Here is a 54,639-nt window from a genome sequence, read left to right as displayed (position 1 = left end):
ATATAATATATCATATTGTTTCTTTTTGATTGGATGAAAGACTCATTCTCTTTTCGGTATCCTAAGATAAACGGAAAAAGGGGGGGTGAGGTGGGGTGAGGTGGGAGGGATGGTGTGTAGAAAAATAGCCAAGACCGGTATTGTCGACCTATGCTGATTTCCTTTGTTCCCATGCATTCTGTGAGCTGGAAGTAGAACTTGACCTGTGCCGGTGTAATAAGCCAAAATCACTTCATGTAACAAAAACTACCATAGTCATTTTGGCAACGCTGAAAGCACGATCAGTAGTGTTTATAGGACAGACCTTCACGCTAAATAAACTACAGTCCCTCAAAAAACACTACCTTCAGATGTACGTATAGTCTAAGGCAATATATATTATACAATCATGCAAAATCTACTATTGTCAGCCTCTCACGTCTAATTCACTACCATCTCGCAAAATCCACTTTTGTTTGTGTTTATAGCATAGACCTTTACGTCAAAATAACTATTTCCGGCTATATCAATGACATAACTCTCTTTCAAGCAAAAATTACTACATGTATTCAAGTATGCCAAAAAAACAACATTGTCCAGATCAATGATCACGATAAATAAACTACTCTTAGTACTCTCCCGCAAAAAACACTACCACCAGATGTACGTATATTCTTAGGCAATAGGCATATATATTATACAATTACACAAACCCCACTATTTTCGGCTTCTCACGCCTAATCCACAACTATAGAGACTTCAAAATCCACTCATATATTAAAAATTGTATTGTGAGTAATTTGCAATCATCTATTTAATGGACGAATCTTGCGGTTGCCATGGTAACGGCGGCTATATAGAAAAATGGACAATTTTTTGCATGTTTTTTAAATCCCCAAAAGTCAAGACAGCACCTGTTTTTTCAGTTATCTTATATATACAGAGTTGCAAAAGTTCAGTCACACCCACCTTAAAAGTACAATAACTCGTTTACTATTCTACATAGCTGAAAGAAATTTGGTACACGAAATTTTTATTCATTTTCTGCCAACATGACATGAAAAGAATTGACAAATGTCTTTCTTTATTTAAGGGAGATAATTTTATTCACACTGACCCTTGCAAAATCCAAACCAAAATTTGGTCAGTATGGCGTGTTGCCTCTTTCAGCTTGAATTACTGATACAAAACGTCTGTTCGTTGACTGAATTAATGTCCTTATGGTTGTCTGAAGAATCTCCTACCATTCCTAGTGAAGTGAAGTGCAGTCTTCAGTTCCAGACGAGTTTATACAGAGTGTGGCCTGTTTCTAATCCTCCAGTCAAGGTATCTTACAGATGTTCTGTTGGATTAAGGCTTGTTGGTCTTGCAGGCCAGTCCAGAAAAACCATCTGATGAGTTTGGAAGGAGTTTTCATTGATCGTAGCCATTTGTGATCCTGCGTTGTTTTGTTAGCACATTCCATCATCTGTGCCATGAAGGGCAGTCACTGTGACGAAGAATTTCGTCACAATACCGTCGTCTTTCGAGGTTGCTTTGAAAAGTAACCAAATGTGTACAACAAAGAGCAGAGATTCCACCTCATACCATCACATTTCAGCCCCCGATTCGGGCCTCTTGGGAGACGTTGGATTTGGGAAATCTCTATCCTCTTCTTTTAAACCCCTTTTCTCTTCCACCAATGCGACGAATTAAAAACCTTAACCATTGCTTAAAAAAGCACTTTACCAACGTCTTTAGTTTCATTGCCAATGTTGTTGCGCCAAAATCTGGCGATTTGTTCGATGAAACAGGGTTTGAATCAATGATAGTACATAACAAGATGGGCCACTTCTCTCTTTGAGCCAATTAAAAAAGTGTCCTCCAAATTTGGTGGCGCCCTCTTCACAAAAGCGCACTCTTTGCGAACAGAGTTACCCTACTTGAGTTTTAAAAAATCAAAGTGAAACTAGCAAGTTTTGGGATAAATTTCGGAAGAACGCTTTTTTAAAATGGTTACGCTGACAAAAAACCTCTTCCGGAGGAAAGGGTGATGGTTTTCTTTGTTTAATTTGACTTTAGAATGAAAGGCGAGAGGTCATTAAAATATAAAAAAACTAAAACTCCGCACTGAACGTACCCGAACTGCTGATGAACAGCAGTCGATCTGCGCACGCAGGGAGGTGCTATTCCTATTCTTCTTCTGGAAAAACGAAAGAGAGCTTCAAAACAGACTGCAGCGCCATCTGAAGCAAAGAGCATACTTCCTGCGGACACTTTTTGGGCTGAGTGGCCCATCTTGTTATGTATTATCATTGTTTGAATGGCTCGACGCAAAGGGCGATAATCACGTAATCCACGATCTTATACATGTCTAATAATGGTGTTTTAAGATAGTCTGAAGTACTTGACAGTCTATGCACTTAGTTGGAACGGGTTTCGTACATGGGCGTTGAAAATACCCAATTCTGACTTCGAGTTTCGCTCTCGGTTGGCCACGTCTAGGTTTGTCTTGGACAGTTCTAGCGGTGTTACAAAGTTTGTTCATGCGTTAAATGGTTCTTCTACACACATTTACGTGTCTTGCAACAGCAGGAAGCGCAGTTAAAGAATGTATCATACACAGCCCCTTTATTTTCTGAATTTATCAGTTTTTTATTTTGAAAAACAGGTGAAAAAAAAGAACCTAACCGTTAAAAAGTACGGAATTCCATACTGTGTTAAGTGTGTCTACATATTGTCTACGCGATTCAAAGAAAATGTTGTGTGTAGGAAGCGTTGATTTCAACGTAGACCTAGAAAAATCAATACCAACACTTTGTCCTCGCAGTACTTCCGGTTTATGATTTCTTTCGTCTGCTCTAGCACGTGGAGTCTCTTAAGGGGAGACGTACACTCCCGGAAAAAAATTCTAAACGAATGATTTTTTTTCAATTTCATGTAATTGTGCAAGAAGTTCATAGGTAAATAGGATGTACTAGGGGTGAATTTGTTGAATTTTTCTAAAAAATGGGTCTCTGTGGCGGCCATCTTGGATTTTCAAACCAGTCTCTTAGTGCAGAAGAATTTCATAGTAAATATTGAATTATCAGCCTGAAATTTGGCACACAAGTACTAACCTATATGAACTGGTGATCTATGAAAGGATTTTGACCTATCTTTAAAACTAAAAAAGTGAGCCCAAAGTCATTGGACCCCCTAGAGTCAGTTGACGAAATTTTGGGGTACATATTACCAAAAAATTGAATATTTCCTCAAGTTACCAATATTTCCCAATTCCCTTTCATAGACCCCCAGAATCGATTTTAAAGCACATGTACACCAAATTTGAAGCTTCTAGCTTCTGTAGTTTTTGAAAACTCCTTGCACCCAGGAGGTCACATATGTCAAAAAGTAGATTTTGAGAAAAACAGAAAGAACAGGGATTTTTAAAAGGATTTTTAGAGCAATTTGCACTTTTCAAACGCCCTTTTAGGTCATTTAGGGTGTTTTTTCAACAGTTTCTTCATTTTGACTCGATAGAACAGATGTCAAAAGATGTTTTTCAGCAAAAAACAAAAGTTGGATAGTTTGAAAAATTGTATCGATATTGCCTTTGATCGCCGACCCGGGTCTTCCATTAAGTCACACAAGTCGTACTTTTAGTTTTTACTGCAATTCTTACACTGTACCGAAAATTAGCGTAATATAATGGGTGTGACAGAACTTTCGCAACTCAGTATGTTTTTTTTAGAAAAAAATATTTTAAAGAATTAGTCATTGAAAATTCTTTAAGTAGAAATATGATATTAAAAAAGCATGTGGTATCTTGCTTAGCTGTAATTGGACCACATCTCGGCCAAGTTTCATTTAAATCCATTTACAAACTTCTGACTTTTAGCAAAAAGTGAACAGAAAATTATGGTTTCGAGGAAAACGCAATTTTAATTCAAAATTTGTTCTCAAAAATTGAAAATCACTACCTTTCAAAAGCATTTTTAGAAGAAATATGTTTATATCTATTTGAGGCATAATACTCGGTAAAATGACTCTATAGTGGCTAAACTAAAGGAAAATGTTTTTAAAAAAAAAGATATTTTGAAGCTAAACCCTCATTTCAGGTGCGATCTCTTAGTTACAATAGCCCAAGGTACTGGTCTTAAAAATGATGGAATAGTGTTTTGAACTAAATGTCTAAACCACAAAAACAACTGCAGTAGTGTTTGTTGACGAATGGCGATATATATATATATATATATATATATATATATATATATATATATATATATATATATATATATATATATATATATATAGTATTTTTGGCGAGGGTACTCAATCTGGCGTGTTAGCGGTAGTGTTTTTAGTTTAGAGATAGTGTTCACTGTTCACAGCGTACGCCAAAGTCACTAGGGTAGTGTTTACAGCATGTGCAAAAAATCACTACGGTAGTGGTTATGGCATGAAAGCTTACGCCAAAACTACCACGGTAGTCTTTATTGCACGGAAGTGTTCTGAGCGTGTTGCACCGGGGGTAGCGCCAGAGTCATCCTGCAGACTGCCGACTGCATGTGGCCTGTGACATCAGAGAGAGTGGGACACTTCTACCGGGACTCTAGTCTCTACTTTAGGACACTGAGCCGAGGTCTCAACTCCCGAGTGTGATGCACACTCGCAGGGATGGTGTGGCTTTCAGAAGTGTGTATTTGAAGATTGTGTGTCTGTAACTAATAAAAGCATGAATATATTTGGGCTCAGATAGACAATAGATGACTGAAGCTATTGTAAATTATTATTACACTCCAAACCCCGTTTCGGCACAATTTAAACAATTTAGGTCTCGGGATGTTTAGATCCTGTGGCCATGTTCAATCTTATCAGTGTGGTAAAGAGCTACCAAAGAGACGAAACTCTACACAATGATTTTCTCAACTAGGGAATCGGAAGTTACATAATTATTCTGCATGCAACAGCAAAGAGCCTGACTGTTACACCATAAAAAACACTGACCCAGCAGAATATGGGACGTCTCCCAACAGGTGGTTTCAACACAGCTTCTCTTATTGACGTAATGTTAGACATGTGTACAGCTGAAAGCTCCTTTGTGAAGACAAACCTAACATTACACCCTAGAAGGTCGTGGGTCTCGCTGGTTCAGCAAACTGGAGATTGTGAAAAACATAATATTATTTCAGAGCAACATCAAACTGCGTCATTTGAAGGCATGACAATGGTTGTTTTATGCTAAATAGACTTAAAAGAGAAGGCGATGTCGGTGGTACAGGTGATTACCATTAGTAGGTCTACAGTTTCACCCTTTGAGAGAAAGGGGAGAAGGGAAAAAAGAGGGAGAGGGAACACAGAGAAAAAAGGATAGTCATATTGTAGAGTTGATCGATTGAGTTTCAGAGTATTCAGCCTTGTTCAACGGACGTCTTGGCGACCATATAACGAGGTATGTAAAAATTTAAAAAATGCAAATGAGGCGACATGGGTAAGATAATAATGTGCTTTGACGTGGAAAACTGACGAATCCCATCGATCTCGCTAGAAAAAAAACATGAGCAGCTGAGAAGTTCACGTGAACAGGGCAGGGGTACAGAAGTTGAAGGCTGGTATAAAACTGAGTCAAAGAAGAGACGTGGGCTGCATGTCCATAGAACGTCTTACCGGACGGTCTAGGTGCTCGCTAAGCTGCAGCAAACGTTCTGTCAACGACAAACACGGGGATTTAACTCCTGGTCCTGTTTGTTTCCCTTGTTTCGTAAGACGCCGGGAATATTATTCTGAGAATTGTCACCAGGTAGGCGTCATGATTAAGTCAGCGTGTGTTCATTCAAAAAGATCTCCCAGTGAACATCGATTTGAATGCATACCATAAGCACAACATACTCCACACCCGCAAATTTTGGGTAATTTTCTTACAGTCGATACTTCAGAATTAAAAAGTTCTATCTGACATTATTGGTCCCTTTCAGTTACTAAGACCATGAGGTCGAAATCATATGCTCTGTCTGTTCTATCAAAATCCTAAGATTATTCGGAGTCATGAAAAGCTTGACATGGTGTGAAACTCAAAAGTTTGTCAATCAAATGTCTCACAACTAGGAACTGTTCAAATAGAACATTGTAATTCTGAGATAACCCAGTACTCTTTTAAAAAAATTTAAGTTTTTGAGCGGTCTGACCTTAAAATGTTAAAATGCTGTCCACGATCGAAATTTTCAGAAGTATTTCGAACTTGTAATTCGGAGACAACGAAACTTCTTTCTCTCTCTCTCTCTCCCCCCCCCCCCTCTCTCTCTCTCTCTCTCTCTCTCTCTCTCTCTCTCTCTCTCTCTCTCTCTCTCTCTCTGTATCTCTCTCTTCCCTCCTATCTATCTATCTATCTATCTATCTATCTATCTATCTATCTATCTATCTATCTATCTATCTATCTATCTATCTATCTATCTATCTATCTATCTATCTATCTATCTATCTATCTATCTATCTCTCTCTCTCTCTCTATATATATATATATATGTATATATATATATATATATATATATATATATATATAATATAATAATATACATATATATATATAAAAGAATGTATTCATGTATTTACCAAAGACATAATTATATAATCTACAAGAATGTATTCATGTATTTACCAGGGACATAATTATATAATGTATCTTCAAGAACGTATTCATGTATTTACCAAGGATTTACCTGTCGGTGAACTTCACAAGAAAGAGGAAATTAAAAAACTTTCCCAACAATTAAAAAAAAGTTATAGACAACCTAAATGAAAGGGTTAAAGGTATCCATATACTACACCGAGATATGAAACCTTTTTACAACCACAAGTCGCATCTCCGGCACATAACACAAATTGTGCCATATCATACGATATCGAGAGAATTAAATAATCTAACATAACACTGATATACGTTTTCTTTCTAATCGTATTGTTAGTAAGTAAGTTTACTAAGTGACCCACATCACATTACATAAAAACTCATTTGTTAAATAAAGTTCCCATAATGAAAAAGTGCAAGTTATGCAATGCATATATCTCATATCATAGGTCAAACATTACACATATATGTCAATGGGAGGAGTCAGGCTGGGAGGAATTATTAATTTCCTTTGATGGGTGAAATTTGGACAAAAAGTGACGTGCAATCCATCCCTAATTTCATGAGAGTTACATTTCTCACATAAAGGTGAATTTGTGAATTTCCAAATATGAGGATTGTTATTTAATGGAAGGCTATGAGTTTTTAAACAAGGCTATGACTCTTCTGTTCCAATGCCGTGAAAGATTGATGATATGCTCAGCTGTTTCTTGAAACGGAATTGTAAGAGATAATAAAATATGCTTGCGAATGACTTCTTCCTCTATGTTCTGCACATAATTATTAACAATGCTATTTTTTACTTCCCCGATAAATAATTTAGTGCTTCCAACACTTTGTGAAAACCAAGCATATCCAAACCCCAGGGAGAATAATGGTACGTTTAATAGTATTAGTATCCAATCCTTGGATTGGGCTCTTACATAATGTGGTGCTAGATAACATCAACAGAGGGATTCGGGTGGCTTGAACATGGGTCATCAAAACAGAGTCTCTCCCTCCACTAAATTCTCTAATCCAACAATTAACTGCGTTAGGCTATATGAAGAAGCAGATTCTCTACGAGAATTTTGCAAATTTTCACGAACTAATTTTGGCTACTCACCAATTCTACAGTGTTTGTGAACTTCGTCTTGTTTCCCCCAGAACGCAAACTATCCTTTGTTTGTGACGTCATAACATTATCAAGAGTGAAGTCATGTGAAACTCCTGTGGGTTAGTTCGAAAGCAGACATATTATTATAGATCTCTAGATAATTTTTATAAGAAATAAATGTATGAATTGCTTTCATAAATGAAGTAGGTATCTTTGCTATTAGATGCCAACTTCCATTACTTTCTGACCTACTCTCGAGCAGTAGCGACAACATCACAAATGTACCCCCCCCCCCCCCTCAACGCCGAACTTTAAACCCAAACCAGGTATAGAGAGGATCCACCAAGCGACCAAACATAATGCCGGCCTACGCTGATGTAAACAGCAACCACCAACACTCCACGCCGCTCATCAATGGTCTCAACGGCACCGGTTCGGATCTGCCCGACTGTGTCAAGTATGCAAAATACCAAGGTGAGAGTCAAACGTCCCTGAGTAGTAGTGGAGGGGATTTTTTTTCCAGGCTGGGAGTGGGGAAGGGGTACTTTCAGAAGGTCATGCGGATAACTGTGATGGCGATTTCAATTGAGAGATAAAAGAGATGGCGAGAGAGGGTAGCGGGAAAGAGAAGAGAAGGCAGTAGATCTATTTTCTTGTATGGAAGAATAGCTGCTGGAGAAATAGGAAGAGGAGGTAGTGAAGGAGAAGGGGAGACAAAGAGACGGAGACGGAAAAAGGATAGAACTGGGGGGGGGGGGGGGTGGATAACGGAGACGAAGACAGAGACCAAGGCCTTTGTTTTCTTTTGATTTAAGCCCTGTACATATCATGTGCGGTGCGGTGGCGGAGCGGTTAGTGCACTCGTCTCCGAAGCGGAAAGTCGGGGTTCAAGCCTCGGTTGGGAAACGGATTTTTTTCGCCCCCTCCTGCCCACCCAGCAGTAACGGGTACCTGACTTAGTGTTGGGGAAGTAAGGGCGGCGTGGAAAGGAACTGGTCGCCCTACCACAATATGCCAAAGGTCCAGGGCGTTGTCTCACTAACTAGGCAATCCCCAAAGTCCGGATCGGATGAAGGAACAACTTTACTTTACATATCATGACAATGACAAAAACAACAATAATAATCTTTATAGGGGGCGGGGAGGAGGAGCGGAGTCTGCGGTGTAGCGTGTGGGTGGTTCGCTGTCGCAGGCAGGACGGCCGAGATCGAAATCCGAAAATATCTCGGTCTTTCCGCTAAGATGTCGTTTCCTGCTCAGCCCAGGTTGGCCCTAACAGGAAGGGTCGAAAGCCTGCTTCCGATATAATAAAAAATTTGTCGATGGGGTCTTGATACTTAAATATGTCTTTTATTATGTACATGATAATGTGCAAGTCCAATTAGTAATTTATCAGCGTCTGTGGTCTAACGGTGAGGCGCTTCCTTGTCTCACGCAGGAGACTTGAGTGCGATTTCCAAGAGGCGAGAAAATTGATTTATATCGAGTATTTCGGTCTTTCTGCTGAGATGTCATATCCCTCTCCTCATCCCGGCTTAACCCCGTCAGGTATGGTCGGAAGACTGTCTCCTAAAAGATCTAAATTTGTGTCAACTGAGATGTAAAAAACACCGATTTTTTTCCAGGCAATATTCTCAGCGTCGTTGGTCTATGTATTTCTCCCATTCAGTTTTTCATGCTGTTTCTCATCTACATATCTGTGCCTCAATCGCAGCTGATGTTATCATGTGGAATACGTCACAAATAGGAATTCATTGTTTGTATGGTTTTGATCCCCAGGTGACATCTGTATCACTGGCATGTCCGGCCGAAGCGGCCAGGCAAGAACACTTGACGAATTGAAAAAGCTGCTCTGGGAAAAAAAGGACGGCTTCACAACAAAAGCCCTGAGATTTGATATTGGTGAGTTGTCTCGGGTCATGGACTTGCCAGAGACTTTAAAGAATCCAACAATATTATTCTCTTGGTCTTTTCCCATCGCTCACCTGTGCAAGTTCCCAAGTAACTTGTTTGGATATTCACAATTAGAACGTTCTTCAAAACTGACAAATCATGACTGTTTTGTTTTATTTGGAGGGGGAGATTCCCCCACTCCCCCATTAGGTTTACCTGTAACCTACTCCTCTTTCAAAAACGTTCTTTATTAATCATTATTAAAAGTACCGGTAATAGGATTCACGTAAAAATACCACGTGGTGACCGGGGAATATACACCGCCCGGTTAGAATCTAAATCTAAGTTAGAATGAATACAAGCCAGTATAATATTAAAAAATGGCTCCTTTTGTATTCATGACTTATTTTTTAGGGAAAGGTAAATAAGAATAATTATGTCTGCCTCGGATCCACCCAATTCCATATTATTTATTAATAATTAAACGGGAGACGTTTCGAAAAATCCATCTTCCTGAATAGTCAGTGGGGTAGTAGTAGTAGTAGTAGTAGTAGTAGTAGTAGTAGCAGCAGCAGCAGCAGCAGTAGTAGTAGTAGTAGTAGTAGTAGTAGTAGTAGTAGTAGTAGTAGTAGTAGTAGTAGTAGTAGTAGTAGTAGTAGTAGTAGTAGTAGTAGTAGTAGTAGTAGTAGTAGTAGTAGTAGTAGTAGTAGTAGTAGTAGTAGTAGTAGTAGTAGTAGTAGTAGTAGTAGTAGTAGTAGTAGTAGTTCGGAAGATCTTCTTAAGATTTTACGCCACCGGTATCAGATAAAACAATAATAATAAGCTATTGATATTGTGAATAGGTTACGGCAGTCCTTGTTTACAACTGCGAACCAACTCACTCACGCTAGAATGTGCCACTACCACAATTATAGGCCTATGCCCCCATAGCTGTCTGCACAATAACTTTAATGATGTTCCGATGTCACGTGTAACCTGCATTGTCATTGGCACGCCTGCTGTTGTTACGGCATTTTCACCATTGCTTTTATTTTTGTATTACCTGGACCAAGATGGCGTCTAGTTCAGGGCCATAGCCTGTCTATTACTTATACCGTATTAGATGGTTTAATTGCTTGTATTTTAATAAGCTATGGTTTAGTCTGAAGTTATTGTTCATCAACGGTCCTTTCACTGACCATGACTGATTGTGGAAGAATGCAGTTTGGTGATGTTCGGAACGCAAACCTAAAAGCTATTTGATTAAGATAACTGAAATGGCGGCTTACCCATGATAGGTCGTTATTTTCATTTGTTGCTTTCCTCAGACAAGTATGGCACTCAAAAACGACATGCCTATATTGATGATGCCGAGTATTTCGACTCCGACTACTTCGGCATTGCACCTAAGAATGCAGAGTTCCTGGACCCCAACATCCGTTTGTCTATGGAAGCAGCATACGAAGCCACTGTAGATGCGGGTGAGCCATCAAGCATTTCGTAGAATATTCTTGAGTAGTTGAAATTTGTATGAATGCAAGGCAAGTTATCATTGAATTGACCTTACAATATATTTAGATGTGGATGGTTAGTACGAGAGATTTCCTAGAATTAACCCAAAACTAGGCTATAAAATGCTATATCATGATTGAGATAAAACCTAACATCCCCTTTATTTTTTCAACGTAGTCCCCCGAGCAGCCAAGCATTTTTACCACCGCTGCAAGAGAAAATGTATGTCATCCCTGTAGAATTTTGCGTCAAGCGGCCAAAGTCACTGTCTGACGTACTCGCATGATTTGTGTTATCAGTTATTTCCTTTTATCTGTTAATTTTTTAAATACATAATTTTTAAATGGTCTGATCCCAACGATCTAGAACTAGGCCTACTAGACTTGGCTACAGAGGACTTACAAAATTCAAAGATAGCTTCTAGAGTTTGTTAGGCTACCCGATTCGTAATCGTGAGGTTATGGGTTAGAGGGTTCGAGACTCAGCTCGGGCTGACGTCGTGTCCTTGGGAAAAACACTTTGCACGAATTTTCCTCCCTCACTTCACTTAGGTGGGAAGGAGTACCCATCCATAGACATCGAAAGACCAAATCAGTATGTTAGAGCTTTAGCGCCTGAAAAGTAGCAGCTTGTACTGTATGCCTTCAAAGATGTTAAGATTGTTTCAGAATGCTACCAAGTCCGCAGGGGTTAGAATATTATAGACTGTTAAGCGGCTGGTTAGCAGGTGCTCTGGTGTAATTTGCTCCTTCTTTCCTTTCCAACATCTATTGTCTTTATCTCTCCTCCTTCTTTTTATGTTTATTACTCTCTTGTGACACCTCTAATCTTTGGCACTTATATAACTTTACTGTGTTGCAAGTTCCGTAAAACTCTTCCTAAAACTAAGCTAAAGACTGATAAGCAAATGCAATTTGCTCTTGGATGGAATTTTCGGGATACACATGCTACAAATCTTCGTTGTACAATACTCGTATATTAGAATATGGAACGATTTATTGGCCCAATGGTACACGGGTATGCCTGTTGTGAGACAGTTTTTACATCGTCACCATAAGTATTTCTTTATCCCCTCCCCTCCCCCCCCCCACAGGATACTCAATGCAGGAAATACGCGGCAGCAACACAGGTGTGTATGTGTCCTGTGTGGCCTATGACGCCAACTGCTACTGGCTCAGCAAAGGCCTGGAAGTCATCGGAGAGGCTAAGAAAGGAATTGGAGTGGTCAACAACTTCAGAGCCTCCAGAATCTCCTATGCCATGGACCTTAGAGGTGGGTTGAGGTCTTTGAGCAACAGCTATAGCTTTATGATAATGATAATAATATTAATAATAATAAATACTAATAAGAATATTCATAATGATGATGATGATAATAATAATAATAATCTTACTACTAATGGAGCTAAGGCCAAATTTGGCGTACAGTATATTCTCAAAAACTATCCAATGAAAAAAATATGAAACTTTGCCAGTACCCATTACTTGAAACGTAGTGTTGCAGTTTTGTATTTTCATTAAGATCAAATGTGTAAGAAGAAAACCAAGTTTAAGTTAAATTCAGTCCTTTTGTAGCGGCCGCCATCATTTGCTTCGACATTGTATATTCACTGCGGAGTGCCGACTGCGCCAAAGGATATTTTGTGTTCAGTTGTACATTAAGGAGGTTTACGGGAATTCCCTGTTTCGGTCTTACGCCTTTTGGGGGGGGGGGAGGAGGAGATGTAGGTGTAGATGGAGGAGGAGGAGAAATGAAGAAGAAGAAGAAGAAGAGGAAGAAGAAGAAGAAGAAGAAGAAGAAGAAGAAGAAGAAGAAGAAGAAGAAGAAGAAGAAGAAGAAGAAGAAGAAGAAGAAGAAGAAGAAGAAGAAGAAGAAGAAGAAGAAGAAGAAGAAGAAGAAGAAGAAGAAGAAGAAGAAGAAGAAGAAGAAAAAGGAAGAGGAGGAGGAGGAGAAGGAGGAGCAGGGTGATGAGGAGCAGGGGGAATTAGAGGAGGAGGAGGAGGAGGGGGAGAGCAAGAAGAAAAAGCAGGAGAAGAAGAATCAAATAGTATTACATCTTACAAAATGGTGACTTTTTCGTTTGTTACCCTACCTTGGGAGAGAGAGAGAGAGAGAGAGAGAGAGAGAGAGAGAGAGAGAGAGAGAGAGAGAGAGAGAGAGAGAGAGAGAGAGAGAGAGAGAGAGAGAGAGAGAGAGAGAGAGAGGAGGTCAGAAAGCACTACCAGAGGGAGGGTGGTGAGTGACAGGGAGGGTGTCGTCGAAAGCGCAAAGAGTAGTCTAGCTTACCGTAGGCCTACTTAATGTATCGAGATAAATCGAGATCAAGAAAAACCACAAAATGAAAGTATAATCTAGATCTGTGATATTTCGGTAACCTATTGAATATTGAAAGTGGATTTTTCTAGCTGAGCATTATAGATTCTAAGATCTAGATCTAGGCTAGATCTATGTGAATCTTAGATCGAGATCAAGAATGATGAAAGTATTGAACGTGGATTTTTTCCTGCTGTGAATAAATCTAGAGTATAGAACTAGGCTGTAGGTGAATCTAGATCGAGATCAAGAATCATGAAAGTATTCTTGAAAGTGGGTTTTTCCTACTGTGAATAGGTTTAGAAATCTAGGCCATCTGTGACGCCTGTCGGTTGTTAAAAATGTGAATTTCTAAACTTAGATCTATCTAAGTGCCAAGACTCTTTCCTTCTCTTATTGGCCTATGTCTTTATAATCCTTCGAGATCTAGGCTAGACCTAGAATCTAGATTAGGTTCTTCTAGGAAGCAACAATTGGCATGTAGGCCTAACTCTTAAATAAAAAAAAGTGATTGAGCTGGAACTTTTGTAGAAAATGCCACGCCTTCGAAGAGGGAGAAGAAGTCTTACACCTAGAGGTAGTCAAGAGGGGGTGCTACATGGATAAATTCAAGGTAAAATATTAAATGCTTTGTTTCTTTCCTGTTTTCAGTCTTTTTCATCTTCTTAACTTTCCAAATAATTCTTCATTATTATTCACGTTCGTAGAACGGGAACTTTAATTACTAGTAATAATAATAACAGTAATAATAATATTATCATAATATTGATTAGAAAATGATAATGATAGTAATAATACTAACATTTGTATTTATATTATTATCATTATCATTATCATTTTATCATTACTATTATTATTATTATTAATATAATCAACATCATCATTATAATAATAATAATAATAATATTAATAATAATAATAATAATAATAATTATTATTATTATTATCCCCTTCTGTTCCAATTCTTTATTTCGCCCAATTTTGTTTTCTGTCTTTGTTGTGATGTAGTAAAATGGTTGCATTCAGTTAGTAAGTTTTTATGGTGCACCTTACTCGGGTGATCCCCGAACTAATAACTTATTATTACAGAATTAAACAGTATCATCCCTCTCATCTCTCCCTCCGCCGCATCTTTTAGGTCCCAGTGTCTGTGTAGATACAGCTTGCTCCGGATATCTGGCTGCCATAGAGGCTGCTATGAAGGACATGCGCTTGGGCATTATCGACAGCGCTATTGTGGCTGGTTGCCAACTGCACTGCAACCCCATGTCGTCTCTGCTGTTTATGGAGCTTGGCGCAGCTGGTCCAGATGCGAAGTGCTACACCTTTGATGAGAGAGGTAAGTAGTTTTTGCTTTGTCTCACGGTAAACAGCGGTGCCATCAGAGATTGACGGAGGGGCTCTCGTCGTCTAGAGGTTACGATGTTCGCCTCTCATTCAATAGGTTCCGGGTTCGAAATCTGAGAGTGACAGAGCATTTTCTGAAGCTTTCTCCTTTCACCTTCTTTCCTGCTCACTAACCATGTTCTGTCGTCCTCTTTCGTTTCCACTTTCTGCCCCCCCCCCCTCCTTTTTTTATCACCTCCTCTGAGCGCCTGACTCTTTCTGCAGCCTTTCAACTTCTACTCTTGGGCTAATTCTTACTGCTGTCTTTCAGCCACACCCCCGATCTTAGGGTAGGTAAGATATAATACCTAGCCTTCTCGGATAAGGGCAAAATATCTCGGAGGTTCTGTGTGCTAGTTGAGAACATTAAAGATTCCTTGGTGGTCCTAAAATCGATAAGAGTAGGCTTCGGCCACCATCCGGGCAAAAATTCAAAATTATTTCTTATTAAACTGAAAATGTATAATGTTCTCCGAACGTTCATATGACCTTGCAGTTTCGAGCGCCGTAAAAGGCTTACCAAGACCCCCAAAAAGGAGATGGTTAAACCCATATTCTTACACTTACAACTAACTGATAGCGGCCTTTTCACTCTCACCGTTTGCCTGTTGTAATTTTTAGGCGTTTTATTGTTGCAGATGAATGTTCTAATTTAGGACATATCTGGTTTTTCCCTTGTGTTCTCTTAAGCTGTTGATTTTTTAAAATGTTTTTTTTTTGCCACGATAATCTTTGGATCTTAGGATTGGGGAAGGTGGATGAGGGAACATTGCTTGCTCTGATGCTATTACTAGTCTCGAATGATTTTCTTATATCATTATTCTACCCTGTCTCTTCACTAATGAGGCAACTTAATTATGCCTGTCTGCTTCAATAGGACAGCAACAGAAGAAGAGAACCACAAGTCTTTAAGAGAGAGAGAGAGAGAGAGAGAGAGAGAGAGAGAGAGAGGGAGAGAGAGAGAGTTCAACTGATTTTTTCAGGTCACTTTAAAAAATGCGCTTTTCAGAAGTTGTGAATGGTTTCATCGGTATAATCGTCTTTCAGTATAGCTTTGATATAAGGGCCTAAGAATGAAATTAACACCATCATCCTCAAACTGGTTAATTGACCCACGTTAAGTAAAGAAATTTGTTTTACCTCCTCATTTGTAGATTTTTGGTATAACATCATTTTTGTCAGACTGCTTCAATCTTTCAAGCATTTTTGTGATCTGTTACATGTTTATACACTCTCTCTATTTTTTTCTCTCCCCCCATCTCTCTCTTTCTCTCTCTCCCCCTCACCTCTCTCTCTCTCTCTCTCTCTCTCTCTCTCTCTCTCTCTCTCTCTCTCTCTCCCTCACACACACATACACACATACACCCACACACACCCACACACACACACATATACATGCACATACATAATTGCTCAAACCATACATGTCCACAGCTCAGGGATTTGGTCGTGGTGAGGCAGTGGGTGCCATCTTGCTCCAAAAGGAGGAAGATGCAAGGAGAATATACTGCAAATTGGCTCACTGTTACCAGTCTTGCGACGGGAACAGCGGCGACTTTGGTGGGCATAATTAGTTATTATCTGTTCCATATTGCCATTAAAAAGAATAAAAACTAGTTTTATTCCAACAGAGATGAAATAACGGTGACTATGTTGGAGAGGATGGAGGATTTATGATGTTAAAAGTACTGGGAAGTACAAGAATTTTTGGGTACTATTATATTGGCTCACCTTTGATCCCCAACTTACGGCAAAATGTAGTTAAATGCAGTAGCGGTAGGTCTAATGGTGCTGAGGGTTTTAAGAGAACGATTTCACTCTTAATTATTTGTCAGAGCTAGTTCTTTTAGCGCTATCTAATGGGCCTATCGTTAGCCCAGTTGATATCATGCTGGATTACGGAGTGGATGCCCGTAGATGATGGATAGGACAATAGATGTTTGATAGGAAATAAGGAGCAAACCCACACAACACCATCCTCTAATTACCCCGTTCGATAGGTATGAAAACGTTTATACATTTTCTCCACGGTTATGTTTGCCAAAATAAATATTTTGGGTTTTTTTCCTTCTCCAGATTTCAACCACCCTTCCATCTTTGGCCAGATGCAAACAATCACTGAGTGCTACAAGCGGTGTGGAATTGATCCCCACACAGTAAGTGACAGTGTTGAATTCTGCGCGCCGGGCGTGAACTCCTGTGTTTGTTTTAGACTGTACGCGTATTTAATACTTCATTTGCAGAAATGGCAGATGTATGAGCTGAAAATGTTAATTCTGCGAGGAGATATTATGTACCAAGGCAGGGTGGTACTATAGTAAAGCATGCAATCATATCAACCGCGCTTGATCACACAGATATTGTGTGCCCTTTCCAAAAATACATCCACATGCACATCCACATACTTTTGATATCACAGGAGGTGGTCCTACCTGAATGCCATGGTCTTGTCCGTCGTCTCTACCCGTACGCTAGCACACAAGCCAACACAGATTTCTAATGTTACTAAGTATATTTCTACCCCATTATCATGGTCTTGTTACCTTGTGATCTACGACACAAGTTTAATGTTTGAAAGTGCGCCTTTACAGATGGAACCAGATTAACACATTTCACATAAGATTGAGAAGTAAAACTTCTAAAATTGCGAGTACACATACTAATAATCGACTCCCTTATTGTAGTAAGTTTTACAAGTACGATAATATGTTTTTGTTCAAGGTTACCGACAGTATGCTGCTGTCCCTCTCACATCGCTACCTTAGAATTGCAAAGTTCCATCTGCTCAGTACTTTGTTTTGAATCATTTGACATTAAAGATATTGCGTTTCACAACGCGTCAAGCTTTTTCGAAATTATTTCTTTGAGTATCTTGATGGTGACCCTAATAATCTTTCGATTGTGACAGAGCTGGAAGAACATTTGGTTTATGATCTTGTGGTCTAAGTAACCCAAAACGGCAAAAAAATGCCAGAGAGAGAGAGAGAGAGAGAGAGAGAGAGAGAGAGAGAGAGAGAGAGAGAGAGAGAGAGAGAGTTGTAATTCTAAGGTAGCAACATGTCTTTGATGTGTCCCTCAGGTGGAGTACGTGGAGTGTCACGGCACAGGTACTCGGGCAGGTGACATTGTGGAGACCAACGCCATCACCAATGTGTTTTGTGGCAAACGCAGAACCAAGCCGCTCATGGTGGGGTCTGTTAAAACAAATATCGGACACGCTGAGGCCACTGCTGGTCAGTACCTATTTGTAGGTGTTTTTACGCTCCAATCGACACAATTCATATCATTTAGAAAACGGTGCGACAGCGAATCGCCTAACCGCTACACAACATATTATGCCGGTGGTCAGTATCTGTTGCTTGGTCCTGTGCTACAAAAAGTCACTATCATAAATATCAGAAATGATTAATCATGTGTGCATGTTCGTACTTGTGATAGTGCTGCCTTACAGGACTTTTTTTTGCTTCTTGATTCAACGAACACAATAGTCATACCAAAAAAAAAAAGCCCAGGGAAGACTTGGAAATTTCGACTCCTCGTATGGCTTTGAAATTTGACGCCCCTTGGCGGTGATGAGAGACGAACAGGCAAAAATTGCTTCGTTTGCATACCCGCAGCCGTGCAACGAGTGGAAAAATACTTCGTGTGCTTGGGGCGAACGCTTTTATTGCTCAACATACTTTTTCAGAATAACATGGTTTTTACAAAATGTGTAGCGACTCAAATGGGATATACTTTCTTCTAAATATGGAAATTTTGGTAGAGGTTGCGTCCAGTATAGATATATCGACTGAAGTTGATCATTTATATCTATATTACGTTAAAGTGACTTAACTAAGTGCAGATTTTACCCTGGTTGGAGCTACAGGCCTGTCAACCATTATAATTTAAATCTTACTCTTCTTACTCTCCCCCCTTCCCATCCTTTTATCCTTTTACAGCCTAAACTCATCGTGGTAGTTCTTTTCTTTCTTTGTATGAGGTTTCTCTGTATGATGTTTATATTCTTTAAACGGAGCTTATGCATTACAGTTCATTAATTGTTTATTTTCATGCTTTTTACGTTTGGATCTCAGGCTTCAACGCTGTGGTCAAGTGTATTTTCGGCATTGAGGAAGGTCTCCTGCCTGCAAACTTGAACTTTGAGAGACCCAACCCCGAGATTCCCGGTCTTCTGGACGGCCGTCTCAAAGTGGTCACTGAAATGACCCCCTGGTCTGGACAAGTGTGTGGCATCAGTGGCTTTGGCATCGGAGGAACCAACTCGCACTGTGTGCTCAAGTAAGTGACCCATCCACCTCACTCGAACTGTGAACTCAAGTGAATAACCCATCCCCCAACTCAAAATGTGAACTCAAGTGAAATGTCCTTCTCACCCCACTATCAGTACCGTGTGATCAAGTAAGGAGGTTTCTGTTGTCTCTCAGTCGATATGATTATAGATTGTTCTTGCGGCTGAAGTGATCATAGTTTCTGTTTTTGGGTATAATTTGCTAGTCACGATTGGTTTAAGTTTAAGGGCCCCCCCATTAAGGGACAGTATGTTACTTCTGGGTCATGAACTATTAATCAAGGTGTGATGGGAGGTAGCAGAGAGCCTTCAATTGTTTCAAAGCTATTTATCTTGGTCTCAGCTTGGCCGTCAAATGCAAAACAGTCGAACCTATCCAAGACGGCTGCCCTTTGTCGATAAAAAGTGGTCATCTTAAACAGGTGATCCTCTTGGACAGTGAGAATACGCTTAAAATGTAAGGGGAAAGTGGGAAATGTTTCTTTGTACAGGTGATTGTCTTGGACGGCTGGTAATTAGAGCAAATTCGACTGTATTTAAACTCGAAAATGGAAATACTTAATAATAAAAGTACTATATCATTTTTGTGGGGTTTTGCAGGAAGAATGATCGTCCAAACACCACGGTACACCCTTCTAATGACGCAGTCCGTCTTTTTACGTATGGTGCACGTACAGAGGATGGCCTGAGGCAGATCTTTAATGGTGAGAAATACACTTCTCTTTCCAGTATGACAGTTTGCCTGCCTTCCTATTGACCCTCTTAATCATGCCATGACCACCTGCATGCATATCACCTGCTTTCTTGGCCACCTGTCAATGTAATTGAAGGGTTCAACAGAAGAACAGGCTCAGTCACATTTGTTCTGCCACGTCTTAAAAGGGGGGGGGGGGGTGGCTACACCTGAACGCTATCTCGCTTATTAGTAGATGAAATTTTCCCAAATTTCACACATATAACAAGCATAGTAAAGAGTCTTGAAATCTGCAATCAAATTTGAGGAAAAGAGTTTCGTTTCCAAGGCTACGGCGGCCATATTGAATTTCATTGACATGTCTTACGAAACAAATACCGCACTTATTTTTCATGGAAATAGATTTTTTTTTTTGCATGCATGTTGGCAAACTAGATTAAAATATTTTTCACTTGAATTTTTCCTAAACGGATTAGAATATTATAAATGAATTTTTTCCTGAGGTACTATTCAAGTTGCAAAAAATCCGTGAAAATCCACACTCAAGACACCACCAACAAAAATCTATTCCATCTATCAAAATTTCAACGTATACTTTTTAGTATTAGATCTACATCTCCTCTTCATTTTGTGAAAATTTCATGAAGATTGGATGAAAAATAGTGAAGTTCTTTAATAAAAAATGTACATAGAAAAAACTTCGTTGAGAAAACGGGCGTTAAAGAAAAATAAAAGATTGACTTTATGCAGAAATGGTGGTGACAAATATGCCAGGTATGGGAAGAAATAAGGCTTTAGGGGAGTCTATTGCTATGAAATAGTTGTAAGAGAGGCTAAAGAAGCTAAAAATGCAAACAAATCTAAATCCATAATTTTGAGCCGAATCGGGACTTTTAGGGCATTGCCCCCCCCCCCCCATTAACCAATTTTCACATTTTAATGACTGAGTTTGGCTAGTTCTTAACTTGATTTAGCCGTGCAATATACAGTTTGTGAATTACATAGTTTGTTCAAATGGCTACTACCCTCGTTTTTATTCTGAAAATTGACTTAGCCTGTTTTTATTTTTAAACTTACGCTAATAACTTGTATATCCCCATTTTCTCCTTTTAGAAAATTAATTCCCATTAATTGCTCCTCAATATTGCATGTCTGAGAGTTCATCCTCACGTCTGTTGTCAGTCGATCCCTTTATGTTCATATGCCTCCTCTTATGCTCTCGGGTACGCATACATACATGTATAAACACACACACTCACTCACACTCATACTGTCAACACTCACACACACACACATACACACACACACACACACACACACACACACACACACACACACACACACACTCTCTCTCTCTCTCACTCACACACACACACACACACACACTCTCTCTCTCTCACTCTCACACACACACGCACGCACGCACACAAACACACACACACACACATATATATATATATATATATATATATATATATATATATATATATATATATATAAATACTCCACGCGCACTTCCATGGGCATATCTACTGGTACCCCCTCCATAATCTTCCCATTTTCCTTATACAACGGGGAAAGGCAAAAGGCGATATACTGTTAAACTTAACATCAACAAAATGTTAGCTGTCATTTTCTAGAGCACTGCACCAACGATGACACACTTATCAATACATTAGATATACTATGATGACTCAGAAACATGGCCATTGTAAGAGAAGAAGAAATGCATCAGATTAGAATGCAGTTATATCTGGACAATGAACAGGTTCACTGTTTTTAAGAATGATTTGGAATTGTAATTGTCTGGATGGCCTTTCTTGCTTACCTTGATTTGTGAGCGCTCCCACAAACACAAGGAGTCTATCTTTAAAAAAAATTAATTAGTAAACACCTCTTTGAGGAATACTTTAATAATAATAGAACTAATAGTAATGATAATGATAATGATGATGATAATGATGATGTTGATATTTATAATAATACTATTTAAAAATAATACTGATAATAATGTTGATAATAATATTTAAGTTTTCGTCAGAGTTTTACGGCACTTGCAACACAAAAAGGTCATATAAGTGCCGAAGATTAGATGTGTTACAAGAGAGTAACAAACACAAAAAAGAAGGAGGGGAGATAAAGACGAGAGATGTTTGATAGGAAAGAAGGAGCAAACCACACCAGAGCATCCGCCAACCACCCACTGATAATACTATTAATAATATTATTATTAATAACAACGATAATGGTAATAATAATAATAATAATGGTAATAATAATAATAATAATAATAATAATAATAATAATAATAATAATAATAATAATGATAATAATAATAATGATGATGATAATAATAATAATAATAATAAAAATAATAATATTGATAATAAAAAATAATAATAATGATATCAATAATAATCATGATTATAACAATAACGATAATAAAAATAATGATAATAATAATAATATCTTGTCTCTCCCCCCGAGCAGAGGTGCAGAAGAACGGGAACAACGTGAACTTTCAGGCTCTGCTCCAGTCCTCAGCCAACGAGCCAGTTCAGAAGATGCCATACCGTGGATTCACCGTCCTGAACGCTTCTCAGAACCTTACTGAGATTAAGGTACAAGCAATGAGTTTACATAACAAGAGGGGCCACTTCTCTCTTTGAGCCAATTAAAAAAGTGTCCTCAAAATTCGGTGGCGCCCTCTTCGCAAAAGCGCACCTTTTGCGAACAGAGTTATCCTACTTGAGTTTTAAAAAATCAAAGTGAAACTAGCAAGTTTTTAAATGAATTTCGGAAGAACGCTTTTTTAAAATGGTTACGCTGACAAAAAACCTCTTCTGGAGGAAAGGGTGATTGTTTTCTTCGTTCAATTTGACTTTAGAATGAAAGGCGAGAGGTCATTAAAATATAAATAACCTAAAACTCCGCACTGAACGAACCCGAACTGCTGATGAACAGCAGTCGATCTGCGCACGCAAGGAGGTGCTATTCCTATTCTTCTTCTGGAAAAACGAAAGAGAGCTTCAAAACAGACTGCAGCGCCATCTGAAGCAAAGAGCATACTTCCTGCGGACACTTTTTTGACTGAGTGGCCCATCTTGTTATTTACTATCTTTGGTACAAGTAACTGGATAGAGTCATACAGTAATGTAAAGCCATAGCACCATTACGAAACTGCTATTGATGTGCAGATCGTAGCTTGTGGAAACCTTTAAATCTTTACAAATGCAGGCCATTGCTACTATTGTTATCGTTATTAATCTGAGTTTTCACCTCTGACAATAAATTATCATGAAAGAAGTCCCTATTTTGAGGCTCTATTCTTTCTGGCTCATGTAGACTTGTAGCAGTGATATGGAACCATGTGTTTGTGTGTGTGTGTGTGTGTGTGTGTGTGTGTGTGTGTGTGTGTGTGTGTGTGTGTGTGTGTGTGTGTGTGTGTGTGTGTGTGTACCACGAGTACCCCAGGGCACACCGTTAGCTCATGTGGTATCATCCTGGACTATAGGGGGGGGGGGGTGGCCAACGTTCTAGACTAAATTTATATTTCTTTAAAACTCTCCACCTACATTGTATTTGGCTCTGTTCTATCAGAGATGGATGGTACGTTCGGAGGTCCTGTCATTTAAATAACCTTACAGTATTGAAAAGTTGAACCTATAGAGTGACCAATGAACGAGGGTGCCCGAAGAAGGGTTCCTATTACGTTTCATCTATGGTCTTATCAGTTTATGACATTATGTTCTAATATGCTATGGACATGTTTCATTTGATATAAAAGTCACAAGAGGTCAGCAGTCACTTATGTCAATATTTTACTTGACTGCATGTTTCCTGCATTCAGGCGCTGGCATTATTAGACAGTGCAAACGCTTTGTGGTCAGCTATGGCCTTCATCATGATGATTGTTCCTTGGCCTGTCATCAGTTAGATCTGACCTTCCAGCTCAATGTGTGTCAACTTTCATATTCATTTTTTTAAATAGTAAAATCTTCGGCTCGCATTTATTATTTATAACCAAATTGTATTGCAAATGCTGTCAAACGCTTACTAAAACAAACCAAACAGGTTAACAGCATCAGAAGTTCCTAACGCAAACTGATTTCCAGCACTTACAAATATTGTTTTGTTGTATTGCTTTCACGATTCTCTACTTGTCTCTTCTCCACACACATATGAAAACTCCTAGACTGCCAGCCGCCGCCCCATAGTGTTTGCATGTACAGGCATGGGTTGTCAGTGGACTGGCATGGGCAAGACCATGATGAAGATCCCTCTGTTCCGCGAGTCTGTGCAGAAAAACTGTGAGGTGAGTTGTAGGTGTAAAAATGAAATATAATTTAAAGTAGATGTTTTTTACGCCTCCATCGACATTGTAGATGTGTCCAATGTAAAGATTGAAAGACGGATTTATGGACATTGACTCTCGTACATTTGATCGGAGAGAGAGAGACAGAGACAGAGAGAGAGAGAGAGAGAGAGAGAGAGAGAGAGAGAGAGAGAGAGAGAGATTTCTATTATAAGAAAGGCGTAACTAGAGTATTGTTGATGGTATTTAATGGAATATGATATTGACACATGTTGCTGTTAATACTATGACCGAATTCGGTACTTAGATATACGCATGCCTTCATCATCCTGAGTTTGTATGAAGTAATTAATTGTTGTCTTCGTTTTGTTTTATGGTGTATATTATAATGTATTACTTTTTTGATTGTCCATACCAGCTCGCAATGTTGATGTACTATTAGCAGATGTTTTCAGGTACTCATCATTTATAATATTTATAATATGATCAAGGGAACTTTCTACAATGTTACATTCTTCCATTGCAAATTTGTCTGCCAGCAACGCTTTAGAATAACATGTAGTTTTGTATACTTTTATAATGTCTTCAACTTTCAATTGGCTGAAGATGGTCAGCTAATTTCTTAACTCTCTTATTTACGTAAACCCGGTCTGTAGTCTACTGCATACTCTTGGCATAAATGGCATGATAATATGAGTGATTAGAGTTAATCTTCATTCTCACTGGACTCCTTCTTTGAATATTAATTAGCGAAGAGTTGCCCCCTCCCTCCATCCCTCCTCAGCACTCTAATAATATCAGGCTGCTTTTGCTGGACTCCATGGCTCATTAATGCTGTATAATATTTGCTCCTTTAATTTCCAATATAAGAGCTTATTTAAAAGTAAAACGGAGATGTGTTCGAAAGCATGTGGATAACGTTTTCCCCTTTTTATTTTTGTTTGTACACAGCAGCCTTCGGGCTTACTCTGTGTGACCCAGTGCCATGTAGCCGTAGGTGGCCCCAACATTGTGATGGTTATGATGTTTTTTTACCCTTGTCTGTGTCGTTTATTTCCTTGGACAGATATTGAAGAGGAACCACAACGTGGACTTGTACGAGCACATCTTGAACGGTACCAACGACCAAATAGAGCCAGGATACGGCTTTGGCGTCTGTATCCCTGTCATACAGGTACGTTGTGCTGGTGGTTGTTGTTTAAATGTAGATGTTTTACGTCTTTATCAAAACAATTTAGGTGATCTAGGAGGCGGACCTCCACACTGTCTCTCGGGGCCAATCCAGGCTGAGAGGGATATTACGCCCCAGCATACCCGATGGAGATACTCGATAAAAAAAACCTCCTCCCATGGTAATCGAACTAAGGTCTTCTGTGTGCGATGGCAAAGCACCTGACTGCAACTAAAACCACAGGCGCCAGTGTGACGATGGCGGTTGTAGTAACTGAACACCCATAAAGTTAAATAATGAAAAGTTTAGACACTCGTATACAGCACAACGAGTAGCTGAAAAGCTGATAGGGTTGTGGTAAAAAACCAGTAAGACCCGAATAGCATAGAAAGTTTGACTGACACCCCCCCCCCTCCTTCCACGGGCGCCCGTCTTCCAGTCAGTGCCGACTCTGTTCTAGGAACATTACACTCTGCCAAGTGAATTTAGAGCTATTATTGTGTTAGATTATTGTTTAAAACAGTACAGTAGACACGGTTTATTTTTTTAACTCTGGCTAGTTTTTCTAATTTGTAAATATAATTATGTACAGGATGAAAATAGGTATTTATTATATAGGCATTTGATAATTATTAATTTAAAAAACAGTACTGTAGACAAGGTTTTATGTTTTGTTACGGCTGGATTTTCTAGTTTGTTTATGCACATGATGAAAATGGGTATTTATTTTCTATGCACACAGTTGCGTGTGCAATTCCTTTACTTTGTGCTTGTCCCCCAACCCCTCCAATGAAACAGGTGGCTCTACTGGACATGCTGAGTGCTATGGGTGTCCAGCCGGACTTCATCTTCGGCCACTCCCTGGGCGAGGTGGCTGCTGGATACGCCGACGGTTGTCTGAACCGAGAGGAGGCCATGCTCATTCCTGTGTGCCGTGTCAGGGCTGCGGCGTCTACTACAGAGACGCAGGGCAAAATGGCAGCCATTGGTGAAGCCTTTGTGAAATATATATATATAATATATATATATATATATATATATATATATATATATATATATATATATATATATATATATATATATATATTCATATTTTAACAAAATCTTCATAAGAAATATCAAATTCAATAATGAAAAATGAGTTGAGGTTTGTGCTTTCTATAAACTAGTTGGGAGTTCCATTACAGGTTTTTTTAAAATGTAGGTTTCTGATCATATTCGGTCTAGCGTTTTTAGCTATATTTGTGTAAATTCTTACTATCATACTGTGTGCTTTATATTTTCACGAGCGGTGATGGCCTTAAACAGGAAAATGTATTTACGCCCTAAATGACATAACTTAGATAATTCATCTGTCACGGCTACCCGGACCTATAAGAATACAACGTCCCAGCATTAGAGAGACACTCGATAAAAATCCTCCCCACACGGCACTCAAACTCAGGTCTCTTCAGCAAAGCGCCTGACGGCTTAACAACAGACGCCGGTGTGGCTTTCAAATAACCAGAATTTCAACAACACTTTTTTTCTTGTTTCAGGCATGACTTTGGAAGAGCTGAAGAAGATCGTGCCCCCTGAGATTGACATTGCCTGCCACAACGCTGAGGACTCTGTGACCGTTAGTGGCCCTTCAGGTGCTATTGACGCATTCGTTGCACAACTTGAGAGTAGAAACATCTTTGCGAAAGAGGTCGATTCACTCGGCACTGCCTTCCACAGCAGACTCATCCGCAAGTCTGAGGGAGAGCTGAGGAGACTTTTACACAATGTATGTCATACACAAACAATAATTAGGATAACAATAATGAAAATAATTTCAACAACAAGAAGAAGAAGAACAATAATAATAATAATAATGATAATAGTCCTGCAGTTGGTGAAAACGGCGATGGTGTTGTTTCTCCCCTCCCTCTTTTTCATCCTTTTTTTCCCATCCTCATTCCCCCCCCCCTTCTACCTCTTCTTATAGCAACTCTTCTTCTTCCCCATCCTCCTGTAGTTGACGACAATGATGGTTTTGCTAGTGTTGCTGATCTTCTCAGGGCTTCATACAATTTTCAACGTGAACTTTCAAGATTGGCCATAACGACTTTAGTAAAGAGGACTCAACTATTATAGGAACTCTTTAAGACTGTCGAAATTGTTACTTACAGAAGAAAAACAATATTATTCAATACTTCACGTGTCTGACAAAGCTCAATGTTTGCTTCTCACCCCGTGTTGCCTTCCAGAAACTGTCCAACAAGTTGAGGTCTCCCAAATGGCTGAGCTCCTGTTACCCTCGCAGTGACTGGGGCAAGGAGGATGCCAAACACGGGGGCATCGAGTACTACACCTACAACTACTGCAATGGGGTGAACTTCCATGACATTGCACAATCGGTAAACACATTTTATTAGCTTTTTTAATCTAGGTGTTTTACGCCACCATCTACACAGTTTGGTAATTTAGAAGCCTGGCTTCGACCCTGGAGTGAGAGGGATATAATGTATCAGTAATAACACCAGTAAAAATCCTACCCATACGGGAATTGAACTCAAGTTTTCTGGGTGCAGCAGCAAAGAGCTGAACTACCAAACTACATATCATGCCGGTGCAATAAGTAGGCCTAAGAGTTGGCCGGCACTTAGTGATGGTGGGGGCATAGGCATTGGGCAGAAAGGGACAGACGCCGCATGCAGTAGTGGGTAATTGAAATTTCAAAGTGCCTTTGCTCTTTTTGTGCTGTGAATGTGAGATCATCCATGATTTTAGCATTTCTTTTTGCATAGTGTGGGTATAAGTATTGTAGATCGGAACATGGCACATGCGTTTACATCCATGCCTACTGATGAGGTGGGGTGTTTCCTTCCTGTGGATATTATTCAGTGCAATTGCGTTAGCCGCTTGAGAAGATTTCGACACTTATTAATTCCTCTTAATTCCATGATAGTGCGTTGAAACACCGAGGACAGCCCCTATAATTTTATTACTTATACCTCTAGGTGTAGTGGCAATTTGATATACAGAGTGCTACCTTCTGGCTAATACTTCCTTGTGTGTGTGTGTGAGTGTATGTGTGTATGTGTGTGTGTGTGTTCTTGTGTGTGTGTGTGTGTGTGTGTGTGTGTGTGTGTGTGTGTGTGTGTGTGTTTTAGTGTATGTGTGTGTATGTGTGTGTACATGTGTATGTGTGTGTGCCGGCCGCTCACCTCACCTTATCACTCCATAGCTGCCAAAGGACTCCTTAGTTGTTGAAATTGCCCCACACGGCTTGCTGCAGTCTCTTCTCAAACGTAGCTTTGGACCAACTAGTGTGTATGCGTCGCTGATGAAAAAGAACCACCCGGATAATGCGATGTACTGCTTTGAGAACCTTGGCAAGTGAGTCACGTATTGTAGCAGCATTCACCTCAGTATGGAAAATGAAGTGTGCGCAACTACCTTTTCCCTCTTTGTATGCCAAATGTAGTATTAGCACAATTTGAGTACACGTGGAAGCTATTGAAAAGTTGTAAGTATGGCGTTGAAACACCCTTGAATATGACAAATGGAATTTCTACTGAGATTCTCACTTATTCTCAGGATAAATGGAAATGAACAGAATTTATGGCAGATGTCCTGGGATGTACCAGTTTATGACTCCGTAGGTCGGCGGAGCCGACTTTTACACATGAATTACAATATAAGATACTAGTCCAAATGTACTCCTTTTTCGAGAATAATATCTAAATTCCATATACTTAAAGATTGATTAAAGTATCGTCCAAATATGATGACACTGTAAACTCCTGGATATTCCAACCTTTATGTATTCTGTCATACATAAAGTACAATAACATTACCAGTAACAACCACTTAATATTCTTCTTTCAGCATGTACATCAACGGTTGTGACATGCGGCCCTTAAGTATCTTCCCAGAAGTGAAGTTCCCAGTGCCCCCAAAGACCCCGCTCATCTCTCCACTTATTGCCCAACAGTGGAGTCACACGGAGGTGTTCAGGTATTACACAATACAACACATTCAACACACAGCACAACACACAGCATAACACACTGCACACAGCACAGTGGAGTCACATGGAGGTGCTCAGGTAACACACAGCACAACACACTACACAACATACAACACACAGCATAACACAATGCACTCAGCAGAGTGGAATCACATGGAGAATTTAGGTAACAAATAGCACAACACACAGAATAACACACAGCGCAGAACACAACACACTGTGGCATCACATGAAGATGTTCAGATGACACATAGTGCAACACACAGGAGACAAAACAATGGACTCACATGGAGGTGTTCAGGTTACACTTGTTACCTAGTTTTTAAACTCTCTAATCAATATGTTATATACATGTGCATGTCACGAGCTAGACATGACCGAAAAAGTCTTCTAATGACTTTGATGTTGTTAAACCAACTCTGAAATCCGCCCCCCCTTCCTTTCCACAGGATTCCACATATTGACGACATATCTGGAACTAGCAGCGATGCTTTTGAGGTCTCATTTGACTTTTCAGAGAACGGGAATGCCACTTACATTTTTGGCCATCAGGTGAGGTCACATTACGCCCCCCCCCCCTCTTAAATAAATAAAGTTCAGTATAACTGATGCATGATATCACAATGTATAAATGTACATGGTCTGGAAGTCAAGCTAGGCTATCACACGGACATTCAAATGCCCAAGTGCAATCTTAATTTGATAGTTTGCTTTTTAATACCAACTATATTTTTGCTGACCTACCATTGTTTTCATCATAGCCTGTGTTTAAGAGCACGAATCCTTTCAAGTCCTTGTCTGTTCATATACACATTACCCTGTCTAAGGTATTCTTTGGTTTTGAGTTTACTAAACTACATGAAGGCACATGTGTGGTCCTATAGAGGTAGGGTCATTCTATTTTGTGTTTGTCTAGAAACAATTTCTCTTTGTTGGAAAAACATTCTGAGTCAAAACGCTCAGGTCAGTTGTAAAAATTTCATTCACTCCCCAAAACCGAAAGGAGCACATCTAATTCCATTTTCCTTTCATATATTATGTATATTTCTGCAATATTGGGACTTGGCACTCTGCATATTTCGTTTTATGGAGCTTCTTTTGCACTTTTGGATGAACGAATATGAAATGGTGTAGGTTTAACACCCCTTTCAAAGGTAAATCTCTCCCGGTTGGTTATATATAGATTGCCATTTTCATCTCCTTCCAGCTGAACGGTGTGAAACTGTTCCCTGGAACTGGCTATCTCTTCATTGCCTGGGAGGCTCTGGCTGCGCAGTATGGGTCCAGGTTCGACAAACTCCCAGTCGTCTTAGAGAATGTATCCATTATCAGGGCCACCATGCTGCCCGAGGATGGTAATTTTATGATGCTATTTATAAGCGTAGTTTGTAATGTCATTTGTAAGGGTTTCCGTTAAGGTTTTAAGCAATGCACTAGCCATGTTTGATGCCTGTTATGACGAATGGATTGTTGTCCGAATTAGGACTTCTTGACCTAATTATTTTAATGTTTTACGCGATGATCTTCCTATGTATAGAACAACTTCGATGTGAGCATACGTTGTGGTGCTCTTCACTATTTCAAATGTGAGTTTTTCCCCGTTTTTTCAAAGAGTAAAGTGTTATGGGAGGAACAGATTTAAAGGTTGCGACCCCTGACATGTCAAGCTGCAGACACAGGAAAAATGGAAGTCATATATTTGTTGTTGTGAAAGTAAAAATTGGCGTGCATACCTGAACAAAATCAAACATAGCAATAAATATATACATTTATGTCCCAGTTTTCTTAATTTTGGTTTAAGAAGTAAACGTACCTTAAACTCAGACGTTATATTTAGGTATAATACATGTATGTACTTATCTGTTCACGAACATTTCTGTCAAAGTCAAGTGGTATTTTAACTTTCTCATGGAGGTCTTTGTTGTATCCTTCCCCTGTAATCGTTTGTTTTGAGTGCACAAATGCAACTTAAGGGATCACTATATGTCTTTCAGGTGTGTGCAACATTTTATATTTATTCATGTTATTTATACATCGCTACCTCGGAATTGTCAGATGCTATCTGCTCAGTACATAACTAGGATAAATTTGACGTCATGAATTTTGAGTTTCATATTATGTTTAGCACTTTCAAATGCAATTATCTGAATAACCAGATAACGACTCCGGATAATTTTACGATTTTTGATAGAGCAGGTAGAATATTCGGTTTTTGATCTCATTGTCTTAGCAACTCAAAACGGCCAAAATGTCAGACAGAACTTTGTAATTCTGAAGTAGCGACATAGCATTTATTTTGTTGCACGTACATGACAGATGTCTCTAGTTCAGGTGGTTCCGACCATTCTGTAGCTGCAGATTTTGAATTCGAATGACGTGTGAATGTTTAATAATCAAGTCTGAATCAATGTAATCTTTTGTTGTATATATTCCCTTTAGTTCGTGGTCTAGTCGAAGGACTTTGTTTTCTACCTTAAAAATACATACCTATTATGTCCAGTAAACTGACCCCCCCCCCCCCAACGCAGAAGAGCTGTATTTGTGATGGAAACACATGTAGCAACTGCAGAATTTACAGTTGTGGCTATTGCTAGTGTTGTATATAAGGACAATGATGATGTCTCTGTTGAGGACAATGCTGAAAACGTTCGTGTCCTATCCTTAAGGTAAACTGACTTTCACGTGTCGTCTGCTACGCACTGGGGAGTTTGAGGTGACAGAGAACAACGAGCTGGTTGCCAACGGCAAAATCTGTCTAGCTTCTGAGGCACCCAAGATCAAGAATGAGATGAAGGAGCTGGACGAGAAAATTGTGAGTCTGTATGTTTATGTTTATGTGTCCTCAGTCTACTCCATGCTGTGCTCACGCACCGAAACACTCTGTAATATAATGCTCTCTCACACTGACACACTGCAACATCTGTGATTACTCCCTAAAATCCTCATGTTTGAAATTTGTAAAAATATCCCCTCACACTAAGAGTCAGGTTGTCACAGGCATACATTTTTAAATGTAGGTGATTTTACGCCAACATCAACACAAGTTACAACATGTAGGAGGCAGGCTTCCGACGCTGCCTGTCTTCACCAACCTGGGCTGAGAGGGATACAACACCCCAGAAAAAAAACCCTGAGATACTCAATAAAGATTAGCTCGCCATTCGGGAATCGAACTCATGTCTCCTGCAGACTGCAGCGAATCACCTTACTGCTACACCACAGACAAGGTAAACACTGCTCTCGTAACATACTGTCCTTTCACAATGAAACATTGTATTTTGCTGTGCTTATACACTGGAAATCATTGTATATAGAATTATGCCCGCACACATTAAGATTCAGGTTGTGTACATACAGGCTGTTCGTGCACTCGTTGTCTCCCACTTGCCAGCCTTTCCCATTGAGATACTGGAACTCTCATTTGGATGGCTTTTAATTTACATTCTTTATTGTTCATTGTTCATTGTTTCAGGAAGCAACATCCCTGCATTCCGGACATGTCCATTGATGCTCCGTTGCTCTCTCCAAAATGTCGCCGAGGGTCTGTTACTTTACAGAATGGTTAAACAGCACGTGGCTACTGTTCATACATCCTTTCTTTTGCTCATCTCAGCCCTATAACAGTTTCAACGCCGTTTTCACACTTGTTTCAGAAATCGAAGCGCAACGACAAGAAGCCCGACTTTCTTCAGACTCGAGATGAGATCTACTTGACTCTGTTGCACCGAGGACTGGACTATGCTGGTCCTTTCCGTGGCATCGCTAGCACAGATAGACAGGGTGAGGCGTAGACATAGGCATGCACACAGACGGACTGACAGACAGGGCTGGGAACTCGCACTAGCATATTCACGAAGAGGCAAATATTACTGGGTTAAAGTGTTCAAACTGACAAATATGTACAGAAACAAATTGTGTTTGATCTTTGCAATGGACATAAGAGCCGAAATAAAACTATTCACGGATAGACATGGTCAGACGCTCACATAAACAGACATAATAATAATAATATTATACCCCTGCATGACAAATCCTGTTTATCAAAATGAACCCCCCCCCCCCCCCCCAGAAAAATACAATACTTTGATCATATAAAACGCCCCCAGATTGCTATGAAGGAAATTCTAGAAGACAAGATGTAGGACAAAAGGGCTAATGGTGGACAATGAGCAATGTTGACCGATAGCATAAAGGTATGGACTGGCTTATGTATGGCAAAGTGTATAACGACAGATAGCGACCGTAAGCAATGATGGGTCATTGCACGTTAACCTCTGAGCCAGAGATGACACCTCCAAGTATCCAGGTATTCCTACACAGACATACGAGACCTACTGTTGAAACTTACTCCTAGACATCAACTCTGACAGACAAACAGACATGCAGAAATGAATTCTCATTTTTGTGTGTGGGTAATGCAAATTCTATCATTAAACTCTTCTTTGCCCAACACATTTTTCATTCATCCATAATTTCACCCTCCCATATAACCGTTTCTCTCCTTCCCTATGTCCTGTTTTCATCCTCAGTGGTCAACATTGACTACAAAGGTCAGTGGATTGCCTTTCTGGACTGTTTCCTGCAAGCAGCCGTCTACATCCTGAAGGCAGACAGCCACCTGGCGCCCTCTTCCTTCGATGCTGTCTACCTGGACGCAGGTCACATCATAGAGCAGCAGCACGCTGGAGTGGAGACACCAGGTGATATAATGGAACCTGACTACTGTGTTGTGAGAACCTGCATTAATAAATTTGTTGCTGTTGTTGTTGCTGTTGTTGTTGCTGTTGTTGTTGTTGCTGCTGCTGCTGCTGCTGCCGACGCCGTCGCTGCTGCTGCTGCTGCTGCTGCTGCTGCTGCTGCTGCTGCTGCTGCTGCTGCTGCTGCTGCTGTTGTTGTTATTGTTTGTTTATCTCGGTGTTGAGATTTTGACATAGCAAAAATCATAAAAAGTGAATATGCATCAACAAAAATTTGTTATAGGACTTGGGTTAAGGGAGGAGGAGCTATGGAGGAAGGGATTGAGAGTTTTGAAAGGGAGTAGTTGTGGAGGGAAGGAATGTTGGAAGCTGTAAGAGGGAGCCGTTATTGAGGGAAGGGATGTTGAACGGTGTGAAAGGGAGGAGTTATGATGGAGGGAAGGGATGTCAGATGCGAAAGGGGTTGTTGTAAGCTGTGAAAAGGAAGGATTGTAATAATGAGAAGATAAGGTGCGCAGGGAGGACAAGGAAAAAATAATGGAAGCAGAGAGGAAGAGAAAGAGGAGGAGGAGTAGTGGGAGAGAGAGAGAGAGAGAGAGAGAGAGAGAGAGAGAGAGAGAGAGAGAGAGAGACAGACAGAGAGAGAGAGAGAGAAGGGGGGTGGGGGAGAAAGAGGTGATCCAGAAACATTGAAGAGCAGTTGTGGCAATGGGAAGAGGACATCGGCGGGAATAAGAGGCGAAGAGGAGACGGAAAGAACGATGGACGTAGTAAGACAGACGGGTGACTGTTGAAAATATAAGAAAGACAACAGATTTAGTGATAAAAAGAAACATTTACACGATAAGGCTAAGAAATAGTTTGGATGGTTGCAATGATTTGGGGGGGGGGGGGTGTTATTACTGAATATTACAAAACAGTTTTCTTGTGTTGCAAACCAGCGCTAACGGTTCCGAACCACAACCTCAGCGAGTACCAGTGTGCGTTGTCTAAATGCTTACTGTTGGTTCCAGTGTCCCAGATGCGCTATGACCAAGCCATGGACTACGCCACCAGCGAGGTGTTCAAGTTTATCGGATTTGGCCTGGTGGACACACAACCTAACCCATCAGGGGATCCACTTCTGGAGGAGATCAGGTAAGATATTCGTTGGTTGTTACTCGAGGAAGCAGCCGTGTCAGGGTTCACCAGGAGAAATGATGATATGATTTCTGGAGTGATGTTGGAGGAGAGTTTCACAACCAAACCGGTGACGTTATGTTTTTAGAATGCAACAAAGTTCTTTTTTTTGCAGCCTACTTTTAATTTCAAATATTCTACAGTCGTACCTGCCCAAATGGCCACCTGACAATCACCTATACAAACAGCTACTTCCTTCCTAGTGGTTTTTTAAACACAAAAATAACACTGTATAAGACTTTCACCTGTCTAACGCGGCTAATTTTCTCCTAAACAATAGGGGCCGTCTCAGACTGTTTCGACTGCACGTCAAACATTTTGGGTGAATAAAATACAGTTTTTGATAATGGTGGTTGACAATTCAGCAAGGGACCAGCTGCTAATGTTTTGCCATCATAGAGGAGATAAAAGGGCAGGCACCAGTAATCACCTGAGGAATAGTTAAGTTATCAGTTATGACCCTGGAAACTAATTTATTGTTATGTCGAGGCAAATGATGACCTCGGGGGTTAAATTGAGTTCATGTCAGCGGTGAAACAGGGAAGCTGTGATTCTAAACATTGTTGGGGAATGACTGTCGTTTTAGTTCATACAATTTGTTTATGTTTTTTGGGATGAAAAAGACATGGCCAGGCATATGGCTACTGTACTAACACAGACGTTTTTAAGGCAATATTTTGATTGCACATTTAATCAAGCCATGATAACGAGACCATTTCAGAGCCCACACCCTTGGTCAAAGGTTGAAGGCAAATCAAAAAGCTTTTTTGTTTATCGTAATTTTTGCCTCCGGAATAATGCGTATACCTGCAGAGATGAGTGTGGCAGTAGGCACTGTTGTTTCATTGCAGTAAAAACTGTTTGTGTCGTACATTTTCTATATTCAAATGTCCAGAGATAACGACACAGCTAATTGGACCAATGCGGTTTAAAAACTGAAAGACTGGCCCCCACAAGCCAACGTCTCTTTAGTTACACACTTGTCATTACTTCACCCACTGACTCTTACCATTTTTCTTTTACATTGGCGAATCACCTTTATTTACTCTGTAATCTCTTTGTTACACCCCCCCAACCTCTTCCCCCCTGCAAGTTTGTACCCAACATTACGAATATCCCAGTTCTTTACATTGACAAATCACCTTCTTTTACACGGATTTAATATCTTAATTGTGGCGTCGGTGGCCTAGTGGTTAGGCTCTCGGACTCGCAACCGTAAGGTCGTGGGTTCGAATCCCGTCAGGGACCCGACGTTGTGTCCTTGGGAAAGGCACTTAACACGAATTTTCCTCACTTCACCCAGGTGGGAATAGGTACCCGGCTATAGACGGCGAAAGGTCTTGTCAGTTTGTTAGTGTTTGAGCGCTTAATCGGCTGCTTGCACTGTATGCTTCCCGGGAAGCTGAGAATGTTTCGGAGTGTTCTATGGTCTGCTGGGGTAATAATATAGTGTAAAGCGCATAGAGCCTGCTGTTGAGTGGGGATATGCGCTATAAAAATGCTATCTATTATTATTATTATGATTATTATTATTAATTCCCCCCCCCCCCCACACACACACACACTACCTACTTCCCTTGCAGGTTTGTACCTTACATTGCCAATGTCCCAGAAGCCACAGACGAGACTCTGCGCCAGTACGCCACCGACTGTCTACAGTACACAGTGAAAGGGCTGGACGAGGCACTCAAGGGCGGCAATTTCCCACTGCTCTCTGACAACAAAGATGTTAGTTGTTTCTGCATGATCTGCTAATTTTTAAAACTTCGTGGGTTTCAGTCCTATACATTTTTTCCCTTTCACTGTCTATTACTTCCGCAAAGGTTGAGTGAGGCTGATTTGGAGGGAGAGCAATTCTCATTTTGATCTTTATTTCTTTGGAATTCGAGGTTGTTTTTTGTGGGTTTTTATTTAGAATTGCCGATTGTAAGCAATTTAGGTCTGTGGTGTAAGTTTTGAAAAATGTCTATCCACGAAGGAGACATGGGCTTTGGTTTTACAGATTGTTGTAATATCAGAATATTGTTATTGTTATGTGCTTAATTATCTAATCTTGTTTTTCTTAACTAAGGAGTAAAAGGCGACTTTTGAACCATTTTTAAAAACTCTCCTAGTTCTGAAACAGCAACCAGAACACACCCTTTTAAAGTGATAGCTAGATTTTTTATTTGCAGTATTTTGATTAAGACGGTGGTCCAACCGTTGTGGGAATAACTAAAATGCTGCTTGATCTTGCTAGGATAAGAACAAGAACGTTATGCTTGCTTGTTATTGGCAAAGTAAAATGTTTACAATATTTGAAACAGTTGCGCGATAGTTAGAATGCGTTATTTGAATGTTAGCAGGTACAGCAACAGGAAACCCTGGCGGATGGATGGTGTTGTATATTGCAGCTATTTGAAGCTATCTCAGAGAAATAGAATGACTAATATGCGCATCTTGTGCAGTGTTAAAAAGTATCCATTGGTTTAAAGGATCAATCACTTCTGGTTCCTCGTAGCAAAGAATAACACTTTCATAAAAGAAAAAAAAATGTCGGTGACAGACGTCCTGCAGACAAATTTATAGTTACATGAACTTACGTCTGTGAAAAACCAAAGTATCTTGGAACACTTTATGACCTGCATAGTCCAGTAATTAGAGTAGTTACTGTTACCTCCTGTGAGAGGTGGCAACCAGTTCAATTCAGTCTTTAGAAACGAATCAACGTGCTTCATATTTTGTGATTCCCTGGACAAATTTCCAATTTTTGTTTTAACTGTTGCCAAAGCCACACTATTACAAAGAAAACGGCACTTCCCCAGGTTGTCGCCGACGCGCTGAAGGAGTTCCGATTCAAGGCAGCTAAATCTTCCGACGAAGACCTAACTAAGGCATGTCAACTTCCCAACTCTGGGTTGGCAAAAACTCTGAAGAAAATTTTCCCTCCGGCCGGCACAAGCACAGATCCCAGGGGTATACCTTTTTATTGTCTGCTATGTTCGGCGTGTTTGTTCTGGCTAATTATGTGAAATGGTGGACAGGGAATACAACAGTAGCTCCATAGTTTTTACTGAAGTTTAAGAACTATAGGATCAAATATATTCTTTTTCTTGGGAAAAAAACCCCAACTGTGTCCAGGCTTACACTCGAACGGGTTTTCATGTTTGGAATACTGTCAAGTTCTCTTTCTTCAGTTTACTTATTATTTGTAAAGTTGTACAAGTAAAGTACTGGTATTTTAACTTCTTGGGTGGAGACCGTAGTCTATTTGAGGCCGGTGGGAGGCAGTTTACCAAGATGCATGCTGCTAATGCTCTTGAAATTTTGCTGTGTAAATCAAAAGACATAACTTTCAATTGTAACTTAACGTAGACTCTTTTGTTTTACCTCACTCTTGAACTTGTTTTTCCCGTCTCTATAACAGCTGTGAGTGGTATTATGGCGTCCAGCAGGGCGGAACTGAGTCAAGATCGACTTCTTGACAGTCTCAGCTCTACAGAGATCTTAAACGCTGCGTTGGAAATAGTCAAGTACAACTTTCCTGACGGCAAACACACCGTGTTAGAAGTGGACGCAGCCAGCAGTAGGATGTACAGGTGCACACTCCACCAGAGATAACAAATTGAAGGGGGTTTCATTTCAGAGCGTTTCTGTTTCTATTTCTAACGGATTCTTTACCTGTGTCCAATCCACCACTTTTAAAAATGTTTTTCTCGTTTGACCTCTCAAACAGTTCTGACAATTTAATAGTGTGCTTGAAAGAAGCTGATTTAAGCTTGATGTGTCAGAAAAATCTAGTTTTAAGATTTAAGCTAGTGAGCATGTCTTTCAGTGCTTCCATACGATATCTTTCCAATAATTCTCATTGACAGCACAATGTTCCTTATCAAGTAATAGAAATATAAACGTAGACCTTTTCTTATGTTCAATTAAAAGAAATTCTTGGGACGCATTGTGACGCCATATATATATATATGTCCCCACAGACACATTGTGCCACGTCTGCAGGTGCGCAGTGGCATCAACTACACAGCCACAGACAAAGACGATCTGCCCAAGGATTTCAAAGGTCCTGGCATGAAGGCAGTCACGTGGGATCCAGCTAGTGGTGGATCCAGCCCCAGTGTAGAGGCCAATCTGCTGGTGCTAAAAAATGTACTGCATAAACAAGTAAGTTACCTTTGTGGAAAGTCTTGAGGTGCATGTTCAGTAATTTGTCTTTTTCACCGCTGAGCATCAGTGATCTTATTGTGTTTAGGTCAGTAAGCTCTGAACATGATGCAGGCTAAAATAAAATTATTTTGCTCCCTTGTCAGCACTATAAAATTTCTAACTTGTCTTGCTTGGAGTGTGAAACATTGATACAATGGTATGGAAGCAACATAGTTAATTCTCAGTGTAGTTCATATCAGCTGTAGACACTAAACTCTGTTGTGTCCATAAATATATTAGAAAAAGTCTTTGTTGACTTGGAAAGGTTTTAGAATAATGATACTTAACTTTTACAAAGTAAGACAAGGTTTGGCAGTTGAACAATGCATGTACATCCTTGTAAGCTAGGGGCTATACCTCCCCAGCCGCAGTCAACCTTTAAGCGCACTATTTTTGTAACTGCCCCAATATTGGACCGCATTTTCTAAGCACCATGCACCCCTGACTCCTAACTGTTTCAGGCCAACGTGGTGAGTGCTTTGACAGATCTGGTCAACAATGTTGTACCCGGTGGGTTCATTCTGGTGCAAGAAGTAACGCACAACTTCCCGCTCTTTGTAGCCCTGGAGGGTCTACACCAGAACGTTACTCTGCCCACCACCAACGGCACTCGAGAGTACGGGCGCTTCATGACCGACAGGTGAGCATAACTCAGATCTGTGCATGTTTATTTACGTGTTTGGTTTTTCTTATGAGACGAAAGGTTTCTTTCTTAATAACACCCCCCCCCCCCCCCAGTTCCTTGTGAGGTTAACAAAATGTGAACTGCTGGGTGGAACTTTAAATTCAAGGATTTTATTAACACACCCACTTATTGAAAGACAACAGCTGATAGAATTGTAAGAAAGTCTAAAGCGTTCTGTTCATCCTGTTTCTACCACAGCACCTGGCAGTCGTACTTTGCCAAACGTGACCTTGACCTCGTGTACCGCAAGTCGGACGGCCTGCTGTCCACAATGTATTTGCTGAGGAAGAAGCCAAAGATCCCCATCAACCCGACCTTTATCCACATGGAGGGCCTTGAGTGCTCCTGGCTGGAGGACATACAAAGAGAGATGGCTCGTCTTGAGGCAGAACCCTCCGACAGTGGCAAAAGACTCTGGCTGGTATCGGAGACGGCCAATAGCGGTATCTTTGGATTTGTACAGGTGAGGGTGTATGGCCTTATCACACGAGACACAGTGGTGTACACACTATTAGAACAATTAACATTGTTTGTAATATACCACTGAATCCTCTAGAACCCCCCCCCCAAAAAAAAAAATAAAATACGCGGACTACAATCGAATAAAAAATCTTTACACTCTAAGTCTACGGCTGATGTCTAGACTTACTAATGAAAAGCCAAACCTGCTTTGTAGTCACATGAAGATCCCTACTATACTAAATTGGACTGCAGATGTGATGTAATCCATGCCCTGAAAGAGAAGTACTGTCAAACCTGCTCTAACCGCCACCTGTCCAAGACCACCTCTTGTACAAACGGCTACTTCCAACCCCCCCCCCTCGTGTCTCCTCTATATAACGACGACACTTTCTACGACGTCCATCTGTCTAAGACATCCAGTTTTCATCTCGATAATGGATTGCCATCTTGGACAGTTTCGACTGTACACATTTCTGAGTTTCCTAGGCTATGCTCTGAAATTAAGTCTTCATGCAAAGGTCAAAATAAAGCCACATGCTTCCTCAGCTGTAGTCCTTGCCTTCTTCTTTCAAGTAAACCACAGGTATGCAACTGCCTACCCCACGGCCATTTGGTATTTCATACACGCATTTCAGTTGCTGAGGTTCTGTGAAATGAATCAACCCAGTTGCAATATTTTACTTAAAGCAGGATTTTTCTCTGTGTTTCTTGCCAGACATTTCGTTTTGCTTTCATCTTACATGACTCAACCGGTCTTTGTAATTTAGATAACCCCATTTGGATAAGATTATCAGGCTTCTAGATAAAATGGATCTAAATGTCTCCTAAATATAATCTGTTAAGCTAGGCAACTTCAGTATAATATATTCTACAAGCATATCGGCAACGTTTGTCTGCATCAGGCAATCGGGCAATGGCCTTTAACAACCTTAGTATAGTAATATTGTTTCCTTTCACTCCTTGCTGTTTCTACCCACATTACTGAGCAATACACTTCTGTTTCTCTTCCCACTCTTTCCATATCTCCCCGTCGACTGACCTTTGAACTTTACTCTCCCCGCAATCAGTGTCTGCGCAAAGAGCCTGGAGGTGACAAAGTGAGGTTTGCTCTCTGCAGTAACTTGGAAGAGACCACTGACAAAGCTGATTTGTCCATCGAGCGACTCCAGAAGACGGTGGTCGGTCTGGACCTGTACCAAAATGTCTTCAGGGATGGGCGTTGGGGATTCTTTGCCCGCAAACCCCTGGACAGTGAGTCTCACGTCCACGTAATAGGCATAAACAAACAAACAAATAAACAAACACACACATACATTAATACTTGTGGTCGTGCACATGCCCACAATAAGACATTACATTGATTATCTGTTTAGTATCATTACATCTCGCTCATGATGAAAGACAGCTTGTAATGAAGTGGGAGGAACAAAGCTAAATGGCTGTAAAGAGCCCCAAGAAGGGTGCGACTTAATGTTACAGACAACTATGTCAAATAACACAGATAGAGACAGACCTCTAGGTAAGGAACTTGGGAACATGCGCTTAATTTTTTATCTTCTCCACTTTTCAGCATCTTTCAAGAACTCTGCCCGGGCCGCGGATGCCTATGTGACTGTGCCTGTGATTGGAGATCCAAGCAGTGCCCGGTGGACCAGCAGTGGAAAGGAGATGCTAGCCACTGATGATTTCATGGAGAGAGACAACGACAAATTCTGCTCGGTCTACTACAGCGCTCTCAATGACAGAGATATACTGTGTGCTCATGGTAGGTCTACGCACACCTGTATATAGTTGCTGGCAAAAGTCAGAAGCTAAAGTAAGATGACATTAAAACAAAAGTTATGTTTTTGCGTGGCAAATGTTTCATGCATGCGGTCTTGTAATATTTTCTGCTTTTGAAATTGTATAAATCTCATTTTCTAAAGAGTCATCCATGGACAAATTAAAAGAATAAATCCCTAATCTTTTCGATAACTCATCAAAATGTCTTTTGTATAAACAATGAAATGTTATTTTTTGGTTATATGACTCAAAAATCCTTCTTCAAAATTGTATATTTGATACCAGTTACCTCTTTCTATTTTATACCTTCCAAGTATTGTTCAGATTTTGTGGTCTGAAAAATTAAATTATTCTCACGCACGAATGTGAGATATTTGCAGTCTATTTGTATTGATTTTCTCTAGATCTGGTGCACAGAGTGGGTCTTTGCATAAGTGCTAGAGTTCTTACCTAGTAGCTGTTCGTCACTTGTAGTTTTACTAGAGGGGGCAAATTTCTTTGATCTTATTTGATTCATGTTTGTATGTTTGAGCCTTATTACTATCATTCAGCGTTGGAAATTACTTCAATTTTACCTTGTAAAGTTATATAATGTCTTCAGCGTTCATAAGTTTCAGGCCAGAGCTCAACATTTCTGGCACAGAGATTACTGAAATAGTGTATGAATATCTATATAGAGTAAAATTACTTTGTCACTTGTCGTCATTTTTGCTGAGTTTTAGATTCACTTTCATGGTCCTTTGAAATCGCACATTGCCTTATTCTATGTTCAAAACTGTAAAGCGATGTGTTCGTAAATTCATAAACTTTAAATGTGCACAAAAAAGTCGATGGCATTTTCTGATAAAAAAAAGTATGGTTTTCAAATTGACTGATTCCACCGTGATCTGTTTCATGCCAGGAAAAATTCCCAAGACAGCAGACCTTCAGTGGCGTTTCAATCATGGTCTCTTCGGCTACGAGTTTGTGGGCAGACGTGTCAACGGAACTAGAGTTATTGGTCTTGTCCCTGGTTTGGTAAGCCGATGAGTGGAAGCGATACTGTCACAGTATAGCCTTTGGGCTTTTAGTGTTTGCGCTCCGTTGGCTCATGCAGCATGATGCTTCATTCCGACGTATTTGGCACTCATTTACGTGTATACTTCCTTATAAAATGCGTTACTGTAGATAATGTTTATAAACCACCAAATGCTGAATTAACATTTTCTTTATAGGTTTACTGTTACTTAATATTTTAGTAACCATGATTTGTCATCTTGGCATCTGTGTTTATCATTCATATTACACATTTATCCACATAATTATACACTGTTTGTGGTGAAGCCTTACAATATCTTTTATTTCATAGGGATTGATTGAGCATTGTTACGAACCTTCGTCCATAAGACACTGTTTCACCTCTCATGTCGACACTTATATGACCTATTTGTGTTGCAAGTGTAGCAAAACTCGTATTAAAACCTCCCATGTCCCAATCCTTCAGGCTTTGTCCACTGGTGTCAACTACTCACGAGGTCTCGCTGTGGACCTTCCTGACAGTTGGACCATGAAGGACGCAGCCTCTGTACCGTACGCCTACTTCTCGGTCTACTACGCTCTTGTGGTGAAGAATCCGTTGAGAGAGGGACAAACGATTCTTATACATTCGGGCGCCACGGCCATGGGCACAGTAAGTCCTGCTCTGTGTGTATGTGCGCGAGCGCGTTTGTCTCTCTCTCTCTCTCTCTCTCTCTCTCTGTGTGTGTGTGTGTGTGTGTGTGTGTGTGTGTGTGTGTGTGTGTGTGTGTGCGTGCGTTTGTGTATTTGTGTGTGTGTGTGCGCTCGTTTTTTGGGAGGGGGGAGCGGGTGGGTGGCAAAAGGGCTGGAAACGCAATGTCTGCAAATGACACTGTTCAAATGCTTTGTGCGTGTTCAGGGTGTCCCATGGTTTGTTTATGCTTACTCCCTCCCGTAATCAAGGCTTTTTGACAGAAATTCGCGCACCTTGAACTGATTGTAACGCCCTGAACTGATTTTTCAAAGGTGCACCAGGTCTTGATCTCGAATCAACTCCTATTTCCCCCAATAACTGGCTTGAAGCTTTTTATCAAATTTAAATTCAGCGTATTTTCTAACGCAAAAGGCCTTTTCTCGGTTACTCCAAGACATTGCTGATGAAACAGGCTCATCTGACCAGTTCAAATTTGAGCATAGATTATGGAGTCAAACGAAGGTCCTCTCAAATTTGGTGTAGATCCTGGCCAATTTGCAGAAGTTATTTTTTTTCGAGGTCATAGAGTCTTGGACAGTAGGTATAAGTGTGTGTCTGTCTGTGCATGTGTATGTGTGTGTTTGTGCATATGTATGTATGTGTGTGTATGTGTGTGTATGCGTGTGTGTGTGTGTGTGTGTGTGTGTGTGTGTGTGGTCGAGAATCATGTCTGGATTTGGCTGTGTGCAGCTGTTTATGTGAAAGGATGTAAAAATGTGTATAAGTTTGGTAATGTGCCCATGTGTGTTTGCGCGCGTGTGTATGTTTGTGTGTGTATGTTTGTGTGTGTGTAGTGGGGGGGGGGGGGTCATGTCTATAGGTGATAATGTTCAGCTTTCGTGTTCGTCGTATCCACCGGAAACATTGTTCAGTTGTTTCTGTACAGGCATTATAGTTTATTTTTTACTTTATCACAGTGAGACTTAAAAAAAATAGATGTGAAGTATGTTTGTGGAGAGATACATCATTCTCTGTCACCCCCCCCCCCCCCTAAAAAAAGAAAGATCCGGCTGCTGTGGCTATATTTTACTCATATGCATCCCCCCTCCCCCCAGGCTGCCATCCGAACAGCTCTCAGTGTCGGCGCCATTGTCTTCACCACAGTCGAGTCAGAAGAGGAGAGGAAGTATGTGAGGAAATATTTCCCCAAACTAGCAGAGTCTCACATCATATTCCGGAGACAAGAACTTAGCATTACTGACGGCATTGAGAAATTGACCAGTGGTGAAGGTACGGATATGCCTGCCGTGATATTAAAGTGACGAGCGTAGCTGAGGGTATACGATTAGACTGAAGATCATGGGATGGGTGAAAAAGGAACTGCAACAGAGGTCAAAATCATTTGTCATGATGTCAGTTTGACTAGAGAGTTTGCAAAAGCTTTTCATACTGAACACTTGGTATAGACATGCTGTGATCGCTGTGACTAGTGTATTTAAGGTGTATTTGTACTGAATCTTCAGTTTCTGTCACCACTGACAGCTAAAAGTCACTTTGAAAATATCCTTGTGTTTATAAGAGCAAAAATATAATGAAACCGGCCACTCCTAAGGACACAGAAAGGTTTGTGTAGAGTGTTAACAGAAACAAAGCTACACTCACTGGTGTCATAATGAAATGTGACCTAGGTTAGTCCTCATTACTGTATTATTGGTCAGGATTAGTTTCTCCTTTGTCTCAAATTTTCACCCCAAACTAAAAGCTCACAGTATGTATATATATATATATATATATATATATATATATATATATATATATATATATATATATATATATATATATATATATATATATATATAAATATATATAGTATTCTGAAGATGAGCCGTGTATATTGCTGGCTGCAGGTGTGGACGTGGTTCTGAGTCCTTTCGCCAATGACGAACTGTTTGAGGAAAGTGTCTTCTCGTTGGGCAGCTCCGGTCAGTACGTGGAGATGGGACGCACCAACACCAGCAAGGTTGTGGAAGCTTTCGGTGAGTCACCTCGTTCAGTGTCTTTTCAGTCAATCGTATAATTTTGTCCTTCAGGAAATAGATTCCCGCATTCTGACATTTTCCATAAAACATCTCTCACAAAGCAAGTTTGTGCAGAAAACTAGAACCTCCTGCATCAGTACTTTTTGCAATAGTGTTTTATTGTGACTCTTGTGGACAGCTGGGAAGGACGTAAAGCGACATGCACCGTATATAGTCGTCCTTGATTTCACAAATTGTTTTATTTTAATGTTCCCTTCCTGTAGCACATTGATATAATGTATGTATGAAGGCATCCTCCGAACTCTTGCAGACTCGTATACACATAAACGGTATCCTTGCTGTCATCAACTGTTGTATATCTTAGCTATCGCTGTGACACGCTGATCAAATGTCCTGGTGTTCTATTTTGCAAACTGTATTGTCCCTCATGTCCCAAACTGTTATCCCTGTGTGGTCTGCAGCGGCCAAACTGATGCAGAAGAACATGACGTACACACGTGTAGACACAGTGGTCATCCTCAACGACAAGGCCAGCCATGCCAAGCTCATCCAGTGTGTTGGCAAGGACTTGGAAGGAGGAGTTATCAAGCCCATCGGTGCCACCGTTTACGAGGCCGCGCAGATCAGCCAGGCCTTCCAAGCCGCTTCAGAGAACAGGGTGCTTGGAAAAGTCGTCATTGAGGTACCTCATGTAACTTTGAAACACATGCACATATCCACACACCAAGAGTGAATGCTCATGTATATTACATTTTTTTTCTAGATAACAGGTAAGTTACGTTTTGTATTAGACAAAATTACGTTGTGAGATATATTTATGGAAAATGTCAGAATGCGAAAATCTTTTTCTTGGAAGATGAAATAATATGCATGAATGAAAAGATACTGAAACTCAGATTCGGGGAAATACAACACAAGAAAAAGCTGTCCCCATCGCTCATCTGTATGTTTTGTTCACATTGCCTCGGAAGACTTTCACTTTCAAGCCGGACAAAAGCATAACATGTTACCGTCTGTGGGAGGCTCCTTTTGCAACGAGTACCTGTATCAGCAACACCTGAAATTACCTGTGCATATGTCTATTTGAGTATGAGGGTCTCAAATTCAATGGGCAGGAAAAGGAATTTGAAAGTTCTCTACTTATGGGAAAACATGGCTCATTAATCATGAGCTTTTGAGTGTTTTAGGAAGCTTTCTTTTGAGGTTATGAGTGTTTTAAATGGCTCTCTCCAGAAGTTTTGAGGTTTTAAGTACCTTTCTTCAATGAGAATTTCAGTGTTTTAAGTATCTCTTTCCAATGAGATTTTGACTGTTTAAGGTTTCTCTTTTACAACATTTTGAGCTTTTAAAGCAGCTCTCCTGAGTTGGATCTGGCCAACTGGTACCGGATGTACACTCAGCCATCTGTCCAATCACTTATTTGTTGTTGTGCTCTCTTTTGGGGCTTTTTTATCGATTGAGATTCAATTTAGTCCCATTTTACCCGTGTTAGGTTCGCGAGGAGGAGTCCTACAACCGTTTCCTCTCTCACCCCTTGAGTCTTCCTGTTAACCCGCGTGCGACCTGTGACCCCAGGAAAGTGTACATCTTGTGTGGTGGCCTTGGAGGGTTTGGACTGGAACTAACACACTGGCTGGTGCAGAGGGGTGCCAGGAACATCGTGCTCACCTCCAGGTGTGTTTTAGAGAACTTGCTTTTGTTTTTAAAAGTGCGTTATAAGACTTCCACTCAGGTCAAAGTTCCTGACCTCATCGATTGGTTACAATCAGGTAGAAGCCTTACCCTCCAGTATTTAGTTCGGAATAGAAGAGGAGATGAAATAATGCCTGAGTTTCTCAGCGACAGCGATCTTAATAGACGTGGCTACTGGTGTAGAAATGTAGTCATTGAAGCACTAAGTCTTACGTGCTAACGCTGAAAAGTAGGGGGGGGGGGGTGGAATTGAGGAGAATAACACTTTGTTCTAATATTAAGTGGTGTCGTTATTAGCCTAGAGGTTTGGCTAAGGACCCGAAATCATGATTTTGCTGGTTCGAGGGGGGGGGGGGGGGGTTCGAGCCTCAGCTAGGTCCAACTTTGTGTCCTTTAGAAAAGTGCTTTACCCAAATTTCCTATTTAGCTCGGTCCTTTCGGAGTTGGACGTTAAACTCGAAAGTCTCCCCTCTTAAAAACTACAAATGTTGATAGAGGCGTTAAACTTATACCATTTCACCATTTTTTCAGCATTATACGATCTTCTTCTTTCTATCGACTTTGTTAGCCCTCTCCAACTCGACTTACCTTCCCGTGTTTACACCCTGTCCCTTCTGCTGTATGGCTCTAGGCGTGGTGTGAGCAATGGCTACCAGGAGCACAAGATCAAGATCCTCCGAGAGAACTACAAAGCTAACATCTCTGTGGTGACCACCACGCTCAAGTCCACCGCTGATGCACGTGCACTTATACAGCAAGCTCAGCAGATGGGACCTGTAGGAGGCATTTTTGTACTCTCTCTGGTACGTTTATAGTGTGTCAGTATTCATTTCAATCGTAGTCGTGAAAGTAACAATAGGCTCGGACATTCTGAAATGCGAGGAGTCTGTACCCTGTATGACATTATATTGCTGTCGTTTCAGAACAACTTCAGCTTTCAACAAACCTTTTTCAGTAAAGATGCTTTTAAATAAGGAAGGCTAAAGGATTGCAATGTTATAGTGTGTAAGAAATAACCCTTCTCGTTCTCAGTTTCATATTTGCACCCACTTGTTAACACCAATAACCATGTTTTTCGAAAGTCACAGAATGTATTTTAGGTCTAAAACTCTTGTATTTCTGGACTCACACTAATGTTCCTGGATTTGAAGGCATCTGCTCATGTACATCGTTGTAGTATACACTTATTTCTTCCTCTGTGTTCAGGTTCTGCATGACCGTTTCCTTTCCCAACTGAATCGTGAAACATTCTCTGAAGCGGCCAACAGTAAAATCAACGATACAATCTTCATGGACCAGGCGTCTCGTGAGCTGTGTGGGTCAGAACTTCGGTGGTTTGTGCCCTTTTCCAGCATGGCCTCAGGCTGGGGTAACGCCGCACAGACAAACTACGGGTTTGGAAACTCCGTGATGGAGAGAACGTGTGAGAAGAGGAAAGCTGACGGGCTGCCAGGTGGGTCTGTTGGTCAAGTTACTGTTTTTAACATTGTTTCCCTTCCTTCCTGGGTTTTGACATTTCTGGTTGTTTGTCTGCCGGAGAAAATATACCACAAAGACCCAATACTAATATTTGAGGCATCATGGTGAAATCCGGTGTTCGTCAAAATAATGAAATTGAAGAAACTGGCATTTTTCTCTCTATTTGATATTTTTGATCAATTTTGTTTGTTTGTGGACTTGACACCTATAAGGTTCATTTAAAAACACAATTTATGTTTGGAACTTGCAGAAAAAGGTTGATTTAAGACAAAAAATGTAACTTTGCAGTTTCTTAGGACTCTCAAGCTTTGGAAGTCGCCAAACTTTGGCGGCCATTCGCTCGCTGATTTTACTTCTGAAACTAGGTGACCCTCACCTCCTTCAATAGCAAATATTTCGACTTTTTCAAGATAGTTGACTATTTTTTCCATTGAAAGTAAGACAAATTAATAAGCTTTGAAATAATACTAATAACTCTACATGTCTAAACATGACGAGTGCCTGGTTCCACCACGTCGTGACAAATATTTCCTGCATTTATATTTCTCTGTTTTATTATGTTCATTTTTATTGCGCTCTAGCATAGTACATAGAAGTATGTGCCAAATGGTTTAATAGCAACAAAAGTAAATGTAGCTTGATTATCCTCTGTCCTGGCTTTGGAATCTGTATGCTACCTCTCTCCTGCCAATGGTATCTGTTGATACAGTAATTACTATAGTCCAAATGCTTCTTCTATAGTCTTTGTCCGTTACTCGTTTTCTGCCCTGGATTTTGCACCTTCTCTCTCTCTCTCTTGTAGGTATGGCCATCCAGTGGGGTGCCGTGGGTGACGTGGGAGCCTTCATGGTCAAGACTGGCTTTGAACGAGAGGGACAGGCCATGGTGGCCACTTTTGAAGGTAGAATTAGTTATAAAAGTTTGTTCCTACTCCGCAGGGCGTTAGTGCTTTCGCTCTATTTGATAACAAAAGCACTGACCAAGCTTTACGGTTCCAGCTTGATGCTACACGATTACAAGGCAACATAAAATACCATAACAGCTGCATCTCCTGAAAAATAGGTTCATTGAGGCACGTGAAGCCTAGTTGACTGTAAAAATGTTTTAACTGTTTCTCCAATGTCAGGGTAGCTTTTATAACCTGTTTAGTTATAACTACCTAACTCTCGATGTTCTAAAACCTCTGATTTTTAAGGTCATTTCTTAAAGATCAATGATGCCTTCAAAATGAATGTCTGCAGCCATACTTGCCATCCACAAGTAACAGGCTTTCCATAGCAATGATCATCGGAGTAGTCCACGAGTGAACGTCCTTGCAAGGAATACAATTAAGTTGCATATAACCTCTCCGAAGCGGAAAGTCCGGGTTCGAGCCTTCGACATATTGTGGTAGGATGGCCAGTTCCTTTCCACCCCGCCTTTACTTCCCGAACTGAAGTCAGGTACCCATTACTGCTGGGTGGGCAGGAGGGGACGAAAAATATCCGTGTCCGAACCGAGACTCGAACCCGGACTTTCCGCTTCGGAGACGAGCGCCCCAACCGCGCCGCCACCGCACCCTCAATCACCAACTGTCGTTAATCTTTCTCAAGCCATTGTGTATATCGTACTGCGGTGATTTCAGCAGTGATACCGAGTAATGTGTATGGTGTGCTTGAAATTAAGTAAACTATGAACAAGTTTCAGTACCTTTGTATCTCAGATCAACGGGATGAATTTCCCTGCACTTCAAAAACAATATCATAATTTCTAAATCACCCTAGACACGTCCAGAATTTAATGTTTTGAAATGGAGTCGCAATATTTTTCTGTGTTAAACCCTTTACAAAGGTCCAGCTTTTCATAGGTACTTATGTCATATAGACCGTTCAACATCTTAAGATGCAACGTAGATCTCTAAATAGTATTTAAGTATTGCTTATAGCTGTATTTCCAGCCCATCTTTAACTATACCATAAACATTATTCTGTCTTGGATATTTTTTAGGAAAGAGGTATAATTTCCATTTTAATTTTTTTACTATATTTTTTAAAATAGTAAATCCTGGAACTCCTTGAGCATCCTTCTGGCGTAGGTTTGATCTGAACATTTGCGACTGTCACTTTGGTTTACACATGCAACCATTATTTTGGCCTGATGTCTTGTTTCAGAAGCCACTGCTTCACCAAGACATCCTTTTCTGTGTCCAGATTGTCTTTATTCACGACAAAGAAATATATCTTCTTTTTATGTGATATCGACTTTCACCGTTTTCCCTTTAGCCATGGGCCTGGGCATTCAAAAGATTGACTCATGTCTGCACTGCATGGACACTTTCCTGCTTCTGAAGAATCAAGACGTGGTCGCCTCCCACCAGCCCGTGTCTCTACAGAAAAATCAGGAGGGAAGAAGTGCTGGAGCAGGAGGAGCCAAAAAGTCTCTCATGGCTGCCACCTGCAAGGTCTTTGGTGAGTGACACTCTCAAAAGTACGCTTAAACTAACACTGAAGCTTTCCTGCACCTCATAGATAATACTATAATAATTTCAACTCTCATTATGTTTTTGCCACATTCAGTTCTCACATAAAATATAGCACCCTTTTATGCATAGACTTAATAATGTGTGTTCACACGTACATACATGCATCATAGATGGACACACTGCTTTATTCATTCCACTTGGAAGTGTACAAATGGCAGAGAACCAGTCCCAGATTTAAAAAAACAAAAACATGTCAAGTAACAAACACAGTCGTAAAGAAATGGACAAATGCATTTAGTTTCTGGTTTATCACGGTTCTTTTTTCCCTTCTTGTGTTATCCCCCCCCCCCCCACAAAAAAAGAAAAAGATAAAGAAATTAAGCTCAATGGACATAATCTTGGTGGAAAGCCCTGTACACAACGTGTCACTGGTATCTCTCTCATGCCAAGTCTTTTTTCCTCCCAGGTATGAACACCATGGATAATCTTGCTGATGACGTCACTCTGGGCACCCTGGGTCTGGACTCTCTAATGGGCGTGGAGATGAAGCAACTCCTGGAGAAGGACTTTGACGTGCAAGTCACCCTGGTGGAGGTGCGCAAGATGACCGTGGCCAGGCTCAAGGAAATCGGTGAGAGGAGAGCCCCTTGCTGAGGATTGTGTATATACAGTAGAATCTGCTATAAGGGCCACCTGTATAATGCAATCACCTGTACAAACAGCACCGTTCCATTTTCCCTTTGCGATTATTTTACTCTAAAATGGCACCGTGTAAGGTGTCCACACCTTTCTAAGACAACCATTTTTTTCTTCCTGAGGTGGCCGTTCAGACAAGGTACATAATTTGTATATAAACATTATGTATACATGTATAGTATATGTATATAATATAGTATATGTATATGTACACACACACATTATATATTGTAGTAATGCTTCTGGCTACTTTTTTGGTAATTGATAATGGAGTGATAAGGGACTAGGAGAGAGAAAGTTCTAAGGAATATAGCTCTCAGCCCAGTTGAAGTAAAATTGAATATAGTGCTAAAGAGCAGTCTGTTGTCCATTCTTACTGTGCACTATATAACTACCTATTTCTGCCTCTGTATATTGCTATGTATTGGAGAGTGGGGGGGGGGGGTACATTATGTACATTCATATATAGAATCTCCTCAGGCTAGGTTAATTGTTTTACTGAGACTTATAATACCAGTGCGCCCGTGAGTTTACTATGTAATAGTTTACTGTGATATTCAATTTGCTTTACTTCCAACAGAGACAGCCAATGCAGAGGAATGAAATTGCGGCAGGACACGATGCCGACCGAGTTAACAAGGCTTTTGTGATGTCATCACCTCTCATGCGTCGATACCCCGCGCCGTCTAATCAGAATTCGTAGAAACATTTTCATGATTAATTCTATAACTTTAGTAGATTCAGATACTCATGTGTCTGTATAATAAAAGATGAACAGCATTACTACAATAAAGATTTAATATCATTACTTTACTCTCAACTCTCAGTGGCTTTAACTTCAGCATTGTTCTTCTCCAAAACTTTTCTTTCAGGAGGGTTTCGATTTGTATTTATCCACAAATGGGAAAGAGAGACTAAAGTGACAGTCCTTGGGAAAGCTTTAAACTGCTCTTTTACTATTTCATTTTTGTTGTTGCTGTAGTCGCTTTCTCTTAACGGTTGTATAACCTGTCATGTGAGCTTATCGGATGTTCACGGAATGTTGTCTGTGAGCTGTGACACGCGCTACAAGGTCGTGTTTATTCATACAAATAGAAAAATGATACTGATGAATTTGGACGCCAGAAGTGTGGGGAAAGTTGTTTTGTTTATCGGGGTTTTTGTTGCTGTTGTTGTTGTTTTGGGTTTTTTTGGGTGGGAAACTTTACCACGAGAAATAAACCTGTTAACTCAACAGGCCTGGGTGGATTTGGAGGTTATATAACTCAGCGGAAAAGTGAATGAGGAAGGGTAGATCAGAGAATTGGTTCAGAAGATCATGTAAGAAAAGACATACGCTTAATTTTCTTTCAAAAGACTTGCTGGCAGTGATTGGGAATGAATAGAAGTGGGCACAGAAGTGACATTATAATGAACATCGGTTCAACCACAAGATTACTGTCCTGTATGTCCTTTGTACAGAGTTGAGAGGTTCTGTTGGGGGATTTCTGTCTCTACGTCACACTGTCACATAATAAGTGAAAGCTTCCGGCCGTTTCTCTTTTTCTTCTTCTGTCGAGTACGTTAAAAAATAAACTAGGCATGGTTTCAGCTCAAGACAACAGTATTTTATTCTTAAAATTCTTGTAAGGCATACTTTATATATTACTGAATTGCTTGCAGTAGAGTTCCTTTCGTATAACTTCACCTCAAGTGCTAAATATAGAATATTCTTTTTTTTCTTACATAATTATAAAATATTTTGACTCCAGTAGACTTCCCACCAGAAAAGTAGAGAAAGCAGTATTGTTCAATGATCCGTAATATTTTGCGTGAAAATAAAGAATTAATGGAATTCTTTGTTTCTGTTATTGTATTTGTTTTATGATGTTTCTTCCACGCAATAGTTATCAAGACAATACATGTACTCAGTGGAGTTCTTGGTTCTATAATCTTACTCACACACCTTGGACAGGCAGAACAACAACGTCACGTTTCACATATTTCTCATTGTTGGCTTGACCCCCGAAATTTCAATATTCAATGCTGTGTGTTTCTCTCTCACCATTCACAGATTTTTGACTAGCCAGAATTCAACAACTTTATAAAAGAAAATGAGGGATGAGGGTTTGGTCTAGAGATTATGGAATGGCTTTTGCTATGAACGACGTTCAGCTAGGTGGAAACATGTAAACGCCAGATTCTGTAACTGAGTTCATAGGAAGGCGACTAAGAGGCCCGACCACTTGATCCATACGTTCCAGCTTGTCACCTCACTACGTGGGAGTCGTAGAGCATCTGGTGTCCACTTTCATAGGTCAAATCACATAAAAGTGTGATTTGGTCCCTCTGGGGTGCCTTTCTCCAGACCGTGTCTAAATGACCCCCCTC

At 40.3% G+C, this 54,639-nt stretch overlaps 4 protein-coding genes and 1 non-coding gene across 5 annotated transcripts; all 5 read left to right on the top strand.

The window, feature by feature from the left end:
• Positions 1-8,020: 8,020 nt before the first annotated feature.
• Positions 8,021-15,657, top strand: LOC101854406 (fatty acid synthase). The gene is made up of 6 exons (XM_035969443.1): positions 8,021-8,135; positions 9,441-9,563; positions 10,862-11,014; positions 12,139-12,318; positions 14,498-14,698; positions 15,623-15,657. Exons 1-6 carry the CDS (start codon positions 8,021-8,023, stop codon positions 15,655-15,657), a joined length of 807 nt encoding a protein of 268 aa, XP_035825336.1.
• Positions 15,658-17,770: 2,113 nt separating this feature from the next.
• Positions 17,771-19,064, top strand: LOC118477585 (phthiocerol synthesis polyketide synthase type I PpsA-like). The gene is made up of 2 exons (XM_035969446.1): positions 17,771-17,978; positions 18,822-19,064. Exons 1-2 carry the CDS (start codon positions 17,930-17,932, stop codon positions 19,028-19,030), a joined length of 258 nt encoding a protein of 85 aa, XP_035825339.1. The 5' UTR covers positions 17,771-17,929; the 3' UTR covers positions 19,031-19,064.
• Positions 19,065-36,655: 17,591 nt separating this feature from the next.
• On the top strand, positions 36,656-40,745 carry LOC118477589. The gene is made up of 2 exons (XM_035969457.1): positions 36,656-39,923; positions 40,167-40,745. The coding sequence occupies exons 1-2, from the start codon at positions 39,913-39,915 to the stop codon at positions 40,513-40,515; spliced, it is 360 nt and encodes a 119-aa protein (XP_035825350.1). The 5' UTR covers positions 36,656-39,912; the 3' UTR covers positions 40,516-40,745.
• A 119-nt stretch (positions 40,746-40,864) lies between these two features.
• On the top strand, positions 40,865-51,567 carry LOC101847488 (fatty acid synthase). The gene is made up of 13 exons (XM_035969442.1): positions 40,865-41,002; positions 41,498-41,681; positions 42,001-42,195; positions 43,114-43,229; positions 43,696-43,881; positions 45,018-45,192; positions 45,810-45,938; positions 46,403-46,623; positions 47,434-47,615; positions 48,265-48,436; positions 48,840-49,086; positions 49,915-50,013; positions 51,374-51,567. Exons 1-13 carry the CDS (start codon positions 40,865-40,867, stop codon positions 51,565-51,567), a joined length of 2,238 nt encoding a protein of 745 aa, XP_035825335.1.
• Positions 51,568-51,978: 411 nt separating this feature from the next.
• Positions 51,979-54,103, top strand: LOC106011601. The gene is made up of 2 exons (XR_004858477.1): positions 51,979-52,204; positions 52,850-54,103. It is a non-coding gene; the product is annotated as an uncharacterized LOC106011601 (transcript).
• Positions 54,104-54,639: the final 536 nt, after the last annotated feature.

Source organism: Aplysia californica, unplaced genomic scaffold, assembly GCF_000002075.1.
Source record: "Aplysia californica isolate F4 #8 unplaced genomic scaffold, AplCal3.0 scaffold00146, whole genome shotgun sequence".
Lineage (NCBI taxonomy): Eukaryota > Metazoa > Mollusca > Gastropoda > Aplysiida > Aplysiidae > Aplysia > Aplysia californica.
This window is presented reverse-complemented; position numbering and strand designations above follow the sequence as displayed.

Bases quoted from the DNA above. Each gene is read 5' to 3' on its own strand.
- LOC101854406 (XM_035969443.1), top strand. From the start codon at position 8,021: ATGCCGGCCTACGCTGATGTAAACAGCAACCACCAACACTCCACGCCG. The intron at 8,136-9,440 runs GTGAGAGTCAAA...TTTGATCCCCAG, and splicing joins CAAGTATGCAAAATACCAAG to GTGACATCTGTATCACTGGC. The intron at 9,564-10,861 runs GTGAGTTGTCTC...TGCTTTCCTCAG, and splicing joins AGCCCTGAGATTTGATATTG to ACAAGTATGGCACTCAAAAA.
- LOC118477585 (XM_035969446.1), top strand. From the start codon at position 17,930: ATGGTGGGGTCTGTTAAAACAAATATCGGACACGCTGAGGCCACTGCT. The intron at 17,979-18,821 runs GTCAGTACCTAT...TTTGGATCTCAG, and splicing joins ACACGCTGAGGCCACTGCTG to GCTTCAACGCTGTGGTCAAG.
- LOC101847488 (XM_035969442.1), top strand. From the start codon at position 40,865: ATGGATTGCCATCTTGGACAGTTTCGACTGTACACATTTCTGAGTTTC. The intron at 43,882-45,017 runs GTAAGTCCTGCT...CCCTCCCCCCAG, and splicing joins GCGCCACGGCCATGGGCACA to GCTGCCATCCGAACAGCTCT. The intron at 50,014-51,373 runs GTAGAATTAGTT...TTTTCCCTTTAG, and splicing joins CATGGTGGCCACTTTTGAAG to CCATGGGCCTGGGCATTCAA.